A 60,948-nucleotide genomic window follows, 5' to 3' on the forward strand; every position below is an offset into this window, starting at 1 on the left:
GTAAACGGGTATGTGCCACACGTGTCTAGTGGAAAGGGTTTGACAACGTACGCGGCAAGATTTTAACATTATTCATGTCACGACCCGGCAATCATATTCGTGAAATCCTCTTACCCTCCCATGCAAATTTTGGTCTACACCAAGTTAAGGAGGCCATCATGAGAGCACCCAGACGTAGGCGGCTAGATAGATAGATAGATAGATAGATAGATAGATACGTAGACAGAAACGCTCAAAGTGCCAGAGGTTCGCTAAGAAATGCTTCGCATTTAAAAAACAGAACATAACACTAGGGCACATGCACATATTAAAAAACACAATTTTTATACTGACAAAAGTGCAGAAGAGCTTCTGATATATGCGCACGTTATTGCGTTAAATTATCATAACTAACAAAAGTTAACATTCACTGCAATGCAAAAACAATGAAAGCAGTTGAAATACCTAAAAATAGAATAATAATGTAAATATAATTTTAAAGATGTCAAAATGAACTCCACGTATAACACAACTAATATTGGCCGCACTTTATTGACTGCATTTCCAAATACGTTGATTTTCGTATAACTATTGATGATAAACACGGAGAAAATGAACAGATGATATCGCAGAAATCATTGCATCTCTTCTTTAAATGCAGCCGTATCTGCAATTCTTCAGCTTTTCTCTGGGCGCACCGACCAGCTGTGTGGCCTTCCGGAATACTTTAAAAACGCTTCCATCCTGAAGAAAAGTGACAAGTTCCAATCAGATAAAGAGCGCCGTCGAATCGTGCAAAAGTGAACTCGTTCGTTCGTCTCAGAGCAGTGCAAGTTTTCATACATTTACCTAGAGCCTTAGAAACGCGGTTATAGGCGATGGCGACTAATTAACCGGATACAAATGCAAAGCACATATTCAAGCACGCGGTTCTATGAGAGTTGTAAACATGTAACTATAGTTACGTCGCATGTGCTTCGTGTCCGCTGCTTGTTCGTATAACGATGTAAACGCAGCATCGTGCCCTTTTCAAATCAGTTATTTTTGATACATTAACTCTAGCCCCACCGCAGAAAACAGTTACTTGGTATGGACGGGAATTCAAATTGACACAATGAAAACCGCGACTCAAAGGGCACCATCACCTGTAGTTCTTTTGAGGCCCGGCACCATATTCCGGGACTTCTTCTAGAAGTATTCGAGCAACAAAGCACGATGCACGAACAGCGCGAGCCGTAAAGCATCGCGGCGCACAAGCACACAGCGAGCGAGCACCATGAAAAAGAGGAACGACGACGGCTAACGCACGCCTGACCAGCGCCAGACACGAAACTTTCTAACGGATTTCAGAATCGGCGGCGCCAGCAAGGTGGCGGAATGCGCACCTCCTGGAGGAGAGGGAGTTGATCCCGCCAGAGAGGGAGTTGAAGAGAGTTGGCAGGAAAGAGACGGAATGCAGATTTTAACTCAGATTCCAGTTCATAGATGGCGGCTCAATTTCTTCTACCAGTCACGTGGGTTTCTTTCAATAGCCTGACCTAACCTCAACGAGCTTGAGCATGACCGTGAGCGAGATCTCACGCGCCGCGGCGGCAAGGAGGCCTTATGGGGGCAGGATGAAATCCAGCACAACGATTAGCTCCTTACTTTTCATAAAATCCCCTCTCACTATCGGCTTACTAGAATGGCCTATCCTCTTCCTCGCACGAAGTTAGATAGGTCTCAACCGGCTGCACTTATAGAATGCTCCAGGCGGGCTCGTCCTCCTCTGAGGCCTTTCTCAGTCGTATTACACAGACATCGACTCAAGCTGTCCGGACTGTAATGAGACTTATTGTTCCTCGGCGCACATGCTTTGGCAATATCCCGTGCTACCTAACGGCCCTCTATAAAGCGAAGCCGACTGGGAAGAGGCGCTACGGAGACCATCGCTCCAGACACAGATCCAGGCAATCCAGAGGGCCCAAGAAAGGGCGCAACATCACGGTGTTCCTGCCCCGACTTGGAAGCGGCCAGCAGTTGCCGCGGGTACCCGATCAAATAGCTCCTCAGGATCAAATGAGGGTCATTGTCTGTCTGTCTGTCTGTCTGTCTGTCTGTCTGTCTGTCTGTCTGTCTGTCTGTCTGTCTGTCTGTCTGTCTGTCTGTCTGTCTGTCTGTCCTGGTATATATTATTTTCTGTGAATAAATCCGAGTTTCCGTCTGCGCTTGTTTGTGTTCCCCTTCTGTGTCCCGTTAGTTTGCGCTGCCAATATTTCAGTATGACCGTATCTATCTATCTATCTATCTATCTATCTATCTATCTATCTATCTATCTATCTATCTATCTATCTATCTATCTATCTATCTATCTATCTATCTATCTATCTATCTATCTATCTATCTATCTATCTATCTATCTATCTATCTATTTATCTATCTATCTATCTATCTATCTATCTATCTATCTATCTATCTATCTATCTATCTATCTATCTATCTATCTATCTATCTATCTATCTATCTATCTATCTATCTATCTATCTATCTATCTATCTATCTATCTATCTATCTATCTGTCTGTCTGTCTGTCTGTCTGTCTGTCTGTCTGTCTGTCTGTCTGTCTGTCTGTCTGTCTGTCTGTCTGTCTGTCTGTCTGTCTGTCTGTCTGTCTGTCTGTCCTCTTGTTTCGTCATGACCTCGTGGTTGTTTCTCTAACGGTTTCATTATTTTGGCACATATGTGAATGTGCAAGGCATGACATGCTTGCATGGCAAAGGCGAAAGACATGTCATGCCATGAATGACGTGACATGCATGTCATCTATATCATGACACAGGTTAAAAGATGCGCACGCCATGAACCCATCGTCGTTGTTTCATTAACTTGGCATAACAGAAAGGACGTGGCACTACGTGCATGCGTGACAGAGGTGAATAACAAGTCTCGATGAATGCAGTGACGTGCAAGTTATCAATGGCACAACTTACATGACGCCGTTGCGGTTGTTTCTTTAACCGTAATGTCAGAATATACATGACATGCATGCGTGTCATGACAGGTACCCCTATTTACTCACACATAACGGGACTGGTTGGCTAACTGTCGGATTGTGTTGTCTTGTGCTTGCTAATGTTCGCTAGTTTTCGTAGGGTGGCTAGAAGCCACCCTAGTTTGGGCTAACTCTAGCCACTCTAGCCACCCTAGTTCTGGCTAACTTTTTGCTGGATGGCTCTGGCAAGTGTTGGCTAAAATTCCGCAATGGTCGTGTGATTTTGGCTATTTCTTGATAATGTATTTTGTATGCTTCCTAAAGTTGCTGATGTTTGTGACTCAACAAGACTGTGACTCAACGAGACAAGGTGTGCTCTGTGAAATACACCTCTCGTTTTACAGTAAAGATGTCGTTTATAGGATCCCACTATACTGTTGTAAAACTTTATAGCTCGACGTTTGGTGCGGCTTTCCAGGCTTTACACGCTTACCAGGCTTGCCTGGAAAGCGCATGATATGCCCACAAATATTCAATAACCACCTCGTAACGCTTAGCTCAAAGCGAAAAATCCTACATAGGCTGATACTGGCTGACTGCTTCGTACGAAATTGATTCCCACAATGCTTGGGATGTGCTGAATTTTTTTACTGGACTTGTATCACGTGTGTTAAGCCTTGATTTTACCGTGCGAGACCTTTCGTACCTCGTTATCTTCAAAGCGCTTGCCCTGACATTCCATGCATCAGGGAGACTCGGTTTCTTCTCAAGCGACATACTTCATTTTTTCTCCCGAGCTTTGACGTAAAATAAATACCCTCGTCCTTGACGTCAAATAAATTCAACGTGCGCTGCCCTCAAAGGACACTAAAGCGAGAAGCAATTTTTCTTGTACGGGCAAATTACTCTTTCACAGTTCTAAGATCACCACGCTTGCCCTGAGAAGACGCTTGGTAAGCGAGAAAAGGCGCAGAAAGAAAATGAGGGTGGCGACGCCACCTTCAAATTCCTGCACCAATCATTGTGACGTCATAGATTTTTGTGACGGCGTCCACTGGGGCCTACGTAGTTCTTAATCGGTAATAATGAAGTGGACTGTGCTCTCAGGGAGCCAGAGACTTAACGTTCCAAGTTTCAGGAAATTTCGTTGAGCTAATGTCGCCAAAATGCGAAAAGTACACTTTGAAATCCGCGATATCAGGCGCGCAGATTTCGGCGCGAAATTTAACAACGATACTTTGACCTTGATTTTCTCCTCGATTAATAAACATATGATGGTGAAATTAACAGCGTTGCAGTTCTCAGACTACAATTTATCACTCTAAGCCGATTCATTGTTTCACTTTAACGTCCCTTTAAAACCCAGGAGCCGGCGACGGCAGCCTACACGTGCAGCAGCAGGAAGGCTACGGCTCGATGCTGGCCGGGCAGGAGAGCATCGAGGAAGACATGTTTCAGCAGCCCACGTGGTGGGAGACAAAGACCAAGCAGCTCGGTTACCTGCTGCCATTCCTGAGGGGACACCCCGGACCGGCCACCGACAGCTCGGGCATGAAGGTCTGTGAGAGTGATTCCCGTGGTTGGGTTCGTGCTTGCAGATCTCGGCAGAATGTCCGCCGCAGAGCTACAGTGGTCGCGGTGCTCGGCTGCTGAACCGAAAGTCGCGGGTTCGATCCCGAACGGGGCGGTCACATTTCTATGACGGTGAAATGCTAGAGCTCATGTACTGTGCGTTAAAGGAACACCGGATGATCCAAATTTACGTAGAGGCTGGCTCTAGAAATGTGGACCATCTGTTCCAAATTTATCGAGCCCTCGACTGCGGTTTGTTTCATAATCATATCGCGGTTTTCGAACGTAAAACCCCGGAAATTGAGGCGAAAGCCTTAGATGCCTCATCAAACGCGAAAAGTGACCGTCGGCGTCGGGGGCGTCACAGGTATGATGCAAAAAACCATCATAATACTATGGTGACGTCACCTTGTGACGTAATCATGACGTCACATGTCCACATCATTTGTGACGCCATCATAGCATCATCGTGACGTCACTATGATGTCACATGATGACGCCATCGCATGACACCCGGAGGCTGTGCAAAATCACGTTGGGTGCGGAAAGCTTTCGGGCTGTATCAACACGATCGACTGAGAAGAAAGAGAAGATGGCTTTCGCCTTCCAGTTGTCTGATGTAAATGCATAAGGGAGCGTGTGAGTTTCTATATACAGCCTTGGCAAAAGGAAAGCTTGGTCGGTCGAGGCACCAGTCAAGACACGTGCGTTGGAGAAAGTGAGACGGTTGCGTCATTTTTCCGCCAAAAACACCGCTTGTCTGGACGTACACACGATTCATAGCAGCCGGATCTACGAAGCGCTCACTCCTCGTGGATTCCGGAAATTGAGAGAACTGTTTTGAAACCGTGATTTTCTCGCTGTATATTTTGTTCGTGACACAAGTTGCGCTTGTAGTTCAGTTTGCGAGCTTGAAAATTGCGCTCTAAGCATTTGAGTGGCGATTGTTAGCGTAAGGGAACATGACATGCACGCTGTCGTGCAGTCACGGCGCGGGTCTTCGTCATATTCTCGTACGGGCCTCGGAAAGACTCCGGGCGTTCCTGCTATAAGACAGCAGCGTGACGTAACATTTCCTCTGTGTTGTACGGACGCCTCCGCAGAGTTCAGGTGCTCTGGCGAAGGGTCAAGAAAGAGTAATTACATAAATCTTAGTTTCCTTCTAAATCCATGCTTTACAACTCACTCTGTATTTTCTATATGTTCGATGCACAGAGCTTGTTTCTGTCAGGGCATCCCTATATTTTTTTTTGTACCAAAGTTTTTACTAGCATCTATTTTATAGCAATGAAAACTTTCCTCTAAAGCATAATGCTTTGTGCGTGCTTTATAGGCGTGCTGTAAGTCTTACGTTGTTTGCTAATTGCAGCAATGTATGTTAGGTATATTTGGTGTGATGCACCCAACGATCATAGCTGGTTATGACACTGTACAGTGAAGGCCGGCTTGCTATATGTAGTAGGCGCCCAGCATCCTCGTACCTTCCGTTAACTACGACGTACACTGTACTTTTCGAACCAGTCGCAGAGCAACGCACAGTTAGAGATTCCATTGCATCGCAAAGTAGCGATTCAGTGCTCTAGACAGATAAGTGGACGGCTGGGCCCATCACTTAAGTATCAAGAGACCGGGCGTAGAAACCGGGGATGAGTAAAAAGAATGAAACTAGTAGCGTGAAGTGAGTAATTATACTGGGCATCTTAACCGGAAGTGAATAAACAGCGCTTTGGTTTGGGCAAGTTGGTGCGACATCTGCAAAGTTAAAACAGCATGAAAGGCGAACACACACTAAAACACGCACACCCAGGGCAAATGCTGGTACTGTGTGGGCGTGTTGTCTTGTATCTTCGTCCTTCGTGCACGCTATTTAACTTTGCAGGTGATCTAAGAGACCGGAACCAAACGTGAGTTAAGTCATCTCACGCGTGTGCTGGAAATACTAGTTTACTGTTACTGGTGTCATTTCTTTAATGTAAAGGGTGGCGGTAATGAATTTGCCGTCGTTTCCGTGACGGAAGTGACGCGAGTAAATGCTCAGGGGAGCCCGGCTCGTCGAACGACGCACACAGTCTCAGCGTCTCTCGTAAAAACGCTTGCAGGTGATGAAGCTGGTGGGCCTGCTGTACGTGTTCGCGATCGCCTTCGACCTGGTGATCGTGTGCGGCGTGGGGGCCCTGGAACGGGGCAACGGCTTCGTGCTCGTTTTTCTGTTCGCATGCTTGGCGGGAATTCTCGCCTCCGTCTTCCTCATCGCCAAGGAGCCGCAGGCCAAGTGAGATAACGCGCTTCAGTATCTCTAGATACGAACGTACGGGCGGGTTTCCTTTAACTATAATACGCATCTTCTTCTTGGCAAAGAAGCAGAATTTTTGTGAGGGGCTCGTTTCTTTATTCAGGCGCAACCAAATAAATCCAACAGACAATTAGGCCAGGGACAGCGTAGGGAACATTAACTGTTGTCTTTAACTTTAGTGTAGTAATTATGACTCAGATTGAAATGAATTAGAGCGGGCGAACACGAACCTTTCCCGTCGGTGGGATTCGAACACACGACCTTCGAAGGTTGTGGGTTCAGATCCCATCGACGGAAAGGGTGCTTGTCGCTGGAACCAAAGTGATTTCCAGTTTCTGTGTCAGTGAAGCGACGATGCAGGAAAGAAACTGCTGTCGAAAATATTGACCATATCCACCGTGTCGCTCCAGCTGCACCCCCGGTTCCACGATTTTTCATCGTTCTTAGAGTGTTATGCAGGTTCTCATTTACGCACTACATACCTTTCAGTACTTGTTACACTATCGGTTTCGTCATAATTAATGCTTGCTTGTGTGTCTTCTTAATTCCATCGCAGTCAAGGTATGCCTGTAGGCAACCACTGTTTGATTTCATATGTATCCGTCATGTCGATCGCGAGTGCAGCCACCTTATCAAGCTCCTAAATTTGGTTCTTTTCTGTGACTACCGCTCCTTGCTCTCGCAAAGAAAAACTTAGACTAAAATTAAAAATTGTCGAAGGATGGGCGTCCTGGTCCTGTGACAACCGTTCCTTCCCTGATACTTAGCGTGCATGCACTTCTCGCAGATGCGACCTGAAGTTCAAGGCTCCCGGCGTGCCTTTAGTGCCGGCAATAGCCGTCGTAGTCAACATCTACCTGATCTTCAAGCTTTCTGTGCTCACGCTGGTGCGGTTCGTGGTGTGGATGGTACTAGGTAAGTGAATTGCCAGCAGCCATACATCACCTTGGCACCTTAGCAGCTAAGGAAGGTGTTGCACCGCTAAGCGCTAGGATGAGGGTTCGATACCCGGCCACGGCGGCCGCATTTCGAATGGAAACGAACCGCAATAGCCCCACGTGTACCTAGATTTAGGCGCACGTTAAGGGCACCCGGGTATTCAAAAATAAGTGCGTAGTACTCGCTTACAGTATGCCTCGTAATCATATCGTGATTCTGGAGCGTAAAACTCTAGAATTTAGTTTAAGATTTAACGCCATTTTGAGGCGAAATGCGGTGGCAATGGCCCATCGACTGTGGCCTACTACCGCTAAGCAAGCGGCCGTGGGTTCAATTTCCAAAGGTGGCGGCAACCATTCGATGGCGCTGGATCACAAGTTAGCTCACGTACAGTGTTTTTGGTTTACGTGTTTAACTAGCACACAGGTGCCAAGCATTATTCCCGCAGCCCTCAGCTATACGGCGTCTCTCATAGCTCGTTGTAGAAGTCAAAGTCTCTAAGTAAGTAACCGAACAATCATGCAGTTAAGGTACAGTGCTTACTTTCGTACGAGAGAATTGTAAAGACCAATAAATGACCTTCTCCGCTGGAAGCCGAGAACCGTTCAGACAGATGCCGTTCTTACTCATTTGCCAGTCGAACGTACATCTGCGCTTACGGTATCAGCGCGTTTTCTGACGCCGTTGGTGGCGTCACCGATAGGCATGAAAGAGTAAAACCAGAAAAGAGTACCCAGGATCGAATGGAATTTGAACCCGGGCCTCTGCGTGGCAGTTGAGTATTCTACCACAAAGCCACGCTGGTGCTTGAAACTCGTTTGCAAAAAGACCCTATACAGGCAATATGTCGGTCAAGGAACCACGTTAACCTAGGTAATATAGCGTGGCAGAAGAGTAAAATAACAACCACTCATCAAGAAATGTTAATTGTGCAACGAGTATGTGGTTTAATAATTGCCACCCACTGCAGAGTGCTCAGCCATAATTCTTAATTGTCATTAGCCACATGCATCATCAACAAAGTGCACATAATGCCTTACAGATGTGTAGCGGGTACCTCGCTTATCCGCAGAAAGACGAATAATGGCGTAGTGGGTGCTGCCCTACTTCACAAAAAAATTTGATTTAAACTGCGTCGGCGTCGCTGCCGCTGGGAGGCGGCACTCACCAGCGACAAGCTGACCGACCAACTTTGGGCCGTCCGGCAAGCCGAGGATGCCGCCCAGGTCCAAGGGCTTCAAGCCGTCACCTGACGTCATCATCGACGGAGAGTGTGACGGGACAGGGGTTAATCCCCTCTTCCCCCCGCCTCGCCCGGACTTTTAATAAAGTTTATTCACTCACTTATTAAGGCGCAGTGGATACCTTGGCGAAAGCCAAAACTTCAAACACAGTTGGCCTTCCCCAACACGAAGCTGCGCTCAGAATTCGCATTAGGCAGTATCGTAATCGTCGGTGAATTTTCTCTGTTATTGTTATTTATTTGCTGTGTTTCTCTTATACTTGACAGTCTGTGTTTACTTTACTATCATGTTTGCATATGATGTGGCTGGCATGTTTGACACTTACTGCTTGCGCATTGATGTATTTTTACAGAAATAGTTTTACATAAAGAGTACCCAGCACCTCAACCACTTATAAGACGACGTCCTGTACAACAGTAGGATGTTTGTATTTACAACACAGGCGCGTAAGCCAAAAGCGGTACACCCAGTGATACAAACGATGATGATGACACGATGCTTTTTATGTACATGTGAAGATTATGAACTGCACAGTCAGCGCTCGCAGTATTAACGTGGTAGCTATATGACCACCCATTATGTAATATCCATTATCGAGTGGGTACGTCGTAATAAGATGAAGTAATAAGATAATGTAAGTGGTTACAAGTAAGAGAACGTTGTACTGCGAAATATATATACATTGATCTGTTTCGGACACGCAGGCATGTTCATGTACTTCTGCTACGGCATCAAGCAGAGCAACCTGGAGTCCCTGATGGAGGAACGCATCGAACTCAAGATCCCCACGCAGGGTTTCACCCTGCAGGCGCCGCCAGCGCCCCCGCAACAGCGGCAGCAACCACCCACGGCTCAGGAGATCAGCGCCAAGCTCGCCGACGTGGCCAACGGCCGACCGCTCCCGGTGCCTCCGAGGCCGTACGATCAGCAGGAAGAACAAGCACTCAGGCAACGCTGGCAGACCTTCGAGTAGTGACCGGAGAAAGCGCCCTCTACAATCGACACCGTGGCATTGCAGCATTGGCGATAGGGCCAATCTGCTTTTTTTATTTTCCTGTGCTGCCCTCTGCCGTTTTCTTAGGGTTTGGTAAGGGCCGGTACAGTTGGTATTGCCAGAACGAAAGCCTCCGAGATCAAGAGGCGTTTCGCGACTTTCCCGCTAGGGGAGGGGCGCATGCGCCGTGGAATCGTGAAAAAAGGCGGATTTCGTGTGTGCTGCTGCCGGTAGGAAAGTTTGGGAAACCCTCGTGCTTGCCACGTTATATGTGGGAAGCACTTTTCTCTTTCCCCGCTGCCGCTGACTGGTATTTAATCAGCTCGAGCAGCATGCGTTATGGAACAGAAAGCCCGCTGCTGGAAAGTTAAAGAAGCTTTAAGCGTGCGTCCTGACAAGAGCTGTCGTTGCAGGCCCCTGGTGGCGGGACACTGTGCTTTAGCGCTTCGAAGCTTAAAAAAAAATCGGGCGCGATGTCTTTTTTTGAATCTCTCAAGTGTGGGTCACCGAAGGTTTTACTGTGATCCTCTAAAACGTGTTTGTCCGGCGACAGCTCCCGGTCAGAAGGCGCTGCACTGACGGCTTCGAAAACTTTTTTAGCACACTGGTAAAGGAGCTGGATCTCTCGGCAAACTATTAACGGCTACATTGGTAATTGAATGGCTGTGGATCAAGAGACTTCCTAGCTTTAGTTTTTTGCAACTGAAGCTATAACACCGTGTTGGTTCCTAACATTCGGTCGATCTCGCGACCCGTTGGCACAACCGCAGCCAGCGCCGAAGCGCGTGCAACAACACAGCTCTCACCCTCTTTGTCTCTCTCTCAACCCGTGGCTCTTGCAGTTCACGAATATTCACTACGCGCGGCCCTTCGTGTACTTAGTCCGTGTGGCCCTCACAATGCACGCGTACTAAATGCGCGAAGCACGCGATTCAAGCTGCGCGGCCAACAGTGCTTGGCAGCCCGCGCTACTAACTCCCGCCACGCACATATCCGTTAGAAAAGCCACGTTCGCTGCCACCGTTGGAAGGGCCATTATAGCTATGGTACAGAGATACCAGTGGAGTGGGTGACCGCATCGCAAACACCGCTTGAAGCACCACCGCCATCTTCACGGGCAAAACGTTAACCATGCTCGACGCCAGTGTGTACGTAAGCCCACTTTGCCGCACTAACCATCTCCGCTGAGTGCGGTATTGTTTCGGGACCGCGTTTGTTTATGTAGGAAAAACGCTTCGAGACCCTTGGAACTGAGAGCAGTGTTGTCCCAAGGCACGACGCAGCGCGCGTGGTCATGGACATGCTGTCTAACCTCGGTATAACAAACACCGATATTACAAATTATCGTATATAACGAAGTAAACGTAGAAATTAGTTGCTCTTGCTCCATTACAAAGAGCACGTCTTCTGCTAACACCAAGACCTTAAATTTGATAACGGACGCGGTGTCGGTTACGACAAAGTGAGGTTTCGAATGCACCGTGGTTCGACACAAGTATTCCGATTTGTTCGATTCCCGATGTAACCAATGTACGTTATAACGTATATCGGTTACATCGAAGACATTCGCTGCTTCGTCGTACTGCGGTTTGGTCCTACATCTAGCTGTCTAGAAAGCAATATAACGATCGCGTTGTTTTGCCGAAAAGTCCTGAAAAGGGGCCGTGACACTGTGCACCAGCCGACACGGTATTGCTTATAACGAAGAGGAGGTTCGTATGTCCGTGGTCCAGGATCAGCATCCTGATTTTGTAGACTCCCGATATAACGAATACTGCTTATAACGCGCATCGGTTATATCGAAGTGATTCGTAACTTCGTTATAGCGAGGTTAGACCCTATACACAGCTGTCAAGAACGAAAATCACGAGGATGATCGAGGTTTCTCCGAGTAGTCCTGAAGAAGGGAGGCCGTGGTACTCGGCGCATCTCTATCGTACTCACGATATAACGAATACTGCTTATAACGCACATCGGTTATATCGAAAGCATCCGTAACTTCGTTATAGCGAGGTTAGACCCTATACACAGCTGTCAAGAACGCAGAATCACGAGGGCGATCGAAGTTTGTTCGAGAAGTCCTGAAGAGGGGAGGCCGCGGTACTATGTACGCCTCTGTCGTGGTACCACGCTGACTGTCAAGCCCGGATAAAACGCCTATAACGAAATACCCACGTCTTCCTGTAGTCGTCTCGAAGAGACATGCTAAGCAGCAGATAAAAAAAGAACATAATAAAGCAGTTGCGTATGCGCGTGACATATAATATACCGTATAGTATACAATGTAGCCTGTGGATATAGACCGCACAATGAATGTCCGCTCTACACCCGTTCCCCCGAAAGCGTGTCAAGTGTTTCTATACATATACGTGGCGTTTCTTTGAGTGCATATCGCTCCTCTGTTTACGCGTGATGTATGGTGCTACCGTGGATGTCATATCAAGATTGAAAAGCGCGGAGCCTTTTTTTTTTTTCGGAAGAGTCGCAGGATTATCCGCGACGGAGTTGTCAGATGTATCGCGCTTAATCATATACGGTATCAGTAATATATCAATTGCGAGCGTTGTTATGGACTACCCAGACAAACCCGATGATAACGAACTCTTGTAGAGCGATATTCGGGCAAAATCATTCTCAGATAATGAACCTAATCATTGATGTATTCAAACCACGGCCTGCGCCACGAAACCGTACTGCACTTTTAGCAACCTGATAGTAAGCTAGAAACACGTCACTTCAAATTCGGGTCATGTGACATTCAGGTCGATCGCCATCACCTCAATTCTAACCGTGTATAAGGAGGTCGTCGTGAGAATTCGTTGTTACTGGGTCGGGATATATCGAAATACTCGATATATCGAACTGTCTCTGGACTACATTAACTGGTTCGTTGTCATCGAGTTTGGCTGTACTTGATATGAGCCAACGACAAAATATATAGTATATCTTAAGAAAAAATACCTATTTTCTGTAACATCATCTTGCTTTTCTCGTGTGCTGTAGACTCGCTTCTTAGAGAATGGCAGCACCTTCTTATGACGGCGCCATGTTTTATCCACCGTGTAAGTGGAAAAGTTCTAAAGGACTTCATTTGCGGGAATTAACACATCCTTTCTTTTTTTTCTCTTTTTTGTGCGCATTTAATTTGTGCGGATCACGTGTACTATTTGTGACTTATCGGACATGCTGTCGTTTTTAGTAACGTATAATATGCAAATTCTCGCGGCAACTTTTTAGCCACAGTTATGGCAACAAACGAGCAGGAAGCAAGAACAAGCCTTGTGGCATCGCTATAATTGACAAAGTCCTTCTTTACTGCCATTTGGTTATGTATGGTCACGTGTTTACAGAATTGTCGTAGGCTAATTGTAAGCTAACACTGTAGTGACCTGAACCAGCTTCTTTCTGAAAGCGTCTTTTTTTTTATGATGCTGGCATGCGGGTGATATTGAGTACCAAGCTCACACACCACTCATGCAGCTCTCTCTCTCTCTCGAATTTAAAACCAACTACACATATCAACGCGGCATTAGAGCTAAGGAAACATACATGACCAAAGGGTTGCGCTTAACCTTTCTAGAGTCACAGTTGTGTCTACAATGACGTTCATTCCTGACCTATTGCATATCAACTCTGCATTATATATATTCACTCTTAATCAGGTCCCGCTTAAATTGCTAGATATAGTCAGAAAACCGGACATTTTTCGTTTAGTTTCCTGTATATAGCCAGCATTTAGCGAGGACCTGATTAAGAGCGTATAGAAAACAAAAAGCACATATGACCTAAGGGTTACAATTAACCTTTTAGAATCACAGTTGTGCCCAAAATGAAATTTCTTTTTTGATATGAAGTAATGCATATCAAATCTACATTACAGGAAAGAAACATATACATGAACGAAGGGTTGACGCTTAACCTTCATAAGACAGTTGTGTCTAAAAAAAATGAAATTCCTTCCTTCAATATGACGTCTTGCATATTTTAGCTGGACAATTGTTGCCTTATAGTAAATACCGAAATGACGCTTAAATTTTCACTTGTGTTTTTGCCAAACGGAATTTCGCCAGGATCTTACTCACATTTCATATGAGCGCTAGAAAATCAAAACCCTCGGAAGATTGTTTCGGTACACTTATTGTTTCAATATATAAATTGTGCACGTTTACAGCACTCTGGTTTTGAACTGGCGATGCAACGGTTTGTACGAGTTGGCCGTGTCGCGTTTTTTTTTTTCTTTTCTGTTCGCCATTCTTGTTTCGTTATAACGAACTTCTCTATAACAGGACGGTTGTGGCGCGGAAAGGGCGATGTTTTTATTTTTTCATGTACATACACGTGCGCTTGTCACGTGAAGTCTATAGGCGTTAAATACCTAGAACGAAGAGAAGGTCTGTTAGTATGCGTTGGTGGGTTCGAACCCCTGGAAAGGTTTTAGTCACGCAGGTTGTGATTTCCCTTCACAGCGACATATGGTGTTTTTCGCGTTAGTGAGTCTTTTTTCGGTTATTTCGAGAGTGATCCGAACGCTCAGCGTCGCCTGCTTGTTGTCTACGTATTTCGGGTTACTATAATATAGAAATACAGCGCGCAGTACGTACATGTCGTATATAAATGTGTGCTTGTGTGTGGTTGTGTGTGAATCACTCACTAAACGTTTCTCTGTCGAACGCGAGATGCGTGAGTTAGTGGTTTTAGCGAGTTTTAGTGCGTCGTCGCAGACGTCCTACCCTGGCCCAGAAAAACCTGTTTCCCGCCGTAGCTGGCAACCTAGCCTTTCTAATTGTTCTTGTTTCTTCGTGCGTGTGTTTTTTTCTTCGCTAAGTTAAACTCTCTAGAGTCCCCTGACGTCATTTAGCATGAATCCTCTATGAGTTCGTTTAAATCAATCTGCATGAAATTTGTTACGTTCGCGTTTGCTCATACACAACGATGCGTTACTCAAACTGCACTAGTGGAGCAGTACGGAGAAACGAAACCGTAAAATATCCACTCTTTCATTAAAAATTACGTGAGCTACGCATCTCGCTTTACTTTAACGAAAAAAATTCGCGGTGGCTTAGAGTGGCTTACTGCAAAAGGCCCGCCTGTATAGGCAACGACCTCGTACGCTACATGAAAAACGCCCTTGTACACGAAAATACATTTGTAAAAAATAAAACGTGCGCATCTCTCAGGGCTGTCGCTTTGCACAAATCACGGAAGTGTCCAGGGTAACGTATACCCAGAGCATTTCGTTGAGATCCACTGACCTCGAAAATGTGGTTTTAAGTTAAGCACGGCTACTTAACAATTGACCGGGATGGATGTAACGAGGAAGTGACGCCATATAAAGGAAATGATGGAGAATTAAGTATGTTTTTCGTAATGCAACGGTACTTAGAAGATCAGTACTTCTAATTGTCGTAACGCAAACCAAGCAGCAGACTCGATAAGCCAAGCTTTGCATATGACTCGCTTTCGCTGCGCAAACATATCAAATAAGTATTTTTGTCGTCGCCTTGGTAACTGGTTTTGTTTATATGGACGCCAGGGAAGTGCTTACGCTTGAACAGTGGGATATATTTCCTGCACAGGAAAGAAAAAAAATCACTATGTAGGAGTCGTATCTTTCTGTGACATTGCTTCGATGTTTGCTACACATTTTGTGACTATTTGAATTCTGCCGCTTTCTGACCGAATAGGTGCGTTAGCTAACGCTTCCACTGTGTTTTCTTTAAGCGTTAGGGTTCCGTTGACAGTTGTAGCTCAAGCATTCATTCCATTAGATACTCTTTCTGTCGTCATATATAACGATGAGCTGATAAGTGTGACACTTTTGAAGAAGCTTAAATGGTGACATGTCCTTTTTTTAGCTTTGCCATTACTCTTATTTAGGTATAGTTAAGCGTTATCGGTAACGATAGTCGCGCCTCATTTTCTTTTCACGTATAGCAAGAACGCTCGTAAGGCCCATCTCAGCTCATTTGGCACTAACGCAGACGAAGTGACCACAATAATGCCTATCGAGCAATAATCAGATGGCGATTAGGCAATAACTCCCTTGATGCGATACTACCCTTTTTTATCGGCTGTCTGTACTCGTTTGCGTCGCGTCGTTCGATGATGACTCATTTCACGAATTATCGTAAAGAAAACAAGTATTGTAATTACTTAGGCTTCGGGAAGGCTACTTTGCTCCTGAGATATGTGACATCTTTCTTAACTATTCAGCAGTGTTTCTTGGAACACATTAGCAATACTGCATGCTGACTGGTTTAACGCATTGACTTCAAGATACACCCGGACATTCCCCCTCCCCCTTTTCCTCTGGACCCACGCAAGGTCTAATGTTGCCATTATGACTACTCCTGTCGCTCAACGACAGTTATAATCTCGCCTATCATCTCTGAGATCATTCACGACAAAAAAAATCACAATGTTCGGTACTGTAATCATTTCTTTCTCCCTATCCCGCAGGCCTCCCTTAGAATTTGCTCTCTAGTTGTGTACATACACTTTCTAACATTGTGTGTGTATGCCTACGCGCATGGCGAGTGGCGATCTCTAGTTGTGCTTCTCTGTTGGTAACGTGCTCATGGTGGCTCACGCCGCCTGTTCGTTTGCCTTGCTTCGCTCGAAACAATTAAAAAGGAAAGACGAGAAAAATACAGAAAAAAACGCGTTTCTGCCACAGCTTGTACAGCAAAAAAATGTTTAGAGTCACCTCCTCGTGTGTTTTGGAGGGTTCAGACGATTAGCGTTTGTGTAAATGTCGTGAGTCCTTACGCGTGTGTGTCTTTTTTCTTGGAGTCTCTGTGTGTGCACGTTTCGCCCTTCTCCTATTTCCCTTCAATTGCCACGCTACAGTGCAAGCTACGCATCAAGTTTCTTTTTTTTCCATTTCAGGGCTCTGAATGGAACGATGTAAACAGGTTAGAATTTGAAAAAAACAAAAACAAAAGATGTACTGCGAATAATAATACCGCTGTCACACGCCCACTTTTGATCGCGATCAAAGCCAATCCGGATTGGATTTCTTGATCGCGACCAACAATGGTCGCTGCTACATGGTCCAAACTAATCCGCATCGAGCTTGGCGCGGACATCAGTCAAATCACGATGTGGGAACCAGATCGCGATGCACTGATCGCGACCGTCTTGATCCCGATCGGGCTTGATCGCGATTAAATGTGACCGTGTAGCAGCGCCTGAACCGGATTGAGCCCAATCCTCATCGGCCCTGATCGCGATCGAAAGTGCCCCTGTGACACCGGTATAATACAACGTGTTAGTGTTTACGCGATACCCGTTGTGACGATGCGCAATGCTTCGTCATTTTTCGGCGAGACGGGCGCATTTTCCACACCTTTTTGATGAGCAGAAGCAAATGGTTTTACGCGCCTGGTGAATAACGCAGTTTCAGGTGAGACTGGACCACGTCTCTGTAAATCGCTGACGATGTCACGCTATGTTCGGCCTTTGGTTATTTATTTTTATTTTTTCGTTGTTGTTGCTGTCCTTGACATTGTTTCCACTACCTGTGACTGTTATCTTGGTCCATGCAGATGTTCTTCAGATGCGTGCTTCTATACCCTGCCTTGGAAATCCATGATCAACTACGCGTAGATATTTGTAAAATATCGAAAAATGACAGGGCGTCGAAACGAGATAACTGGAATTCTAAAGTTAATTTGGTTCTCCTAGGTACAAAGCGCGACAGATAACGAAGATAACTGATAACTATCACGTGTTAGCAGATAACGAAATCAGAGCAAGCCATTATCGTTGCCACGGCAGCGTTACACTTCACCTGAGACGGACGAAACTGCGTGTGTTTCATATTGAAGCAGGCACCAAGCAGCGCTATCTGGCGCCTGCAGTAAGAATAGCAGATGTCTTACTATTGTGCGCGAGAGATAACGATATCCATATCGATTTTACGATCATATCACATTTAAATTGAGTGCAGTGCGTCTGGCACGGATAAGTACACGTTATTGTCAAAAAATACGCCGCGAACTCGAAGGCAGATGTGTGTACCCTTTTGGGCTTCCCTAGCTGTCCCACCAGAGAATAATCGTCATTTATGTATCTGGCTTTCTAGAGGAAGGCGTTGATCTGGCATGCTGCAGCTTGCGCTCCTTATCGCTGCATGCCAACACTTTCTTATCGGGAACGCTGATAACACGCACGCACTTCGTGACCTCGAGGTGCAGGGAACGAAGCGTTACGGGAAGAATGCGCGTTGCAGCATGGATGACTTTGTCGGTGGAGATAAGTCCCAAGAGGTGCGCATTTCTTCTCAGAGTGCAGCGCACACAACGGGGGAACTCACGCGCTTTGCTCCTAGATTGCTTTAGTTTGCGCTCGATACCGCAATACCAGAGAAACAAGTTGTCCCGGAATGTGGATGTCTTATCATTGTTTTTGAACCTGTAGATCTGCAACGCGCAAAGTGCGTGACAGGATAGCTGTCGCAAGTCTGAGCAACGTTTTCTTTTTATCTGAGTGACTCAGCAATATTGCGCGTGCAGGAATACAAGAATGTGTAAGACGCTGTTGCGTGCGACGTCCTGAGACGCAGGCCTCATCCAAAGCACGAGATGTCATTACCTTGAGTGGCAATAGCTGTCTTCCACTTATCTGGTGGTCAAACACCTCTGAAACGGCGTAATTATCGCGATTAGACCTTTTCCTTTCTTTTTGAGAAGGAGGAATTGTTCACTGACAACACCGTGGCCTCCAGGATCGTTAGCGAGACGGGGCCCTTACCAGATCTCCGAGACAACGGATAACGCTCACGTGGACACAGCATTGTCGAAGTTCGCGCTTTCGCGGGGCCTTTCGGAATGCCCGCAGAAGAGACGAACGCCGTCGCGTTATTTCACGTCAGAGCACAAAATCAGCGGTTAACAAATTCGTCATTTGTCGCCATTGGCGAGGCGGCTACAGGCTTCGCGTTACAAACATACTAAATTTCTCCGACACGCATGCATGCCATGCTCGCGGCGTACGAGGAGCCTTGCGTAACCGAAATGAGCGACTGAAAATAGTTTTTTGTGACTGTAGTGTGCACGCTTTTCTCGCGCTCTTGCCACGAGCCTTTGCAACAATGTTTAACAGTTTCTAGCGATGCATTTGTTGCTGTGTAATGTATCGAAAACGGGTCATTCAGCAAAGCGAAAGATCATTTCATTCCCACTGTTTGCAGTAGTTTGTTTGAGCGGTAATCACTTCACCTTCAGAAAAACTGCAGTCACGATGTCCATATCATTTTCACTAAATGCAGGTGTGCAATATATGCGTGTATAATACATTCGGCAGTTGCAACGTGGCCAAGGCTTTCACGTACAGCCCTAACTGGCGATATTGTTGAAGTGGCAGCAGAATCAACCGTGCGAATTTATTCGAAAAAATACTTGCATTGAACTGAAGCACTGCTCCTTTTGTCTTGTTCTGGTTATATTAGAGTCGTGGAAAATATTGTTAACAGTGAATGTCGCTGAAGCCAACGTTCGACAAAAGAGTTGTCTTCATCGGGGCAGCTCTGACGAAGACATGCCCTTCGTAAAAACGTTGGCTTCATTGACATTGACTGTTCAGCTACATTTTCATCACCAAAAATCTTCATCTTCCCCTGAACTTCTCTCTTTTTTTGGATTTATAGTTATCTTAATCATTCGTGTGTGACTGCCTCTTAAGCAGCTTTGGCGGCTCACTGTTACGCGCTGTATTTCAATGTCGTTTCACCGTTGTACGCTGACGTTCTTCAATCATTACGCGGAACGCGAGAAGGATCTATCGGACTTGTCCGTTTATTGCTGGGAAGCGCGCGCTAATGATGTGTTGAAATCTATAACTGTAACTGTGTTGAGCAAGAAGTGCGCCCTACACTCGAGAGCATGATCAATTACTTTTATGAAATATATTTCATTACTTATTTTCAGGTGGATGTCGTGGCACATGTCCTAAAATTGAGATATTGGCGCGCGCAGTTCTACAGGGTTCGGGATCTGCGAAAACAGCGACTATTCTATAATCCCTGACTGTGACAATAGAAGTACAGTACTCCCGGTACAAAATTCGAGCGCGTTTAAGTATAGTAACTGTCATGGCGACTTTATTATTTGCCTTGCCTTACACTGCTTCGCATACTTTGTGCTTAATTTAGTTTAAAGGAGTCATGGTTGCTACCCATAGGGAAGGGAGCCCATCCTTCCCAATCTTGCTTTTAAATCAAAATTATTTCCTCGTCCCCCATTGGTAAAAGCGCTGCTGTTCTGGATCTCCAAGCGAGGAAAGTTTTTTTTTTTTTACTTAGGAAACAACAAAGTCATTTCGCCAAGTTAAAAACAGGCTGCGCTGGTTCAAACAGGGCGAGTCCACTAAGAACATTGCGCAGTGCTTGTGAACCGACAGGCTAAACTAATACTTACGCATTCCACGCGATGGAAAGTCATACATATCATAAGGGCACAGGAAAAAGACGCATTGAGGTAGAGAGCATTGATTATTGAACGCTTCCACATATCAAAATCATGGCAGGGCACGTAGCGAGAAGCCGAGACAACCGCTGGTCATTAAAGGAAACAGGCTGAATTATAAGATTAGGCAAGCGCACCAGGGTGAGGCAGGAAGTTAGGTAGGCAGATGAGATTAAGACGTTTTCGGGGATAACGTGGTCGCAGCAAGCACAGGACCGGGTGGATTGGAGAAACGAAAGAGAGGCATTTGCCCTATACAGTGGGCGTACTCATGCTGATAATGATGACGACGAAGATGGCATATCGAAACCACTAACATTTGGCTTCTATGCGTGTCTGTCGTCGAACATCTTTCACGCGGGCTGCTTCGTGGATTCTCGTCGAAGTCGGTCGCCATTGAACTTTTGGAGCGCGATCGAACGAATTATGATGCGAGTGTGATGGCTCGTAGGTGTGTACAGCTGGATCGAAGACGGTTGCATCTGAAGATAATGCGTAAAACTTTTTTTTTTTCCCACGAATTCACTTAACATAATAACGTTTCTTTTTTCCATCCATCCAATTCAAGTCACACCCTTACGACGTAGGTATAACATAAATATCCTCCATTGGCTAGCTATTTTTAATGCGGCTTTACTTCAAGGGAGACCGAAAAGAGTGTGACCATTGTGTTATACTCATTGCAGTATTTACTTTATCGCAGTGGTGCTTTGCACACTTTACTGTTACCTATGACGTTGTCTATGCCCAGCTATGTTTACCTTATCGGTTTAACGACGCTCGCGCTAGACGCAGTGCACATTGAGTGTTCGTCGGTTGCAAGCACGCTTGTAGTTCTTACTCGATTTCCTCTTCGTAAAACGTTACGAAAATTAGGGTAGGTATATTGACAGACGGACCTTTACGATGTAGTTTGCAGCAGTTATCTCGGCGAAGCCGCGCGATCGCAGTTATGTAAGGATGGCCGATTTCATAAATTACCGCCTTTGGATTTTAAACGGAACATCACGGCGACCGCCGACGCCGACGGCAAAAATGTGCCTGTAGTGTCTGCATATTTCCCATCGCAATGATAGGTGCAACGTTAGTAGATAGGCGGTAGGCGCTGTGCGAACTCGCATCCCAGCGATGGTTTTCCTTTTAGTAACAGTCAGCAACCCCGAAGGCCATGCTTTTGGGCACGGCAAGCGCCGGATTCGATTGCGGGAGCCGGAAATACGTCATGTCCGCCATGCTTTAGACACCACCCGTGGTAGAGACGCGAAAGCTGTGACGGTATACAGTAATCGATCATGCTCTCTACGTAGGATGCATCGATATACCAAGATGGCTTCCTTGGTTCTCGATGCAATGCAGTGATGCTGCGCACGATCTCGTGGCTCGCCCGCCGGGCGCCTTGCACTCGGCTGTAACGGGCCTTGCAACGCTTCTGTAGTGTTGGTTGTGGCGCGCGAAAGTGTGTGACTGTAAAAAACGCGCGAGATATGTGCTGATTGTTTACGAATGACACATTCCGACGCCGCGAAAAAAAAGGATGCATGAAAAAAAAAGGACATGCCGCCTGGCGGTCGTCATCTATTGTCAATGGCAATCGTTCACATGGTGTCTCTGCTATATAAATATATAAAAATATAAATAACATTGCTGTATAGTAATAATATATATCTCTATTTCCATCTCTACGTGTCGGAGTATATAATTAAATATATGCAATAAAAACGAGAATGGCACATTCAGACAATGTTCCAGTGCTTCACTTATTTTCACCCGACTTCTCGATGCACGCTTTTTTTGTTGATCCTCTGTCACTTGCGTCCATCACGTTACCACATACCCTTGGTATGGTGGCCACAATACCCACGGCAAAGGAAAACGCATGCAAACATGTTACCTCTACAGTTGTTTCGGATATGACGGACGCTGCAGCGTTCGTGTGGTCACGTGCTGCAAGGTGTTTCAACCGCCGTGTACCTTGTCAAGAATACACTTTCCTGACCCATGATCATAGTGCACTTGCAGTGTGTACAACTTTAATTCGGCCTATCTGGATGTATATAGGCTTTAGCATTAACTATCACACCCGTCGCATCGAATGCGGTAGCGGTTATAAACTAACCGTTGCCGCGTTCGGCATGCCTATGTCTGTTACTGTAGGCAATAACTGGTACTTCGATGTACACATTGGTAACCGTGAAAGGTGCTCTGAGGTTGCCTCGTTTGTCAGTATAATACGTATGGGCGTATGCTCTATATACACACACACATGTATGCATCAAACTAACTACTAAAGTATTTCATGTATATCTACACTGCTATACAACGCATGAACGAGCAAATCTTGGTGCCCGATTGTACTGACGTTCTGTCTATGCGGGATGCTTTCGTAGGGACGTTGCGTGAGTCATTCCTGTATTTGCAAACAAATGTGAAAGGAGATTAATCGCAAATATGTGCGTTACTATATATAACCAATTCCGTGCAACAACTGACACAGGCAGATGGGCTCAAGGACTTCTTTTCGCGCCGTTTGCTAGCTGACATACACGTCAGTTTACCAAGTGTCCCGGATCGTCTGGTCCGGTCGGCAAGAACTCCAACGATCGGCCTGCATGATGAACAGCCTGGCGTTATTAGTTGGCTGTCACCACTGGACGGTGAGTCGCCCACCAATGAACTTCCCGCGCCCGTACACCTCCTTGGTTCTCACAAGAGTCGACGAAGTCCCGCGAAGGCCGACGAGGTAGGTCTCTATCACGTCGTCGCATTTGGTCGTTCCCTTGAAGCAGGCGCATCGCGAGGCCTCGTTTCCGAGACCTTCATCGGGTCGTCAAGGAAATGAGAGCGCTGATGACGACGGCAACGGCGAGAACCATGCAGAACGGCACGAGCAGGCAGATCAGCGCCTTGGTCGTCAGGCGGGAGGACAAGGGAGACAGCGACGCGCGGCGGTCGCCGTCACCGTCGCCACGGTCCTGTCCAAAGAGAGAGAGCGAGCGCGCGTCAGTCGACTTTTATTTACAGTAGGGGTGTGCGAACATTCGAAAGTTTCGAATATTCGTCGAATATTACATTCGAAATATTCTTATTCAATTCGAAAATCGTGTATTCGAAAAGTTTCGAATATTCAAAAAATTCGAATATGCGATTCGACTTATCATGCATAAAATAACTCGTCTTCCACATTTCTGCTGCGTTCGCATCGCTAAAAACGTTGCCGAGAGGAGCGATAAACATCGTAAGTACACGGAGGCACGATATCTGCCTGCGACGAGCGCCCCAATACGTATGATTTATTGCTGGTGCATCTCCGACGTGCAGCGCTGTTGGCGATCATGTAACCGTACATTTTCAATATTATGAGGCCGTAACGTTTTGTTTTTTTTCAAATAGCTACATGTTAAATAAAATATTGTTACTGTGGAGGCATTTTTCCTTTGATATTCGATATTCGATTCGATATTCGAAGGTGGATATTCGTATTCGATTAGTATTCGAAAACTTGATATTCGCACACCCCTAATTTACAGTCTTTTGTTTAGCCTATATTTTTCCTGTAAAAATGCTTCAATAACGTGTGTTTAAGTTCTCTCGTACAATAGGTACGCTGTTGTTCTTATGTCTATTTTGTTATTGGACCCCAAAGCTAGCCGCCAAGGCTATGGGTTCGAACAATATTGTGTATCGCGTGTATGCTATGAATTAAATAAAAAAAAAGGCGAAAGTCTTAGATGCTTCGTCAAACGCGAAAATTCACCGTCGACGTCGCGGTGGCATCAACACGAGTGGGGCAAAAAATCATCGCGTGATGACGTCCCTAATGACGGCACAGACCGCCAATATCTGTGACGTCGTCACGACGTCACTATGACATCACGGAACATGACGTCATGTGATGACGTCATCACACGACATCGCCGCTTGGTCAAAGGTGGGCCGATCACGGAGGCAGTGCAAAACCAGGTGGTGTGCAGAAAGCTTTCCGAGGTTGGCGGGGCAGGATCAACACATCGACTGAGAAGAAAAAGAAGACGGCTTTCGGCTTCGAGTCGTCTTAGGCGAAAGCATAAGGAACGCTCTGTGTTTTTTCATCAAGACTGGTAATGTTTCATCAAGGTTGGTAATGTGGTGAAGGATAGCGGTAATCGACGAGCAAGACTTGCATATGCGAACGTAGCTGCACAGTATGCTGTTTCGAGGGTAAGTGTAACTCTGCATGTCATCGCATATCGACAACATTTTCCAGTCGGACCGAAGAAAGCATACATATATACATACATGTCCCTACTATATCTGAAAGTATAGTATATCTATAGTAATGACGTATCTTGGATGTTCGCATCCATTATGTGATATCCGCTGGCGTCTCATTCTGGACTTGGATGTTCGGACCTTACCCAGAACTCAATGGTTCGCGTCGCGGGGTATAATCTTTTCCAGAACCACCGGCAAGCTAAATCCACCGACCTCGCCATGCTTTCAATAAAGTTGTTTCTCTCTCTCTCCAGAAGCAATAAACAAAAGGTCATTCAAGGGCAGATTTTTCCACTGTAATGATCCATCGATCGTGTCGTACTGAGGCATACTGAGGCCCATGTTTATACACCGAAAAATGCATTCCTAATAACAAAGTAATTTGGCAAACGCTTTATACCACAATGTCAGAGAAGTGATACTGCACGCTTAACCGTCAGCAGCAGCATGTGCGTAGTTTGATCAAACGCGAGGAGCCAGTGCTTCCTACTTCACCTCTCCTTTCTCGAAAATATCCAAAAACGGCATCAATCCGCCAGTAATTCTTATTGTATTTAGCAAATTCTCTGACAGCGAATTTTCAACTGAATCACACATTTTGTTAGTTAAATTCTTCTTCGTATCTTCACTCGTGTAACCAATTCCTTCCTATAATCATTTTACGACCTATTACTAGCGATTCCAGGCCTATCACCCTTCCTGGATTTGTGCCGCATCACTAGGACAGTGATAATACACATCACTAGCACAGCGACAACTGTGATGCTAGCTTTCCTGCGATGCAATTAGCCCAGCTAACGGCGGCTAGTCTTCACTCGTGTAACCAACTCCTTCCTATAATCATTTTACGACCTATTGCTAGCGATTCCAGGCCTATCACCCTTCCTGGATTTGTGCCGCATCACTATAGGACAGTGATAATACACATCACTAGTACAGCGACAACTGTGATGCTAGCTTTCCTGCGATGCAATTAGCCCAGCTAACGGCGGCTAGTCACCGCAAACAGCGTGTTCAAGCGCAGTTTGTTTGCGCTATGGCATGAAAAATGTAGAGTCAGCTCTTTTGATGTATACAGACGAACCCCAGCACGTGCAACTAGGACCTCGTCTCAACTTGAAGCACTACAGGTGCCGCCATTAGCTGGCACCCGCTGCGGTGGTGTAGTGGTTATGGTGCTCGTCTGCTGACCCGAAGGTCGCGGGATCGAATCCCGGCCGCGGCGGCCGCACTTACGGTGGAGGAGAAATGCTCGAGGCCCTTGTACTTAGATTTAGGTGCACGTTCAAGTACACCGGGTGATCGAAATTTCCGGAGCCTCTCACTGCGGCGTCCCTCGTAATCATATCGTGGTTTTTGGGCGTAAAACCTCAACAATTATTGCATATATTAACCATTATTTGGGCGAATATGCAGCGCAGGGAAGCGCACTTATGGGTTATGAGAAGGGTCTGTCACCTGGAATTATGAAAATAATACGTCACATTGGTCGGCGCTGCACGTACCTGGCAACTGTCGGCCGGCATGGAACTGCCGTCACAGTGACGACGTCGCACACAAAGAAGACCTACGAGTGTTCCAACGAGCAGAGCGGGTTGAATTCAAACGCGGAGCAACTGGGAAGCGCCTGTTAGTCCCGGGTTAATATGGCTGTGGGGATGTGTTGCTGATGATTGGTAACGTATTGAGGAATATTTATTGTTGCTGGAAATGGTACAGGAAACGACACGTGTCAAATAGGAGACGACGAATCGCACGTTGTTGGATCTCTCTCTTTTTTTTTTTTCAAGTACAAGTGAACGCCTAAGCATTTCAAGCTAACAGAAAAAGAAGACGAACAGCTTAAAATGAAAAAAGTCATGCGAAGGCTTACGTGGTGCCATGGGTGCTACTCCAGACACTGCCAAATACCGCCATCTTGTCAAATCTCGTAATAGCGGAACTTAAGCCAATCATAGGGGCCGTAGCAGCCCTCTGGGCCAATCAGAGGTGACCAATGGCGGAATTTGACAACATGGCGGTATTTTACAATGTCCAGACGAGTATCCTAGTATCTAGTGGTGGCAACAAACAAACAAATATGTGAAAATGATCTATCTGCCCAAGCAATGCAGACAAAAATAAGCAACCACTGGAACAGCCGCGGATATGCCAGCACAGACATTATTACTACACGGTATATAAAGGGTGTCTTTTTTTTGAACAATACAGATTTTTTTATTTTGAAAAATTCATCGACGATTACGATACTGCTTAATGCGAATTCTGAGCGCTGCTTAGTGTTAGGGCAACACCAATTAACTGTGTTTGAAGTTTTGGCTATCCGCAGTTGTAGCAATGTAACATTCGTTACATGTTGCCACAGAAACTGCCGGTGCTCGAGTGCTACGCACACCACGCCAGCGCGCGTGACGGAGGAAGAAGAAAAAATATCTGAAATCCCACCTTGAAACCGCCTCCAGACTACCATGAGCCCGGCTTTGCTTGCTTTGGGAAAGGATGAGACCGTTGGTTTGCAGAGATTTAAATTGGTCGCATGTATTAGTTTAGGGTACTTGCTTGGGCCAGTTGGTATCTATTCATTGTTACGTTATTCTGTACAATACCGATAACCACTCATGCCGTGGAAACGCGCACCTATCGCATATCCCTGCGTTACAAATGCTTGTGTTCGTGTGGTTCAGTCTTCATCCTCAAAGCGGTGCGCAATAACGTAACAATATTAGTTTAGGCAAGGACGACGAGAAGTCAGTAACTGAGAGTAATTTAAAGCAATTAATTAAAAGTGAAAGGGTGAATGGCGGAGCAGCAATAAAATAAAATGGGTAACAACTAGGAAAGCGCACGGTAACATAGCCACACCGGATGACTTTCGCCTTCGAAGCCGTCTTAGGCGAATGCATTAGGGACCCTGTGAGTGTGCCTTTGCGTGCGATGTGTGGTGCTAGTGTGTATTTTTCTACAATTAGGGACGTATTCTGAAACGATCTCGAAAGGCGACAATCGCCAAATTGTTGCCTTTGGCGAGCGCTGATTGGCTATTGACCAAAACGTAAAAGTGATGGCGCCATCTAGCATTGCCGTCGACGTCACGGTGCTCTGCGGTGCCCTTCACGGGCGTGAAATAAACGAATACACCTCATCGGCGTCGGTAGACCGTAGCTTCTAGTATTGATTCCTTGACGGATGTTCGCAGCATTTTTAGCAGCGGAGCTGTTTAACCTTTGCGTTGCGCCGAGTTGTGCGCACACAAATTATCATCATCATGAATCGGCACGCGCTTGCCTCGTCTTCCTCTCCATCTTCTCCTTCGCTCCCACAGCACATGCTCTGATTTGCCCGGCGTGGTATGCAATAACTCTGATGGGCGAGTCTGTTAGGTGACTAAAAATCACGTAACACCACGTAGCAACTAGTCACGGGTCTAAAATTACGTAACATCGCGTAACTGGTTACGTGACTGAAATCACGTAACAAATAGTCACGTGACTAAAATCACGGCACATCGCGTAATCATATCCAGTGGCATAGCCAGGGAGTGGCACACCAGGCTCGTGCCCTCCCTGCCCCCCCCCCCCCCCCGAAATTTTTTTCTCCCATGGTATACAGAGCACAAAATGACACTCGACCATACTTGCCTGCCTGTACCCCATGTCGGATCAAGGAGGTGCCCCCCCTCGAAACAAATTTCTGCCTACGCCACTGATCACATCACTAAAATAAGTAACAGCTCGTCACGTGACATGCTCCCGCCTAAACAACATAACACGTGCGCGATGTGGGGAACCGACCGAAAATGGAGAATAGCCAAGCCTAGCCATACTTATTACTATACTAGCAAAAATTTAGCATCTCTAGCAAAAACTTAGAAGCAGCTAGGTCGAACAGTGACTCAGCTATTGGTTCCAGCCTTGCACCACTAGTGCAAGGTGCACACATTTTTTTACGCTGTAGCTTTCATACAGCGAGCATTACCTAGGTGTGTTTTCAGTAATCTTTGTTTTGCGAGCTCGTATTTATTTGAGTGTGTGTGTGTGTGTGTGTGGTTTCAACGTGCCAGCTGCGTGAACCGCGCGTTGACCGCGAGGTTTATCGCACCCCGGCAGCATTCTTCAGATGTTGAAAAGATGTCCCTGCACTAGTGATGCAGAACTATCAATGGTACTATCGATACTATCGATAGCTGAGTCACTATCGAACTATCGATAGTGAAACAAACTATCGATAGCGTTATCGATAGTAAAAAATTCGATGGATACTATCGATAGTATAAAATCAACAGCGCGAACTCACTGCAGAAAAAACTTGGTTCCCGGTGCGCGTGGTAGATAGTGCAGCCGGAGGAGCAGGCTGAAGAGCACGAAAGTTGACATGCTTGTGTTCTTCACCAGAGTGCTTTGCTGACTTATGATCATAAAGTCAAACTATTCAGCGGTAGCGAAAAGGAAGGTGTTACATGTGGTGGGACTGTGCGGCTTCAAATTATATTGCATTTTATGATTTAAAAATAAAAAAAATATCAAGAAGTTCATTGTAAGGTGTAACTGGTTTAATTTGGATATAAATTTATTGATGGTCACATTCCGCCATTTTTACGGCGGAAATAATTATTTCTCTGCCAAAAATTGCTCATAAATTAAGCGAAGCTGGTAGTAGGCTATCGCATATATTTTGGCAATATGGCCGGCCAGCAACCGCATCATTATTCAGATCACTATCGATAGTATTGTCACGTGGTTGTGACGGTGAAGAATGCTGTAGCAAGACTGAGAAATACGGAGCTCTTTATTTGAGCGAACATGTGCCCAGGAAATCTAAACTCATAATTCGCAATGCCCACGAACTATAGGTGGCGCGCCGTGCTTTTCAATATGGCGCCAGGAGGAGGGTCAACCCCAACCTGGTTCTATAAACGTTGGGTCAACCCATTTGTTAGCATAGGAACAGATAGGACGTGCGGACGTACGGACCGTGCCACTTTCACCGGATGAAGTCATGAGCTGCGCTGAAATGGATATGAGACTAAAATACTTTCCCAAACCATGGAAAGTGCTAAGTACTCGCCACCTAATTATTTGCTGCGAAGTGAAAGGTTATATTTCAGCTCCGTTACCGTGCATAACGATGCTTTGCGAAATCCTGTGCGTGCTACATAAACCTGTATGAACTAGAATTGACGTATGAGCTGAACGGCACTCCGAGGTAGTACGTACCGAGCCTGCCTGACGGATTTGCCGCAGTAGTAGGCCGCCAGCGAGTAGCGCCATCGCTGCTGCGCGTGATGATGGCTTGCAAACATAGAAGTGTTCTGTGATAATACCCCGTCGTCATTACTTGCGCAGTCGAAAACGCGGAGTTACGTTTTCAACGGAACACAAGCATTTAACATGCCATTCAGTAGCGCTTGTGTCACAGCCATGCTGAGACTCTAGCCGTGTGTACTTCACTCGCATGTTGCCGGTTCGATCAGCACGATCGAAACATGAATATCGAAAAGAAAAATTGGCCGCGTATCTGCGTGCTTCGCTGCAAATGTCGTGTAAAGACGATAGAAGAGGCGCTGTGTGAGATATGGACGCCATCTGGCAATACGTCGGGAAACATGAGTGCTGTGTTGCGTGCTGGTAGTCCCGGCGCAGCAACAGGCGAAGACCGGCGGTGACCAACGCGACCGGCGGGGACGCCAGCCAGCCCGAAAACGCGGTTTGGCGCGAAGCGCTGAAGCAGAGAAACGTCCGCACTCAACGAGTACTCTCCACACACTTTTATTTACACGTCGCCTGGGTAAAACAGGAACGCCAGAGCGGCGCCCACAACCGGCAGCCTGAAGGCCGCCATCAACGCTGATTTTCATTTTTTAAATATTTTTTTTCATCTTCTTGGCCTTCTCAAAACTAAAGTTTTTCAACACCAACCCATGGCATTCGTACAGTGCAATACAGAACCGAAACTGAAACACAACAATGAGCTCGTGCGAAGGGCACGGAGGAAGGCAAATTTCAGCGCAGTCGCATTTTCAGCTTTGTTGAAACAGCGCTCACTAGACGACGACGAAGTGCCTGTCCTGTGCCTTCTGTTACTTCGTCGTCGTTTAGTGAGCGCTGTTTCAACAAAGATGAACGCATACCAACTCGCTCAAGCTTCCATTCTTATGCATTTTCAGCGCAGCTTAAGAAACTAGGGTCCTTAAGATTATGTATGTATGCATTTTCTATTAAAGGAACACGCCACCTAATACTTACCTAGTGATGTTGCACCTCAGATATGCATGATATTTACTTTTTGATCGACAACGTTCACAAGTATGAACAGCTGTACCAGTTCAAGACGGCTGGCCCTTGGGCAAGTGGTTCAACTTTGGCCGAGTGGCTGAATCGAGGGACGTGCCGACAAACAGAAAGACAGACGAATATATACATTTCATGCTACCATTATTCAATCTGTACATTGTCAACACCATAACATCTGCTGTACATATGTGCTTGCATGTTCATGAAGTCATGTATATCATGTGAAAATAAGATTGTTGTAAGTGTATGTTAGCCCACAGTAGCATGTGTTGAAGACGTCCTGTGGACTTGCACTTCTGTGTAAAAATGTTTCATGTATATAGTGCGCAGACACTTGTATGTGTTACTGTCTTTGATTACAACACTGTACTGAACTGTTAGTAGCGTTCTGTGATGAAATAAACTTTTTCTAAACAAATTTCTGCGTTTAAGTTCCCCAAGAAAGACTATCGTCTTTAAAAACACGTATGCTTTTCGCAACGTCGAAGAAGTTCGCCGAGTGTGGCCGTGACTGCACGTTCCATCGCTCTAACCATTTGGCTTCGTTGGTCGAGCTCGAGCGTGTTGGCAGCATGCGGCGCTCCATAATATACACAATAATTGTGATACATGCAATGCACAAGAGGAACTATCCTTTTATTAAAGACGATAGTCTTTCTTGGGGAACTTCAACGCAGAAATTTTGGTCTGTCTTTCTGTCTGTCCTTCTGTCTGTCTTTCTGTCTGTCTTTCTGTTTGTCGGCACGTCCCTCGATTCAGCCACTCGGCCAAAGTTGAACCACTTGCCCAAGGGCCAGCCATCGTGAACGGCTGACTAGGTTCATACTTGTGTACATTGTTGATCAAAAAGCAAACAATACGCATATGTGAGGCGCAACATCACTAGGTAAGAATTAGGCGGTGTGTTCCTTTAACAGAAAATACATAGATACGCAATTTCAAAGACCTTGATGGTATGCGTTTAACGTTGAGACAGTAACGCGTTTATTAAAAGATTGCCACAGCTGAAGCGATCAGCGGTCCAAGCCGAGCAAGCGCGAGCGCCAACAACAACCGTCTTCGTCTTCTTCTTTCGCAGGCGTTCTTGTCTGCGCCCTACCATGTTACAAATCACTCCCCCGCGGAAAAGGAGCCATCCTGGCGACCTAAGGAACAGGTACAACTGGTGGGTCATAATGCGGCTTCAGTCGATCGCCGTGAACAGTCTCGCGGCCGCGACGACGGCGGTCCGTAGATGATTGAACAGGCTCAATCATATAGTTAACTGGGGATGCTTGACGTAGGACGCGGTAGGGGCCTTCGTACTTAGGCAGTAGCTTTGTGGAAAGGCCAGGAGCGGAGGAGGGAACGCGAAGCCACACCAACGTTCCAGGCGAATACGACTGAGAAGGCAGGTTTTCGTCGTGACGGTCCTTCTGGCCCTACTCGCCCTACAATGTTACAACCCTAGTTTCTTAAGGTGCGCTGAAAATGCGACTGCGCTGAAACTTGTCTTCCTCCGTGCCCTCTGCACAAGCTCATGTTGTGTTTCGGTCTCGGTTCAGTATTGCATTGTACGAATGACAGGGGGCGCCGCTCTGGCATTCCTGTTTTACCCAGGCGACGTGTAAGTAAGAGAGTTTGTGGAGAGTACTCGTTGAGTGCGGACGTTTCTTCTCCTTCGGCGCATCGTGCCAAACAGCGTGTTCGGGCTGGCCGGCGTCCCCACCGGTCACGTTGGTCACCGCCGGTCTTCGCCTGCCGCTGCGCCGGGACTACCAGCCCGCAACACAGCACTCGTGTTTCCCGACGTATTGCCAGATGGCGTCCATATCTCACGCAGCGCCTCTTCTATCGTCTTTAGACGACATTTGCAGCGAAGCACGCAGATACGCGGCCAATTTTTTGATCTCGCTCAAGGATATTATACATTAAATACAATCAAAGTGACTTACGAGCGTGAAAGAACATTAACGCACGAGGGAACGTGATGTGCAACTCGCTCCTCGTGAGTTAGCAGCTGGTGGTTCATCGTCGCTGTCACTCTCGGTGCTTTCACAGTCTTCTACGTCCAGTGAAAAATCCTCGTCGTCAAGATGGTTTCTTTCAACATCACTGCTGAAAGCAATCTGAAGAATTTCCTCCGCCGAACGACTTCGACCACTCCGCGTCACCACGTTTACAATTAGACAGACGTATGAGCGGTATGAGCGCGGAGAACGTTTTGCTTTGCTCTCAGACCGGTCAACAAGCAAATCGCTTGCAGTGTGCTGCCACCTATCAACAAACGTACAAAAACAAGCGGCGCAGCGGTGGCTATGAAACCCAACACACTGGCGAAGGACGGCGTGGATGGAAAGCGTTCGCTCCACGAAAGGCGTCGAGCAGACGCGTCCTCGAACGATTGAAACGTCGCTCGCACGATTCGTAACAGCGCTTTGCTGACAAAGGATAGAGGCCCTATTTTAATGTATCGCCAACTTGAGATCGCTCAGTTATACATGAGCACATCACGAGCCCGCACGACCTCCCTCCCGCGTACAGTGTTATGGGACTTATGCACTACAAGAAACACTGACCAATTACATATGCAAGTAAAACAGGGTGAGCTTCAACTGAATATGTCAGACGATAACATTTAACTTACCTACGTGGCTACAGAAAGCCTCGCGAAGCTGATAGTATGTGTACACTGTGGGCTAGCGCGAGTTGCCACGTATTTTCACGAAAACTACGCGTCTCGCAAGAACGAATCAGATTTCTCGTGTCACGGAGGGCCCGGTTTGTTCACTGATGCAGGGAACATGCAAAGTCGTGGTGTTCCTTTCTTGCCAACGCGTTAACACTGAGGCTAGCACAGCCGAACAAGGGAGCGACTGCATAGTGCCGCCATTTTGTCGTCTAACCCTCCTCGAGAGGACGCTCCTGAATTCCGCTCGGTGGCGCGACAGTCTATGGGCATTGCGAATACAGGCGATACATGCTGCGACCTTTTTCAAGCACACGAGCGCCACCAACGGGCGCGCAAACGCTCATGGGAAATGTGTGTACGCCGCAGCAGCCGCCGCGACGAGCGCGCGGGCCTCGCGATGTAGCTTTCCGCTTGCGCCGTGCCAGGACTTCTTAGACACAGTGAATTTGGCAAGGTGCAACATGTTACTGCGCAATTCAATCACGAACTTCAGTGTTTAGGTGCGACGGCCTCTCGAGGATTTCCATCTGTCCCACTGTTGGACCAGCTGAGCGGCTGAGAAGCGTCACCTTTTATTTATTTTTTTTTTTTGCGCCAGTGCGCCTTACGGTATAAATGAAAAAACAAATACAACTCGGTTGCCTATGAAGTGCAGGAGCGGTCTATGATTCGCGGATGCATTTGGAATGAACGTTCATCGACACTGTCGAGGAGTGCAGTGTGAGGTTCTGATATTTAAAGAGTACACTAGAAAGCGTAGTCGGCATTTGGGGAAATGAGATACATTCATCGCGTCGCTCGCACCATAAATGTAACGAACGATAAGTGCCTACTAACCTTCGTTGGTGCTATAACTACAGGTTGGAATAATACTCGGAGCGAAAAAAGAAAGGAACAGTACAAGGAAGTAAATGCACAAACCAGCACTCACACACAACTGAAAGTTTATTGCACGCGTGAAAAAAAAGCATATATACAAAAACGGGAGTGAGTCGCGCGTGTCATAAAGAGGCACAAAAAGTCAAACAACCAAGGCGCGTGCTTACAGTCGATTAATAAAGTTGAATTCCTTGTCTTGTAACGACTGAGAAGGTTGACTGACACAAAGTGCGGCGTTATTTGTGACATAATATGCCTCCGAAATTTCTCACGTTGTCTGATTAGGTTGATGATACAAAATTACTGTGCTTTCGAAGATGGGATTACATTTTCATGACTGACATAGCGATGCGAGATGAGACCGCTCCATTCAATGAATTTCGATGCTCGCTGAGGCGTGTATTTATACATCGACCAGTCTGGCCGATGTACATGTGGACACAAGAAGGAGAAATTTGCGGTTAACTCCTACACAATATACAAAACAATTCGCATGCCTCTGACCGCATTTTTCTTTGCCCATCGCAGACCCCCGCGACCTTAATGCGACTAAGCTTATTTAGGGCGGCAAACACAACCTTCGCCCCCCACATCGCTTCCCTATACGCTCTTCAGGCCATGCGACTTCTTATACATATGTGGAATAACTGCAAATTTCTAGTTTCTTCATTATTTACGGATGGAGGACGTCCGTGTTAATCTTTCTTTGCCATGCGATCACATTTTCGCAAACTGTGATACAACGATACGCAGGATATCCCGCCTCTTTGATCACTTAGTAAAAACTACTGCTCATCTTTTGTGCGCAAGCTTTTTTCCAACGCCGTGCGTAATCATGACATCACAATTCCTCGTTTAACAACATTCGAATGCGCCGACGCGAAATTAAACACCGGTTTCGCTGAAAACATGCTCCGCAGTGAAACTAAAAGCATGTATCAAGAAACTGCAAATTATCAGAGCAAGGCATCTCGCAAGTGAATTCTAGTCCCATTCCTTTTTCTTTAAACACGTTTAGAATGTGCTCACTTCTTTGTACAGCGCGTGACTTGTCAATTAAAATCAAATAATCATCTGTATAACTGAATACTCTAACACCTCTCTACAGTTTGGGTAAACTTGATCATGAGCCGCTATGGCATTATATACCATAGCGGCTTGTGAACAAGTAATCATTGAATAAATACGAATTAGGTGTTCCAGCTCACATTGCTCACGATGGCACGTTTTACTGCATGTATCGGCACGTGATAACTCGCATGCCGCTACATTCGGTATGCATTCGCTCGGCAATACCTACACTGACTGCATCATTCCTTTCGCATTTCATGCGTAGAGATACATGCAGGTGCGTTCAGACGTGTAGTATTTAGGATTTAATAATAGTCAACCAGCGGCGAAGCGTTTTTTTCGTTTGGTGCTCCCACGACGCCACGAGCAGCGAGCGACGGAACAGCCGGCGGGCTCACCGTACACACTTTTCCCATAGTGCTTCGCACGCCCGCGGGGGGTTCTGGGATTGCTTGAAAAAGGAACAGTCGTCGGCTGTCGAGTGATCTGATCATCTGTGGAACACGTCGTCGTTTATAGATTAGTCATTGAATCTCCCAGCGTTATCGCTGGTGCTCGCGTAAGCTCGCAAATAAACTTGACTATTCGCGTCCGGCGGGTAATCTTAACAGAATGAACTCAAACAATCGTGAACCTTCTCAAACATTACGGCGCGGTCTGTGTCAAACGTTGCTAACAGTCTTTTTGTGGGTGAAACCCGAATACGCCAAACAAAGCAATAAACACGCATGACAGTAATATCGCTATAGTATGCAAGGGTTGACGCTTGGCAGGGTTGAAGCGCTCTTTACCTCTGTTGTCTCGTCCCTTCCTAATCGTTCTATGCGCTGTTAACATTTTGTAATGAATCGCTATAGTAATATTAACGGTAGTACTACCGATTGCACTCTCGATAGTTTGTCGATAGTAGCACTATCTATAGTTTGTATACACTATCGATAGTTTCAAAAAAACTATCGATACTATCGATAGTCAATTTACCGATAGTTCTGCATCACTATATACACGCCACAGCTGAATTCTCCGAGTAGGCCGTATCAAACAAAAATAATTTCACACAAGGTTGCGCAAATCTTTAAAATATTACGCTAAGCATTAAACAATTACACAAGAAAGGTTGAAAGCACTTTCGACACTTCTTATATCTCAAGTACCCGGAGCCAAACATACAGCAAGTAATTAAGTGAGTGTCTCGTCAGAGCGTAGGCTTCCACCACGGTGGCTTCCACCTATGCTCTCCTTATGCTCTCCTTAGCGTCGACTAAATAGAGAACATTACATCTGCGCTATGAAAGCGTAGGGTGTACGTGGATGAGGATGTTTAACAAAGTAAAAAAGCAGGATCTGCGCTTCTCCAAAAGAAAAACGATTTTTTTTTAAGTTTAAAGATAATAGCAGCACACACTTTCTCCACATGCTTCTTCCATGTTGTTTTCGCGCGCATTCACACTTTCGAGATAGAAGCAGAAAATGGTCGTAGGCTCCCAGGGCATCCACAGAGGTCATGCGACTTATCATGACCGCGTCGCTTTGTTCGCTTTGGCTCCGTCAGGTCGCAATGCATCAAGGATATTTCGCAGAACGTTTAACATGCCGTTCGAACAGTCGCTTTGTGTATGTTAATGTACTTGTTGTACACTATTTCCAAGGGTTCGTAGCGTCTTACGATGAAATAAATTTTTTTCTAAACACATTTCTAGCAAGAAAACGTCATGTTAAATTGTTACTGTTGATAACCGTCTGTGATACAATAAATTTTTCTAAACAATTTTAATTCATACCGTGTGGTCTTAACATCTCCATGTTACAAGCTCGCTGCGCGGCCACTTCGTTATTTCTTGCGGCGCCCACGTGAGTAGTTCTGAATCTTGCGCTAAGCGCAGCTCCTCTATTGTGAAACCTGAAGAAGTACGTAGCACGGTCACCCAGCGATTCCCCTTCGTAGAGTTCCAACTGCTTCCTTTACCCTACCGTCGATGACGTCTGTTTTTGAGGTTAAGCATGTAGGGTTTACCTGGCGCGAGTAGAGTCTCTTTAGTGAGATTCCCGAACTCGGTGTGCGACATGCGCGCCATTTTTTGCTGCGCTTTAGCGACTTCCTGCTTGATACGGCAGTTGAGATACGTGTAACCTGCAGCAAGTTCCGTCAAGTTGTTTCCCCCTTCAGATGTAACGACGAAGGCGCCGGAGAAGCGCCGGTGGGAGAAGCGATCGCGCGCTTGACGAGGCGGAGGCGCCCTCTCTTGCACGGCGTGATTGTCGGGGGCGTGTTTCCGAAGCGTTTTTAGCGATGGTAAATTAATTGTTGCGATTACTTCTTGATTATCTCTGTTAATTAGCATATTTCAGACATTCATCGTTCCTTTTAGCCCGATTTCGAGCATTACTATAGCCTTGTTTTAGTCCTGTAATGACCACTATACAGTAACTCTAACCCATATATAGGCACAAGCACGTTTCCGGGCTGCTGCTCGGCTTGTGGAAAATTGGCGGCATGCATGGGACCTTGAGACCTGAAAATAAGGTCATCCTTTTTTTAAGAACCTATAAACATGGCACTTCGGCGTAAATGCAGCATAAACAAAAATTAAATACGTTAACGCCTACGCTATCCATATTTTTCTCCGAACAACAGTCATATCAGAATCCACCTTATTTCCAACACACTTGTTGGGGGTCCCCCAGGAAAAAAGCTGTGCAAAACAGCTTCACGGGACCTGGGAGCCTACAGAGGGTAACACATGCAGTGGATTTCACACAGACGTACGTTTGTAAGCGTACAGATGTACAGATGTACATTTGTACATTAATTTAGTGAAGTTTACACCGTTTTGGCACCTTGAAAAGGCGCTATGTTCGCTTTCGAAGAGTACAAATTTCTTAGTGGCTGTGCTCGTCTAAGGCGAGGCATTATCACCAAACATTGACCTAATAAAATCATGTATTTTCTGGGCAATGCCGCTTCTTCGTTGCGTCAGTAAAAATGACACTCTAAGCCGTTTTCTAAATTCCGTAACTTCCAAAAATTGCAATTTGCAAAAATTTTTATCGCAGTAGCGCAGATAAATTCTATGATTTCGCATATCGAAATATTTCTCTATGGCATAGAGTTCCATACTGTCAAGGAGGTTTTAAAAAAAAAATCTTGTTTAGCCTCCTTGCATACTGTATATATTCTACGGTTATTAAAAGCATAACCTTCGAGATCTGCTTCAGCCAAGCATTTTTTTTTTCGCAGTCCTTTCTTTCTGTAACAGAATGAAAAATAAACTTGATTTGATTAAATAGGGGGGCGTGTATTTGTGCGCGAGTACTTGAGTGACGCATTCGTTGTGGCAAAATAAGGATAAGATAGTCATTGAGCAAGGAATTGAGATATTGATTGATGTTTTTCTATGGCAAGGCAAAAAAAAAAAAAAAAAAGAGCCGGCAGATCCCACGCATTGTGGGAATCGATGCAATGCGACGCAGCCAGCAAAGAGCGTCATACATCGTCTTGTATGTCATTGAGGAAAATGCGTGTCATGGTTTTCATGTTAACTCCTATTATTTATGTTCGTCACACAGTAACGTCGCGCAATACCAACTTCGGGGTCGGTCAAGCTAGAGAAACGGCCGCCGGCGCCCCATGAGCGTGGCACGCAAGTCATGCTGTACATGACATACGTGTCATGACTTTCATGTTAACTCGTGTTATTTATGTTCCTCACACGGTCACGTCGCAAGATACCAATTTTGGTGTATATCAAGCTAGCGAAACGGCCGCCAGCACCCCATGAGCGTGGCACGTAAGTCATGCTGTACATGACATGCGTGTCATGATTTTCATGTTAACTCGTGTTATGTTCGTTACACAGTCACGTCGCGCAATACCAATTTCGGGGTAGATCAAGCTAGCGAAACCGCCGCCAGCCGCCATTGCACCATGAGCGTGGCATGTAAATCATGCTGTACATGACATGCGTGTCATGATTTTCATGTTATGACTTGTCATTTATGTTCGTCATACAGTCATGTTACGCCATACCAATTTTCGTGTACATTCGATTAACCAAGTGACCAGGAGAGCACGAAGCCGTAGGCGGCTAGATAGATAGATAGATAGATAGATAGATAGATAGATAGATAGATAGATAGATAGATAGATAGATAGATAGACATATAGATAGATAGATAGATAGATAGATAGATAGATAGATAGATAGATAGATAGATAGATAGATAGATAGATAGATAGATAGATAGATAGATAGATAGATAGATAGATAGATAGATAGATAGATACGCTCAAAGTCGCAGAAGTTCTCTAAGAAATGCTTCGCATTTAAAACTTGAGGATCCACTTCCACGCACCCCGATTACTACTCCAAAGACACAAATACCAATCTTGGAGGCCATGCAAGCTGCAGCTGCAAGCGCCACAGCTTTTTAGCGAATGCCGAAAGTATGTTGTCAACACTGATTGGCATGTTCGCTAGCGTCACCACGCGGACTAGAAAGACATCAGCGATCAGACTTTTGAGGGGAATTCCCAGAGAGTCGTTTCTCAGCTGTTCGTTCGCGCGGCGGGCAGGGCTCAAATATGTAATCGCTTTTACGGCCTGTGCGCTGCTGTCTTATCTTTCTTAATACCGGTATCTCCGGCGTTCCTCTTGTCTTAGGAGGGACACCTTATCGGGTCACTTTCTGTGGCCGCCGCCATTCCCAACGATCGCTTACACGACCCGTAGGAGTTGCGCTAGGCTTACTGCGCTGTTTACTTCGACAGCGCTGACTTGCGACGACTCCGGCAGTGGAGCGCGGAACCATAGGGCGTTCTCCTCGCCTCGGCACTGCTGGTTTTCCCCTGAAGAGAACGGTCTACATTATCCGAAGGTGAGACCCCTATTCTTTTTCTCCATTCCCAGCGCGGTAGCCTTCGGTTACCGCGCAAGGACGGTCCTTAGCAAGGGCCGTGGGAAACTTCCTGAACAGCTGAGACATTCGCCTCGACGCTCGCAGATGGTGCAAACGACGAATCGAAGTTCTGGTCATTCGTCCAACCAGAAGGGCGGCGTCCGCGTTTACAAGATCGTCGTTCTCGGCGATGGAGGCGTGGGAAAAAGCGGTGGGTCCCATTTATACAACTCGGCTACGACGCATGTAACGTCGCGCTCTGTCGGGCATGCGTGACTCAACGCTACTGTTTACCTGCCACCGCTCGCGCCTACGCTTTGACGCGCGATTGCCCTGTTTTCATGTAACGTCGGTGGCACCTGACGACAGTTTACTACTGTTATTTTTCTCGCGCCTTCTTTCCTAGCGTTCTCTTGCGTGCCGTAGCTCTTAGGCGGCGATTGATTTGTTTCGCGTGCTCACTTTTCCATGTCTTCCCTCCGCTTACAGCTCTGACGCTACAGTTCGTGACTCACAGCTTCTTGGAGTACCACGACCCCACCATTGGTACGGTTAAGCTTTGTTTATGTATCCTTCTGTTTTGGACGAGGAACTACAAATTAGCGCTTGTTAACTACTACAAATTAGCGCTTGTTAACACTCTCATGTTATTCCGTAATCTGAAACTAAGCGGCAACATCGGCGATGAGCTAGGGACAACTTTCAACGCAGCGAATGCCTCGCACAATATACCATCGGCTATGACAAGGTTAAATTTATGGAAAGTAACGTGTTTAATTGGTGTACCATACATTGTTTAATTGTATAAACTTTGCCATAAGAGAAATGCATACACGCACACAAAGTTCCTCAACGATTGCCGCACCATGTTTTGACTGCACAGTGCCAAAAGGCAATATCCTGCCTGCCACCTTGTTTGAAAAAAAAATGCTTGTACTTATGCCACGCATTTGCAGCAAAAAGAAATATAAGTATGAGGAACAAGAGTTCCTATTTGCTTGTGCTGCTGCTGCGCGTTATCTCGCAGATAATGCCCGTCGTCGTGCTGGAAAACACAAGTGACACTGCCCGTTAACAGATTATATTGTTGTCGAGCTGGAAGAATCTGCAGGTGGCTATTTGCGCATGTTTGCTCTGTTATCAGATTGAGAACGTTTCTGCCTAGTGATATACCCACTCTCCTTGGTTACAGCTAATGCTAGAGTTTTAGAATTGATCACCCAGGCCTTGTGCTTGTTTGATGCGTGTAAGCACGTCGTAGATCTTTTAGAATAGGGTTTGTCCTCTGTAAACCCAAATGCAAGCAAATCACCCTTTGATCACAAGGTCAGTGAAAAAGACCTTGGGGGGTGGCTTGGGTGCATGTGCTAGTTCAACCCCTTTGAAATGCTTTGCACACAATTGTGTACACCACTTATTTTCACTAAATATGTGGACTAGTGACCAAGAAAGAGAAATATACATTGAGGTTTTCATGAACTGAACCTCCTGCATAATAAATGTGCTTTCATTTAACTTCATTTTGCAGTGTATTGTTGCATATGATCACTTTGCTGAAGGCACTACCGGGTTTGATGTGCCACTTTCCGCGAGCCATGTCAAAAGTATACTATTTATTTGCTTGTAATGAACTTAACCGAAAACTAATTTGCACTATGTTTAAGCCTGACATTTGATTCTGTTCATGCAGAAACCGAATATGAATGACTTCAGTATAAATACATATTTAATCACAGTTATGTTAAGCTTAATTACTATAAAACACTTTAATCAACGTGTTATGGCATTATTTTTGTTCCATTAGGATACAGAGTGCCTTGAAATAATGTTGTGTAAATTTGACCCATTTACAGACAGTTCTTCATAGGTGGCATCTGAAAAGGTTAATAAAAAAAATAGGTGCCAGAACACTAACCCAAAGAGTGATAGCATATGACACGTGTGCAGGGGTGACATCCCAAGGCAGCTGCATACACAAAGCTCCAGTACCCTACTCTAAAACTGCCCGTTACCAGATTGGTATCCTGCCCATTTAAAGCTAACTGTTTAGTGTCATGTTTAAATAGATGTGGGGTGCATAAAATTATTGCTATTACTGGAGGGCCTTTATTTTGACTTATTATCCTACTTTATTGTGCAATATGTATTGACATCACTGTGTTTATTCTGAATCCAGAGGATGCCTACCAGCAGAAGACAGTCATTGATGGGGAAGTGGCGCTACTGGACATTCTGGACACAGCTGGCCAGGTATGGTTACTGATTTCGGGATCCTCTGTTTAAAGAAATCCAGCGTTCTCACCAAGTTTCACTCGCCATCTGTATGGAAGGAGTTATATTGTGAGAAATTATTCAAGAGCGGTTGTGGCATTGTTATGTAGTCAGTGACACGATGACTCGTGTTTTTCTCAAAGTTTTAGTGTGCCACAGTCCATTATCCTAAGTGGTGTTCGGAAATAAAGTGAGACAGATAACCTGGGATATCACGAGCTGCAGGTTTCGGCTTAAGTAATTGAGTAAATAAATTGGGGGAATAGGATTGCAAAGCAATTGTTTGCAGCAGATTCCTTGCCGTGTGCTCACATGCATTCAGCTCAGTATTCGCTTTTTGATACACATGCAGATGATTCTACTCATTGTCATTTTCGACTGGGCACACTCGCGCAAACCTCTTGAATTCCAAAAGTACTCAGGGTGGTCTGAAAACGTAACTATAAGGGAAACTTTACTATGGAAAGGGAATCGCAAACTGTATAGTTAGGGTATGAGGAAAACAAGGCAGAAGCATAGGTGTACTTTATGCTGTGTGTGTTAACAGGAAGGGTTCAAAACATTCCCTCTCAATTTTTTTTCACATTGATGTATGTGCGTATCTTATGCATCCATGCACAAGGGTTTTGCATGCATGCAAGGCACAAGGGCCTATCCCCTTCCCTGAAGTAAGATTCTGGCTACACCCTTGCTAAGAACCACAAACATGGCAAACTTCTTCCACTTTTGGAAGTGCTAACTTCATTAAGGGGTCATACATGCTCGTTATGTTAAAGAACATGATTCTTTGCTTATATTGCTTTTACCACCTATGGGCACCAGTTATTAGAACGAACCAGTCAAAGAAGCAGTAGTCATTATGTACATTACATTTTTCAGTTGAAACCTCTACATGGAATGTTTCCTGCTAAATTTTCTTGAACCATTCTGACATCCACATGAATGAATGAATTAATTAATAAAGGTGCTTTTTTTACGTGATCATGAATATACAGATGTATCTGGACCGATAGTCAGGGAAGGCTAGTTTCTGGTCCAGTGTTAAAAATAAAGCTGACATGTCAGGTGCAGGATTTATCAGCACGTTTTCTTGTACATGCCGTGATTTATAACAAACAAGCGTCTTTATGAAATGCACTTAATTAATCAATGCAAGTATGTTAGATATGCTGGTTCACAAGAAAAAATTACGTATTCCCTACATCGCTTGAAATTATCTGCGTTCTTAACCTCTTGGGGTAAAATATTCCAGATTTTTGTGCCACTGAATTCAATAATTTTTTTCACCGGTGTACATTATAACACCTTGATAAGTTGAGGTTACCTTTTAAAGTGTTCGTTGTGGTGGTCCGTCCACTACTTCGATGAACGGTTTGTGTCTTTCTGTGCAGATTGAATTCACGGCCATGCGGGACCAGTACATGCGCTGCGGAGAGGGCTTTGTCATCTGCTACGCCATCACCGACCGCAGAAGCCTGGAGGAAGCGGCAGAGTGCCGGAAACAGATCGAGCGTGTCCGCTGTTCCGAGTCTGTGCCCATGGTTCTGGTTGGCAACAAGTGTGACCTGGAAAGCTCTCGCCAGGTATGCTTGCCTTTCTTCTATGCTTGTTATTAACAGCAAAAGCTCCTTCTCTCGCTATTTCAGAAAAATCGAATTTCGGACTCGCTCTCTGGTCCTGGAAAGCATATGCACTTATTTAAACTCTCATTACACAAGGAGCGCTGAGGTGTGAATACCATGGTGCATGCACGAAGGATGCAACTGCAACTTGCATTCTTAGCTAGGGCCGTACAGAGAGAGCCAAGAGCATTCCCCTAGCTCGTAGCGAAAGGTGCAACGCTGCATGTTTATCTCTCCCGGTTGGGCAAACACGTTAAAAAAGCTCGCGTGTGAGAGAGTAACCAGAACTGCTGAAACGGAGCAACATTAAAGGGCTATCAAAGGTAACACCGATTTTTCTCGTATCTGTATGTAAATTACTCTTTCACAATAACAAAATCGCCACGCTTGCCTTGAGAAGACGCTTGGTAAGCGAGAAAATGTGCAAGAAGAAAATGCGGGTGGTGATGTACCCACGGTCCATCCTTGGCTAAGCAGTCAGTCAAGTACTAGTACAGTAGAACCCCGCTGTTACGTATCTGGGTGCTGCTGTTTTCTTGGCTGTTAGCATCATTTTCGGCCAGCCCCAGCATAGCTTCCACAGGATCCAATGCACTGGGAACCGGTCTGTTCCGTCGCATCTGTGGGACCATTCCTGCATTGTACATTGTGGACAGGCTCACTGAGAAGGCCCAGGAGGCCATGTCGACTTTTCACATGGCTTGGCTTGGTCCGCTTGGTGGCTTGACAATCGAATTGGCCGCCAGAAGTGGTGAGGGGGACATCTATGAAGCATTTTGAAGTCCTGCCTGCAAAAACATGACCTCGGAGATCTGTATTTTTCACCTAAAAATGACTTCTATGATGTGCTTGAGTGCTAAATGTTGGTCTTGATGGATTCAACAAAGGTACGGACTTCGAGATTAGTTTTTGTTGCCCGGAGTCATCCTGTTTGCGTGGACTGGGTGCCGGGGCAGACTCATCGCTATTGTTATTGTAGGAAATCCTTTTTGTGGTGTTCTCGCGTTTGCGGTCTCTCTCTTGTGGGCTGTTGTGTTGGTCATGTGTTCGTGTGGCGTTGGATTTGTTGAGGAGATTTGCGCGCTGCGCCGCCGCCGAAAGCCACATGGCACTGCAGGTGCCTGAGAGACGCCTTGTGCTGATCGGACATAGGAAAATGCACCAAGCGACAATGCACAATTTGTTCAAGCGAAAAGCTTGACATAAAATTGTGTGCTTGTTGCCACTACCGAAATTTCTCATTTTTTCTTGTTTCCGGGTTCTTGCATTTTTTTTTACGGTCCCGTGAAAAACGTATCAGCGGGGTTCTGCTGTACTTTCAAAATGCTTATCCTCCATTTCTTCGTGTCACAATCAGGAAAATGAACAGGAAAGGTTTCACACGGCAGGGACACGGCACCCTCTGCAGTGTGAATGGGGCGGGGAGGACACACTGGTCTGGGCTGCCGCTTGGGTGCATAAAAATTTTAACCTTTCGTTAGTTTACTCTTTCTACTAAGCAAAACCCGCTGCCCACAGGATTCAAGTTATGCAGTCTAAAATGCATGCGTTGGAGTTGGGACCATGTTACACATTGACAGAAGTGATATTTCGAATAAAGCGTCTGTGGTAATAAGGATGTACTTATTACGTCCAGACTTGCTTGTGCTACGGCCCTTCACAGAAATGGGAGCGTTTTCACCAGTGCCTTCAGCTCTACCAATATTATTATTAACTTCTGCCAGTCAGCTCTGCGACACAGCATCACCTGGATGCAGGTGTTCAAATTTTCGGATGTCAGCAGGATATCGGCTTCACACCTTTCAAATTCTCTGTAGAGCTGGCAGGCAAATAAAAATGCAGTGACGTTTGGTTCGTGTTTGCAATTTGCCCTAATAAATGTTCATTCTAGTGACAAAGGGCCAGCACAGACCGCAGAAAAGCATAAAGGCTTTCTCTAATAAAAGGTTTTGGCAACTCCTGGGCATGCTTTCAAAAAGGGGAGCCTTTCCCTCGTCATTAATATTGTGATCAAGATCGCACTGGCTATAAAGATTGCTTTCTGACAGGCCTCATCCGTATGCCAATTCGAAATCCTTTATCTCAAAAGAAGTTCAGTCAGCATAGGCATGTGATCCACAGGTATTTATTTAACAAAAATCGGCAAGCTTGTCCTTTAGGTTCAGATACCTTTCCATATTTGACCCATGGTAACCTTTGCTGGTTGACTGGCAGGTGAAGATCACTTTGTTCGTGCCACTTTCGAACTGGAGTTTCGGGCATGCAGCAAAGACGTGGTGCCGTTAGAGTGCCACACTTTTCATCATGCAACATAACTTTCCTTTCAAAGGGGTCATGAACCACTCCTTGTGCTGTGGGGAAAAACACATCCTGCGGAAAGCACTGCTGTTATGAGCAGCCCAGCCAAATCTTGCAGTCGTGCGTGGCAAGGAGAGTTTACAAGTGGAGCGCAATGTGGCCATTTTCTCAGGCACCCTCTTTCCATACGGAGGCCTGTGCTTAACTCCTTGGAGCTGCCGGCACCTGCTGTGCAACATCAAACAGCAGATAGCATGCTGTTGGCCTATAGTGGACGTAAATCAAAGCACTGTTTGGATCAGATGCGATCCTTGCCACGTGGTGCCGCCCAACGTTACTAGAAAAAACTCAGTTTAAAAGCTCCGCCGGAGAGGCGGTCCGCGTGGCGGTCGTGAGAATTAGTGGCGCTGCAGTCACGTCTAGCTCCCGCGGCTGGCGCTTGTTCTGATCGGCGCCGCCGATGTACGCGCGCACGTGGGATTACAGCGTCGTCTGCGCTTTGTTAGCTCGTCATTTTTGCGACTGTTCTGGACCAGGTTTAGCGTCTTGTACGAAGACACATGCATGATGTACGAAGCGTAACGAGGACGAACAGATTCACAGTGCGGTATGCCGACTCGCTTTGCGCCGGGCTGCAAGAACCGCAACGACGACTCCGCTTCACGACACTTCTTCGGGCCTCCAAAAGACCCTACGCCATTCAAGCTTTGCATCGCAAGGATAGAAAGCTTACTGCGAAATGCAAGGTGTGTGACGTTCATTTTGAGAGTGACGACATTGTAAAGCACGATCGTGGTGTCGTTGCGGGACAAGAAGTTTTGATTCCACGTGGAAAGTGGGAACTCACGCCCGGTGCCGTGCCGCGCTTGTTCCCAGCACTTCCACTCCACCATTTCAAAGCCAAAATGGTTGGGGTTTAGGCACAACCCCCCCCCCCCCAAAAAAAAACAAAAAAAAAAACAAAAAACGCACGGCGTCCCGCGAAAGCCCAATGCCCAGTTTGGAGGAGCCGCCAGAAATAGAACAGCAAAACGAAAGGCAGGCGATTACCTATATACGCTACTGAGACTGAGAGTTGCATCACACTGACATTCGATCAGTTGTCGGCTGTCGCTATGCCTTCAAAGCAGTGGATTTTCGAGAGATTTTACGACGAGGTATCGAACAAGATGTGCGGAATATTTTACACTCGCTGTCTCGGGAACGGGCTGCTCAGCACAAAAATTTGACACGGTACGCATAGAAAAGACGAGGACCAGTGCTGGTCCTCGTCTTTCTATGTGTACCGTGTCAAACTTTTGCGCTGAGCAGTTTAATAATGGAATACCAACTAGCCCAATCCCACACTTTGCTTCGGGAATCGAGACTTACTTGTGCAAAAGATAATTGTAGTTGACGAGCAGTTTAACTGCGTAGTGAACGGCTACAGTACGAAACGCAAACGGCTGTCGTACAGTGTAAGAAGTGCTGCGGGCTTGGAACATCTGCTCGGTGAAGTTGAAAAACTGAAGTTGAATACTGACGACTCTTCTAGCGACAGAGTACGCGCGAATAACTCCTCGGTGCTCACATCATGGCCGATCTGTTCGAATTGTTTAAGGCACCGGAGAAGGATGCGACGTATAAAGATGAGACACCGAAAATACAACTATCCGCTGAAAAAATTGCTCAGAGACGACATCTATTCGATGTAATCGCACACTGAGATTTCATTTACAGAGTTCTCGTAAAGTTTTCCGATTTTGGGCCAGTATCCCTTTAACCGTCGCGAAAACGTGTCTTGTAAACATTGCAAAGCATTGGTGATGTTTTTCGAGAAAGTTTTTTTCAATAAATTCTAGACAACATGAGTACTGTTTTTCTAGAATGTTTTTGTATCTCGAGTAAGTACGCTTCTTTGTACACTATAAAGGCTTTTACAAACGTGTTGGGTTGTTCTTGGTCTGGATAAGACGGCAGCGGCTAAAATTGTGGTGGTAGTGATAAAAATTACGCTGAAAACCCTCATTCGCTTAGAAACTCCTATGCTTGGAAGTTAAGCGCATAGTAGACAGCTCAGATATTGTCACAGGGTCGTGACGTCGACGAAAGGCAGCAGTCAGCAGGTCCGAGATGAAACTCTTTATTTGGCCGAACTTGTGGCCGGGAAACTGAAAGTCGAACTACAGCAATACACTGATAGCGGCGAACAGAGCGTCGACCATCGATCAACTGACAAGCGGTCAAGCGCGTCGGCTTTTATACAGGCGCTGTCGAACTTTCCAGCGATATCGCTGGTGGCGGCGTTATCTCTCAGGCAAAGCTGGAACATTCGCGTGCGGCGCGCAATCTTACCAAAACGTTCTACTACAATTGCGAAGCTTCTCGATCACTGCTTCGCGGACAGCGTCGAGCGTTGATAACCGTCCTTGCTGGTCAAACCCGAATACATCAAAATAAATCAAGTGGGCGTGGCAATATAGACCGAACATCGATTCTTAGCCAATCAATGAACAACGCACGAGGGCCAATGCATACAGACGACCTTATGCATATCCACCTAACTAGTACAATAAGAAAGTTGCCGCGCAGTTGCCGCGAGCAACTGCGCGGCGGACCGCAGCGTTATGCCGTGGCAGCAGACGACGCGCCGATAGTGGCGCAAGACGGAACTGCAGCGCCGCTAGTTCTCACGACCGCCGTTCGGACCACCCTCCTCCGCTGGCGGAGATACGGAGCTTTGAAACTGAGTTTGTTCTAGTAACGTTTGTGCCGCCATATGCCGGCTGCGCTTCATAGTCTGCTAACATTAGCAGCCACACTAGCGCAACACAGGAATCGCAACGGGAGAGAGTGATCACGTTTCATCATGCACCCTCAAGGTCATGATGCGCTACTGTTTCCACTAGACTCTTAAGCACTTGGTTGGTTTAGACAATGTTATCAGCGCGACTTAGGGCCGTATTCAGAAACGCTCCTTACCTCAGTGAGGGAACCTTAACTGCTTGAGGATGCCTTATCACTGGAGCTCCTTGTTTTCAGATAAATCCGAAAACCGATAAACACTCTCCGGTTAAATTTTTGGCAGTTCGGATTTATCCGATAAACTTTGATTTTAAAAGGGCATTTTCAAAACTGGGAATCGTCAATCGAAAGGAGTGCACCTCCATCACCGGCAGCAACCTCTTAAAATATGCTTGCGTCTATTACAATAAGCTTTAAGGTTATAATGCAAACAAATGTAGGTGTTTTGTATTCAAGTATTTGTGTTTGTGTGTGTGTGTTTCTGCATTCAAACCTTCCAGACATCTGAAATACAGTTAGTGTGTTCGCATGTTTTCGTGTTCAGAGGTCATTTCATCTAAGGTTTCGGAGTATGGAGAATAATAATAATAGTAATAGGTCCTTTATTTTTTCATCAAGAAGATGAGGCAGGCTGAGAGAAAAAACTGAAAGGCAGCTTGACTAGCTCCTACCCCCCCCCTCATCCAAAAGTACACTTTGGCGAGTTTGCAGCAGTGCACATCAACATCCTTATTAACAGGGTAGATGAACAGAAAGTGAGAAAAAATAAAAGGACGGGAAAACAAAATTGCCAGCAACAACGCATTTTCATTGGAAATAAAATAAGAACGCATTTCAACAACTTACAATGCAAAATGAAAAGCCGTATTTCGGAGGATAGGAGATTTGCGTGAAATAAGCTCCAATAAACGCCAAGTTTCCTCCCAAAATATAAACTCCGAAAAACACCCCCCAAAAACGCCCTCCGAAAATACCTAACTCCGAAAACATGGAGCCCTGCTTATCACATATTCTGGAACGCTCTTTACTAACGTTCCCTCACTGAGGTCCATCCTTGGTGCTCCCTCAAGTTAAGGTGGTGCAAAGACAATCATCATGCCTCCTTTCCTTGCCCTTGCTCCTTGCACTGAAAGGGTGCTTCTGTTCAGCACTTTGCGAGTTCCCTGGTCTGCTGTCAGGTGGCAATGGATGCACTGCTGGCACCAGTCGCAAAAAAAAAATAAAAGGAAAGAATAGTGTACTGCACTTCCTTGGCTGGCAGCAATGTCAAAGGTTTCATTGAATTCACGTTACAAGAAAGCAATGTCATGCGTGGTGACGTGTACTGCTATGTGGCACGTTCAGCAAGAAACATGAGGGATCGGTTGAACCCTCTGGAACTCTGCAGCGTTGGAGAATTTCAGACGACATATCGCTTCTCGGAGCTGTCTGTTGTGCAAATGCTGAAAAAGCTGCGTCTCGACAAAATTAATGATAAAAGAGGAGAGCCTATCCTGACTGTTAATGCCGCTTAATGGCCCATGTCAATGGGGGCCAGTAACATAGGTTGCTGCAATGCGGTGCGCCTTCGGCGCTTTCTCTATTTGGCTCATATAACTGCCGCCAGAGCCTGGTGCATAAGTGACGGGTGCACTAGTGCCCGCTAATGACATCGTCATTTCCTTTTAAAAAGAACAATTATGGCTCTTTCGTAGCAGTAGCGTTGATTTTGAAGCAATACATAATTTTTTTTTTTTACTGTACACAAAAGCGGGATTTGAATTGAGGCCGTACACCATCACAGAATCACCACTCCGCGTTAGCCCGCTGTGCTACCAAAGCCAAACAGTGAGAGCAGGCATGTTGCTGAGCTTGTTGGTTCATTACTTGATGAAAATAGGTGTGTTGCTGAAAGGACAGGGACAAAGTGAAGACACGAACCAACATGCATGGGCGTCCTTTCAGTGCCCCACCTATTATCCTCAAGTATGATAACTCTGCCTTGTCGTGGCTCCGTCACTACAGTGCAGCTGTTAAAGTGATGGGCCCCATGATTGTAGTCAGTTCCTAACTTTCCAGGCGCCACTCGCTGCATTGATTGCACGCATGATCATCACTGTAGGAGACAATGCAGGCATGTGAAAGACGTGTGCTCGAAAACCTCTGTCGGAAGACGGATCGTCACCAATGTCGATACCGTGCTCTCTTTGCCTGCTGCAACAGTAAAAAATTATATAAGCAAAAAAGGCTGTGCTCCTACCTTGCAAAATATCAGTGCATACATTATTATTTATCAGTATGCATAAGAAATATTCTTCTTGCTTGAAAGCGAATGTTTAGTTGATATTTCACAGCTACTCTCGAACCCAGACTTCAGAAACCCACACCTTACCTTAATGAGGTGTCCCTTTGGAAAGGAAAGTTGAAGGAAGCTTTTTGAAGGCGCTGGCTCCTTCAAGGAGCTCCTTAAGTTAAGGAGGCATGAAGGGCTCCCCACGTAAGATATGGAAATGGTCTGAGGCGAGAAGCGTATCCGAATACGGCCCTTAGTGTTGTCCTTTCCTTTTTTTGTTTCTTGTTTCCTTGTTTACCAAGTTTCACGTAGTAATGCTTCCACTGCTCTCTCAAATGCCCAGGTTTCCACCGAGGAAGGGCAGGCATTGGCACGACAGATGAACTGCCCCTTCTACGAGACCTCGGCGGCACTGCGTCACTTTGTGGACGACGTGTTCCACACGCTGGTCCGCGAGATCCGGCGCCGGGAGAAGGAGCGACAGTTCCTGCTGCGGCGGGCCGCCCGCAGGAAGGCATCCAGCGAGCGGTGGCAAGCATTCACGCACGCCTGCCGCTCCCTGCTTTGCGTGCGCGGATCCGGGGACGCCGCTGCCTCGTCTCATTCCTGAGCGTGCGTCGTTTTTTTTTTTTTTTTCCGACCTTTCACTCTCGTTTGCCCGTCCAAGGCTTTGTCGTCTTTTGTCGTATGCCAGCGTTGGCTTGGTCGGTGTGTGGGCCAAGCATGGCCACGTGACCGCCTGAGTTGCCCGTTGCTGCTGCTGGTCAGAAACTCGTTCTCGGAACAAAAGTAGGGCAGCTAGGCTATCACCGGTGTCTGTAAATTGTTCCCTGGTCTGAGTAAAGTTTCGGTTTCTCTGCCAGCAAGCTGCGGGTTGCGGTGTCTTTAACTGTTGTCCCGTTCGTTATAGCCTCTAGTTAAAGACCTCAGAGAAAGGTTACCTGTTCAGGACTTAGGGAAGGAAAACATGCCCGAGCAGGACTAGAAAGCTAGTCACGAGGATGTCACTGTCTGCTTGGAGCGGTTTTTACGGCCTTTTGCGGAGTTTATGGCGCATGATGCAGCTCGACATACTCGTGGTGTATCCCTTGTTTAGGGAGTAAACTGTTGACTAAAACTTGTGAAGAAAACAAAGCCAGTGCAGTTTAAGATTTGTCTTTTTCCCCTCTTGTTCAACTAGTGAACTTGCAGATACAGTTGCAGTGCAGTGGGAGTACAGTGATAAGATCTTTCTCTTAGCCCTAGTTTTAATTGTAGAGAACAGGCTTCAGTCACTAGTGCTCATTGTCATGTCCAGAGACTTGGAAGTTTCACTGCTTCATCTTGTGGCAAGTAAATATTTACTCCATGCCTGAGCATTTCCATGTTCTGTGGTACCAGCAGCACAGATAAAAGAGGCGTACGCAACTATTGCCAAAGTTAACAAAGGCATCTTGTTTTCGTTGGTGCAAATATAATGCGAGCATTTGTTTGAGAAAGCCTTGTTAGTTTTGGGCAGTCACATTGTTTTTAGCTTCACTGAGCGTCAGATGTTGTAGGAAACGGAATGAGCACTAAGCTGTTTGCTTTTGTCAGAAGCTCACACCTGTATTCTTGCCGTGAATCTGTGTGACATTTTCAAACGAATTCTGTACTCTTAGTGGAGCGTCTCTCAAATGGGGGCTCACAGGCCCTTTAGTGGCCTTTGAAGTCACAGCTGGAGCCCTTGGAGCAAAGCTGCAACATGTAAGGCATTTTTCTCTCCTGAAATTCATGTCTTGTGTAGGTAACTTCAACTTCATCAGTGGGAGCCACAATCCAGGGTTTTTGCACGAACTCATTTTAATTTGGTTGTCTATTGAAATTAAACAGCTGCCAAATATCGAATAGGTCTGTTCAACTGTTTTGTATATGAGTTGGCCTTGTGGTAGCTTGCATCGGCTGTTACTATGAGGATATGCTCATATTAACAGCCTTTAATGGCAGCACTCTTTCACGTAATGGTCTATTCAGTTTGATGTTGATTGAGATGTCTACATTAGCAATTTGAGGATCGCCTATACAATGCCTAATACACATACCTAACAAAGTGTTTTATAAACACTGTGAAACAGATAATGACAGGCATGAGAATGACAGCACTCATTGTTATCGATCTTATGTCTGTCATTGTAATTTTAGCACTGTTTGCTGTACCGGTATGGCGAATCAAGTAGCCCGAAATGCCAGCTTGATGAAAAGTTGATCTGTGGGCTTCCATTGCAGATATCGGTTGCCCGTAGCGTTTAAATGCTGATGGGTCGTTCCCTCCGATAATAGACAACGGTGGGCAAGTTGTGCCCCCTCCTGGTATTAACTAGAAAATCACTTGCTGTATATTACAAACGTGGGAGCACATGTGAGTGTATTGTTCGATTGTCCTTTTTTTTTAGCACCTGCCTCACAAATGATTTCTGTGTGCATGTTGTGCACTTGTATAGAAAGTTTGTTGAATATTACAAATGTATAGACCTTGTTGTTCAGCCTTGCCTGCTTGCATTTGACCTAAGTTTACTGCTTGTGGTGTACAACCCATATTATTGCTTGGCCATTTCACTTTTGTTTTTTTATCGGAAGACAATTTCTTTAGAAGATCCTGAAGTTGATGTTTCACTGGCTCAAATTGGTTATTTTTAGGGGTGAGCAATACTTGCGTGGCTGGTTGCAATGTTTTGTTTGGATGATTAACATGTTTGCAGCTTACGTTTTCCTACACACACTCGCAAAAGAAAAAGCTCTTCCGCTATCTGTGGTACAGAATTCAGTGAAGCTCCCCGTGTCTTTCACACCACTATGTAGATGTGCACAGTACTCACAAATTGAGGTAACCGCATCATGTCGCTAAAAATCTTGCTGCTAAAGGTAATGTTGGCTCTAATGCAAGTGTTAGTCAAAATGACGCCTGTATATCGCGAGAATGAAGACACTAGAAACAAATGTTTGTACATTACTTAGCCCTGTACCTTAAAACTAAATATGTAGCTAAATAAACACACAACTAACTACTATATGCTTTACATCTTTGGTTCTGCAAGAGTAATGTGTACCTTGAAGCAGAATGTTTAATTAAAGGAATCCTGGACCACTTCCCAAGTAGTCAAGGAATGACTTGAGTATCTTAGTTCATTGCCTCAAGAATGTGTTGAATTCGTCAAGAACGAGCAGAGTTACAGGGACTTATCGTGCTCCTTAAGCGCTTTCTCTCTTCTTTTGTCACTTAGAAGAACAGTGTCACAATGAGTGAGCTGGAAGCTACACAGAGAGGTATGGCACAGGGAAAAGAAGTTACGTCAGCGCGTGTCATGACCTTGAGTGCGCGTGATGAAATGGGATCGCGCTCTTCTATTGAAATTTGTGTGGCTGCTAGTGTAGCTGCTATCTATTGTTAGCAGACTATGTAGTGTGGTGCAGGCACCTGGTGGCATCCTGTGGCAAGGAGCGCATCTGATCCAAATGCCGCTCTTGATTTATAACGGCTATTGGCCAATAAGCATGCTATCTGTTGTTTGACGTCAAACAGCAGGTGCCGGCAGAGTGAGCATAGGCCTCTGTATGGAAAGAGGGCACCTGTTAAAATGATAAGTTCGTGCTCTGCTTGTAAGCTCTCCATCCCATGCATGACCACAAGACTTGGCCGAATTGTTCATAGCAGTGTCCGCTTTCCCTGGATGTGTTTTTTCACCATGCACGAGGGGTGCTTCATGACCCCTTTAAGTTTTACTGTGTAGAATTCTTTAGTTTAAGTAAACTTTGTGGTTTGCCACGCAAGTGATGTCCACTTCTCTCGAGCAAGCCACCGGATGTCGCAGAATAGCGATATATGCAACAGATGATTCTTCTGTCATTTGGGGGTCATGATTTCTTTCGAATGATGGCACTCTTAGGATTGTGCTTTTAGGCTTGCAATATGGTTTGAAGAATTTTTCTTGTGCAGTACAGTTTTCGTCTATAATATCTGCAACAATTTGTGTAGATTCTGTTTCAGCACCCCATTTTAAGAATAGGGGCATGGATTGTCACTTTCGAGTGTATGTACACCAGGTTGCTTGCAATTGAATTATATACTATATGTGTACGCGATTCTTCGTTCAGTTGGCAGTTGCACTGTCGACTTGTCGGACAAGGTTCAGATTTTTTACCTTTGTTAGTGTTATTGAAGTTTGCCGGAATGTGCAAATCATTTCAAAGTCGTTATTTATAGACCACCCTGTTCGCATGTGAACGAAGACATGTCGTATTATATACATAGAAGTTATCTCACATACCGTTCTCTGCACATCTCTTCTATTCATAGTTTTCGGAGTGTACTGTGGTAGCATATAATTAGGATGCTTGAATCTTCAAGAGTAAAGGTTGCTCAGATGCACGCCATTGAGGTGGTATGGAAATGTCGAAATGCACAGAAAATGTGCTTCAAACCAGCATTGCATACAAACCTGCGAAACTTGTACAAATGGGGGCACTATCGTTGTGCGACACATTGTTCAACGCTGTACCGTGGTTGGCTTGTGGTTTGGTCCCCGTTAGTTTGGTGCACCGCACTCATCGTTGGCACACTCGTTAAATGTCTAGCAGTGAGCATAGCTTGTTAGCAGAGCACTTCGGACTCTTTGCAAACCGCACTTTTTTGGAGACTATACAGTGATGAATTCGTATTGAAACATATGTGGTTTGTGATGATTGTTGTAGCGGAGGGCTAGCCGTAGATTGGTCTTGATTTCTTGTTTGTTATTGTAACTCGCACCAAAATCTCAACGCAGCCGTTTCGACATTGATGCAACCAGAGAGCAGCTGCTGTGACTAGGAATTGAAACAACCACCTCTCACTGAATTGTAGAATGGCGATTCACATGGCAGCTGAAGAACTGCAGTGGGTCTTTTAGATGAAATGAGTTGTTGACAAACATTACACATGTAATGCCAGTATGCTTCACTGGTGGAGGTTTTTACCAAACACTTCTTTTGAACCAGGGCAGTTTATTAGCGAATCAATACCCCCAAGATTGCCAGTGCCGACTGGATAATGGAAGCTACGCATCAAGCACATTGGCAGGTCCTCGCGTCATCCTGTGCCTTTAGTCTTTGCCGCCACGCACCTGAAATTTGATGTGGGCCGATTGGGCAAGACATAGTCCACCAGTTCTGTCTAGGTCGATAAGGGTCGTGTTGATCTCGCGGTGATCTCTTACTGTCATGTGATCAATTTGTTTAGTGCTCAGACCTGAACGAACCAAGTGCCAACCTGACTTTTAAACAATTAATACTTCCTTCGTGGCTTCCGGTGCTACAAACTTCCAAAATGCGTACTACTTTTGACCTTCCCTGTACAATGCTTGGTAACAATGTCCTTTAGATATTTACTGTGCGCCGTTTATCAGTACTTCGTCACGGGGGCATTTAGAGCGGCGGCGCTCGTCTTTACACTGTTAAACATTGTCTACAGGCCAGGCACCCTGTGTTGTTTGTGGAAAGCTCTGGAAGAGACAGTTCTGGAGGTGGTCTATTGAGGGAACTGACGATACATGAGGCATACAGGGGCCACCTTTCCACTGAAATACAAGGTATCATCAAGATGTTGCTTGATTTACAGGAATGCAACTTTCAGATCAGAAGGGACTGCTGCACTGTCGCTAAGTAGTACTGTTATGTCGAAGCACAGCCACCTTGTACAGTCCCATGTACTGCTGCTGATGTCAGTGTTACTTGAAGCGGGCCGAGGCTGCTGTGTCTTGCAATAGTTTAAATTGTAGGGTGCGTAATCTGTTCTGGCGACAGGTAGATGTGGGCAGGTGTCTTTGAGGCTTCCCTTATTCTCTATCTAGCTGACTCGGAAGTGTTACTAGAAGCAAAGCGTGCACAGTCTAGTCATTGACACACTGGTCGTTTTTTGCAGGGTTACGAGTGGCAGACCTTTAAAATGAAGTGGTTGCAACACTATAGGGACGTGAAAGAGAATGTGAAATTTTCGCATTACACACGGGAAATACTAAGTCAATCGTTTTCGTTCGCAAGTGTAGTAGGTAAGGCAAGTCAGAGAAACTTGCACCGACTCTTGTTGCATTTGTTTGTAGATTATAACATCTGCTTGAAGCAAGTTCAGTACGAACCTTGACAAATGCCGATGTGGTGATGTTAACTCTGACACATTTGTCGCCAGTATTGGCAGTTTCCAAATATTGTAAAAAGATTGCATATCACAGAGATAATTTTCGGCTGTGAACAGCTTCATTAAAGCAGTTTTCTGCTGTCCTTGTCAAAAGAGAAGCGGGCCGTGTTGCATTAAAAAAAGCGCTCGCTGAACTTTGACAACCGTTGTCAACTCTGCCTGCATACAAGCTGTCCAAACACACGTATACGCAGTGACACCTGTGATGACGCTGCAGTGATCATGGGCATTGCAATTTGAGGATAAAAACTGGAAAGTGGTCGTTTTGCCTTGCTCATTACTTATTATAGTTAACCATATTTTGCACCTGTTTAATGCTGATAGAGTTCTGAAAGAATACTCTATCTTTCTCTGATGTCCCTTTAAAGGGACACTAAAGGCAAATATTAAGTCGACGTTGATTGTTGCAATAGCGGTCCAGAAACCTCGTAGTGCTGCTTTTGTGCCAAGGAAGTGCTTATTTTGACATAAAATCACGTTTTTAGTGGTCCGCATCGCGTTAGCGCGCTTCAAATCTCCCGCCTGAAAATACGACTTTCATACGTCACTGCTGCCGTGCCCAACGTTGCCCACTTTTACTGCGCGGCCGCCGACAATAGTAGCAGCCGAGCGGAAGTAGCGGGACCCACAGTGGCAACAACGGCGCTGCGGCAAAGACTTGCTCGGATGGGCACATTCAAAGCGTTCACCAAGTTGTGGTTGGTCTCGTAATCCTCAGTACGAAAGGGCAGCGAGCACACACGCAGAGGTTTTGACTGTTTAGCACACTGGCGCAATGGCATGACACTAAGCCACTTCGAGCGTAAGGGTTCATTCCGCGGCACCCAGTGAAAAGACACACCGGTTTCCTTGTTGCAGCACTGGCGTTGTGCACCATTCAGGCATCCAGCAATATCACACGCATGCGGCATTTTGTCGAACTTTCTGTCAGAGCGACTTTCACGAGCTCGCAAAACACGCACGGCAGTACGCGATCCCGAAACTACCACTGAGACGGGCGAGGCGCAGTTCGGCGAAAACGAAACCTTTGAACCACGCGCGCCGTTCCCCATGGCAACGCCACGGAGGTTTTGTTTTCCATGAATCAAGCAAAAACGAACAAAGAGCATTTTATTATGTCTTTTGATGCTCGGAATGTTCTGTTTTTACTGCTGCTTGTTTGATTACTAGTGATTTATTGTAGGCCGACTTCCATACGTCATCGGGATCACTTCGAAAATGTCCCACTCGCGGCGCTCATCATGTGATACATTTAGCTTAATTTCTCGGTAAGTAGGGCACTGCTGTTGATAATATTGCCGTTTTAGAAGTTGTCATACATTGGGCTTTCACTCTGACATAAACTGTTATTTGCCTTTAGTGTCCCTTTAAAGCTCGTTATTTTTGAACGAGGTTCATGAACACGCAGTTGACCTTTACTAGTCTTCTTATGTAAAGACTTCATAGAGACTGCCCCAGCCAATATATATGAACATATTGCCATCATTGTCTGGTGTTTTTTTTTTACCATTCTTTTGCATTTTTTCCTTCCATGTATTTGTATATGTGGAGATCGAGAATTGTTACAAAGCATCTGCAGTGTTGCTTTTCCTTTTGCTCTTCTTTCAATGCATTTGCCTGCAGTAAAAGCTGACTAGTAGAGAGAATGGGCAAGTTGCTGGAAGCTGCAACGAAATGTGAAATTTAACCTTACCTTGCGTCTGTTGTCAGTGTTTCCTCACACTACGTTTAGTTGCAGCATTCTTGCAACTCCCATGTCCAGTCTTTGCAAGACATCATAGACAACTTTTTTTATGTGTGGTACATGACATGTAGGCAGTCATTGAGTTTGAATTTGGTTGTGATGCCTTTGTTTTGCGCAACAATTATTTCTTTTAGCAGTGTAGTACTGTTCTGAATGCAATTGGCTTCTTTATTCCCGTTTCCACTTATGCAAAGTCCGTTCTGTTATGTGCTGTGACTGCAGTAGCTACTTCTTGGAACATATTTTGCCTGTTCGATTGCCTCGTTTGTGTGGTCAACTTTGAAGATGCAGTGTACGCGGGGGTTGTGTAATATGTGGCCAGTTTTCGGCTCGCAAAGACAAGAGTTGGCGACGCATACGCACGGTCTCGACCCATTTTCTTAGGCTTGTTTGACGTGGTTGCTTGGTTGCTGACCACAGTTATTTACACACATTGCAGCCAGAGAAGCTACGCAGCTGCTATTTATGATACTTGTTGGAAAAAATGTCGTTTGCTGTTGACAGCCTTGTTTGTGCATGTAAAAGTGTTTCACGTAGTTTAAACGTTCGACGTCCCGACAAACTGTTTCTCTTGCGCTCTGAAAGTGTAGGCTCCACTGTTTTTCTCAAGCCACGGAGAGACTATGTACCTGTTTCACAGATGTCCAGTATGGGAAAAATATATATATACGAAACATACAACCACATTCGCTGTCTCATTTGAATCACACAAGTGAATGTTCACTCAATGGTGTGCACATGCAAGTGTGAAGCAGACAGAAGCGATACTGTGTTCAAAACATGTTTTCTTTTTTTTTTCTTCTTTGCTGCATTCTGGCACATTACAAAAATACACAACTGGTCACTGCTTCCTTTCCAAGGAATTCCTAGGTTGGGAGAAAACATGCATATATCACTGAAGGATTACGTACACACACATACAAACAGCTTTAGTGCTCATGATGCGAAATTGAACACAACACCAATATTTTTTTTATTCTCGAGATGGTGACATCTCCATTTCGACCAGTGCAGTTTACACCTATGAGGGTGGACAACCACTCAAGGTGTACAATATTTAATATTTACTGCAGCGATAGTTTGATTCTAATGTAAAATTTGCGTGGCTTATATCTGTTCCGATCCAGATTTGAGAGATCTTTGGCAAAATTTACACATATAACTTCGGAGACTGGTGTCTCTGAGTGCAAGGTGTGAGAGTGAGTTCACTGATGAGGGACACACCGTGCTTCATTGAAAGTTCGAAGCACTTGCATT

General features: G+C 45.7%; 2 protein-coding genes across 3 annotated transcripts in view; both read left to right on the plus strand.

Moving 5' to 3' along the window:
• LOC119389885 (probable cationic amino acid transporter) overlaps positions 1-10,763 on the plus strand; it is a 147,054-nt gene extending 136,291 nt beyond the window's left edge. The window contains exons 9-12 of the mRNA XM_037657301.2: positions 4,317-4,507; positions 6,622-6,794; positions 7,603-7,730; positions 9,703-10,763. Of these exons, the coding sequence (XP_037513229.1) occupies positions 4,317-4,507; positions 6,622-6,794; positions 7,603-7,730; positions 9,703-9,971 (761 nt within the window). The 3' untranslated portion in view covers positions 9,972-10,763. The remainder of the gene's footprint in view (positions 1-4,316; positions 4,508-6,621; positions 6,795-7,602; positions 7,731-9,702) is intronic.
• Positions 10,764-40,127: 29,364 nt separating this feature from the next.
• Positions 40,128-60,349, plus strand: LOC119389886 (GTP-binding protein Rit1). 2 transcript variants are annotated; one of them, XR_005183181.2, is made up of 7 exons: positions 40,128-40,495; positions 40,622-40,727; positions 41,006-41,062; positions 42,693-42,766; positions 44,179-44,370; positions 52,107-57,276; positions 57,354-60,349. XR_005183181.2 is itself a non-coding variant. In XM_037657302.2 (6 exons), exons 2-6 carry the CDS (start codon positions 40,622-40,624, stop codon positions 52,371-52,373), a joined length of 696 nt encoding a protein of 231 aa, XP_037513230.1. In that variant the 5' UTR covers positions 40,128-40,495; the 3' UTR covers positions 52,374-60,349. The 2 variants fall into 2 exon arrangements, 1 of the variants encoding a protein (XP_037513230.1); XM_037657302.2 differs by having other exon boundaries at positions 52,107-60,349.
• The last annotated feature ends 599 nt before the right edge of the window (positions 60,350-60,948 follow it).

This window comes from Rhipicephalus sanguineus, chromosome 4, assembly GCF_013339695.2.
Source record: "Rhipicephalus sanguineus isolate Rsan-2018 chromosome 4, BIME_Rsan_1.4, whole genome shotgun sequence".
Lineage (NCBI taxonomy): Eukaryota > Metazoa > Arthropoda > Arachnida > Ixodida > Ixodidae > Rhipicephalus > Rhipicephalus sanguineus.

Coding starts and splice junctions, on each gene's coding strand:
- LOC119389886 (XM_037657302.2), top strand. CDS start 40,622: ATGGTGCAAACGACGAATCGAAGTTCTGGTCATTCGTCCAACCAGAAG. Junction 41,063..42,692: donor GTACCACGACCCCACCATTG/GTACGGTTAAGC, acceptor TTCTGAATCCAG/AGGATGCCTACCAGCAGAAG. Junction 42,767..44,178: donor TTCTGGACACAGCTGGCCAG/GTATGGTTACTG, acceptor CTTTCTGTGCAG/ATTGAATTCACGGCCATGCG.